The 60948-nt window shown below is 37.4% G+C and overlaps 3 long non-coding RNA genes across 3 annotated transcripts; 1 reads left to right on the forward strand and 2 right to left on the reverse strand.

Annotated features, from left to right (window-relative positions):
- Window positions 1-15650: 15650 nt before the first annotated feature.
- LOC116658702 lies at window positions 15651-27633 on the reverse strand. Its single transcript, XR_004313973.1, has 2 exons — window positions 27280-27633; window positions 15651-18913 (listed from the first exon to the last, which is right to left on the reverse strand). It is a non-coding gene; the product is annotated as an uncharacterized LOC116658702 (long non-coding RNA).
- Window positions 27634-28799: 1166 nt separating this feature from the next.
- Window positions 28800-54198, forward strand: LOC116658704. The gene is made up of 4 exons (XR_004313981.1): window positions 28800-28831; window positions 48516-48735; window positions 50736-50900; window positions 53905-54198. It is a non-coding gene; the product is annotated as an uncharacterized LOC116658704 (long non-coding RNA).
- Window positions 32549-37124, reverse strand: LOC116658703. The gene is made up of 3 exons (XR_004313975.1): window positions 37033-37124; window positions 35920-36026; window positions 32549-32685 (listed from the first exon to the last, which is right to left on the reverse strand). It is a non-coding gene; the product is annotated as an uncharacterized LOC116658703 (long non-coding RNA).
- Window positions 54199-60948: the final 6750 nt, after the last annotated feature.

A 60948-nucleotide genomic window follows, 5' to 3' on the forward strand; every position in this document is an offset into this window, starting at 1 on the left:
GGCCTGGGGAAAGCAAAATGGAGAGTTATTGTTTAATGGGTATAGTTTCAATTTTACAAGATGAAAAGGATTATAGTGATGGATAGTGGTGATGGTTCCACAATACTGTGAATGTATTTAATACTATTGAACTGTGCCCTTAACATTGTTAAGATGGTAAATTTTATGTTATATATATATATATTACCACAAGAAAAAGAATTAGAAAAAAAAATACTGTAACGAGTCAAGAGTGAGACCTCAGAAGAAAAGAAAAAAAACATTCTATTTTAGTATCCACAATGGCATTTTTTTCCTGCTTTTTATCAAGTGGCCTTGCATTTGTATTTTTCATTGGATCTTGCAAATTATATAGCGAGTCCTGCAATGAAAGTGTTAGTCAGGCATTACAGAAATACCATATGACTGGACCAGCTGAAATATAGTTGAATTAGCCGACAGTCTTCTTCAAGGAGTACAGGCCAATAGGAGCAGTGTTACAAAGCTACAGTGCAGCTGGGCTTGCCGGAGCCTTATGCTGCAACCACACGAGTATGGTGGGGCCTGGACAGACTTCCTAGCCAACAACATATCTTAAACACTACTCACCACACTAATGAACATTATTTTAGGTTAAATCACATCACATATTTTAGGCTAATTTTAAAACCCTCTGGTATAGATTTTGAGAACAATATTTTGAAAGCAGCAACCTCTGGAGTGGTGCATTTCTGATCAGGGCACTTTGAAAGCTAACCAACCAACCCTAGAGTACAGGTTAAAATTCACTTGCCTACATATGTATTTAACCAATTACTCTGACAATATAACATCCAGGCCAGTCCCCCTTGGGAGATCTAGAACCCTTCCCTTCTGGCCTAACAGGGACTGATTCTCTCCCATTAGTCTTATGTATATTGAAGTCTATCACATCGTTGAAATAAAAACTAACCCCCCATCCCCATACGTGGGATGTGTGCACGTACACAGACTCAGAAACACACCTACACGCACCCACATAAGCAGCTGCCTTGACTCCAAGGTATCATTTTTATTCCCACCAAACCATCTAACCTCTTGGTGCCTTAATTTCCTTACTTATAAAATGAGGACACTAATATTTACACTTGGAGGATTTTTATATTCTCCCCACCGTCAATTTAAATATTACTTCCCCTGCGAAGCTCTCCCTGACTTAGGTGTCCTTCCTATTTCCCTCGTAATACTTTCTCTTGCCTTTCACACCACTCATCCCACTCCATTAATGCTTTTCTTGTTTACTTACTTAACACGCTGTAAGCTTGGAGATCAGAAAATTGACATATATTACTAACAACTGTCTCTCTTGTGCCTGACAGAATGGCTGCCTAATAGGTATTAATTTAATATATTTTGTATTCATTTAGAAATATCTACATGGTCTATAGCTGAATCTGCTGCTAGATAAAGAAAGTTTCTTACTCAGGCTGCCAATGATCTTTTTTGAAAGATGTAGCACTTATAGCAAGTCACCTTTCTGAACATGTAAGTGCTTATAAGGTTTAGAGATGCCTTCTGGCTAACTTTGCAAAGGACATTTGCAATATCATATCTATATATCTTCTTTCCATCCATGTTCCACCCACCACTACCCCCTCCCAAGGAAATACATCAATTTGTTTTCTCTGGATGTCTATGATTGATAGCTACAGCAAGAGACTCTCTGAAGGCTTGGTTGTAGCCGCCAAAATGTCATTCAAGCAGGACTGATGAAAGCAAGACTGAATATCACTGTTTATTGACTTTAATTGTCCCTGCAAAACCTTCAGATGTTCCCTATGGAAAGATACAGTTATCAGAGTTTAAAGTTCCTCCAGAAACACTTTATTACTTTTTAAATAAGAATTCATGCATGTTATCAAAATTGCCACACGCACAGATACACACACCCTGCTTATTAATACAGTCTTTTAAGATACATTTTGTCCTTTGTGTTCAGTTCAAAGAACAGGAAACTGAGGCTCATCAGGAGGACTTAACCTGAATCTAGAAGTTAGTGAGAAGAGGGACTGGTGTTAGAGGTCAAGCCCTGGGCCCTTGTACCTAAACAGGATGCTTCCAGGATGAAACAGCCTACTCTCAGTCACTTTATATAGTGTGTCATACACATATGAAACTTAACTGAAACTGAAGAATGGGAATTCCCTCAGGATTCTGACTTCCCTTTGGGCTTTCCTACTATTAGACGTCTTGCCCCTTGAGCTGTAGAATTATCTCTAAAAGGCCAGGGGCGTTGAAATACAAATTCAATGCCAGTCCATCCTTAGACACAGACTTGATGATTAACTCTCACAGAAATCACTGAAATATAACATTAGACTTTATTGTTTCAGAGTGCTAAAAAGAATTTGTATTTTGGAGTTCATCATGAAGTACTGAATATTCTTTGTGGTCAAAGGGCAGAGTTGATTTTCCTTGGTATCCTCCGTGCCGCAAACTGCACCTGGCAGATAAAGGGGGAAGGCTGGCTAGCCTGCTCTAGCCTTCGGAAGCTCACTCTGACAAATCCATCTCTTAATGAGAGGCAGTGCAGATAGCTGTTAAGTGGACCCTGAAACCGAGTTATCTAACTTGAAAGTCCAGACTTGACAATTCTCATCCATGTGACATTGGGCAAGTTACTTACTTTCCTGAATGTCTATAAAGTGGTTTTAATATCATCAGCAGCATCACAGGGTTATATCATTGTAAGGAGTAAATGACTTATATGTGCTTAGAATTAAGTGCCTGGCACTTAACAAGCCCTGTATGTGTTTGCAGTTATTACAAACATGGGTCCTAAGGTCATAACTGTGGATGTCAACCACAGTTTAACACATACTACATGTAAAGGATTAAGTGAGTTCATAGATACAACACGCACATTTATAACAAAGATATACATATGGAGCTTATCACTATAAAGAACTTTAATGAAATTACTTTGTGATTATCTGCCCTTTTTAAAATTGCTTCCCTCCTGCCCCTACCAAAGAAAACTGGTCAGTAGACACTTATTGCTAAGTTCTCATTATCTATTGTAATGTTTAATTGATCAAGCCAAAATAAGCATTGGTAAAGTAATATTCTGACATTCTGAAAGGGAGATGGGTTTCATGATTCATATAGGTTGTGCATATACATTTTACAATGACAGCAATAGTTAGGGAGAGATTGCCCGGCCCAGATATCTCTTGAAACAATCCTAGGAGAAGATCTTCATTCAAACAAGAGACATTGATTACGACTGATGTTGTAATGGAATTACAATGCTGTTATGGAATATATGGTAACTTAAGCGTAAACTATAAATACCTATCAGGTACCAATATACAAAATTTTAAAACAATGAATGGAATGATATAGAAAAAGCTGGTGAAAACCCTTACCCTGCAGTATGGACTTTTCTCACCTGATCTAGCTTTTTCTACTTTTCTTATGTTGGTCCCCCATTGGCCATGTCCTGTAGTGGTACCTTTTGGAACACTACTTCCTCCTCTCAGGGTTCTTATTTCCATTTGGGGAAAGTTCTTAAGTCATATGTATGTAATTGCTCAAAAAGCTCTGTATGTGTGAAGTTATGGCCAACTAAGCCTCTGGACGCAGTTTGTGCAGTAAGCTGGGCCCCCGGGTCTGTTCCAGGCTGCCGCCCTTCCCACCTACCTGAACCCAGTGGTTTGGTGTGCGCTGAGCTGGTCTGGAAGGCGCTCTCTGGTCCTTTGCTGGAAAGACGGGCTTCCCGGTTGAGATGTAAGCTGAAACCAAGCTGCAGGCTCCCTTTAGACAGAAGCGTGGGTGCCAGGATGCACTTAACGTGACTTCATACTCTGCCCACTCCAGACTGCAGCACTCTAAGAGAGTTAAGCGTTTCCCCATGTTCTGGTCAATGTCAATGTGCTTCTCTTGAGTTAACTTGCCATTTGAAAGAGGAGCATTTCCTTCTCGAAAGAGAGACGTCAACTGATGCACTATATTCTCAGAGTTTTGAGTTTTTTCCCCTTTGGAAATTGAGATGTCATTTGTAACCTATAATAAATTTTAATATTCTGAACTGTATAACATGCTGAAATTGTCACCATTCCTATCAACAAGCATGCAAAACACATCAGTGGAAAATTAAGAAAAAGTGAAATTATTCCCACGGACAAAGATGAGGTCACAGAAAGTCTCACAAAGTCAGGAAGAGTATTCAGGGAATGATAAGCACATAGAATCTCAAACAATTCACTAAAACTGCTACACTTTTTTTCACAGTGGGAAAAAAAAGTATGTAGATGAAATAATGTGACCCTTTGCTATTGAGTTAAACTGAACAGGAAGCATGTTTACAGAGTTAATTCATATAATCACAAATTCACCACTAGAAGAATTTTTAAAAATATTTTTATTCTTTATGTGAAAGATGTGTTCCTTCAAACCTTTAATCAAGCTCAATAAATCATTTCATCAACATACTATAACATATGCCATCACGATATAACGTCTCATAGATCATTCTACTGACAGCTCTCCATAAACCACAGAATAAGTGGAAATAAATCACATTGTCTTCTATTTTGCCTTGCAAGTAAACGTGAATCCTCATAGAAAAGAATACAAAAGGAAAACCACAATTTGTGGATAAAATGTAAAGCATCATTGAAGACTTCAATTAAAGTTAAGTACTTCATGTGAGAACAGAGCCCATCAAAGTAATGTTTATTCCACTTTAAAGATGTACAGGATCATTTGTGATTACACATTCCAGTTCCGCAGCTGTCTGGATGCTATAGTGAAGGTGGTTAAAAGAGAATAACGTAGTAAAACCTCATGCCAGGCAGTCCTGCACAGTGCTGCAAAATTAATCTTCTTCCAAAAGCTAGCTCTGATCACACCATTCCCTTGCCCCAAAATCTTAACTATTTACCATTTGCCTAAAGAATGAAGTTTCACTGTGTAGCTGTTCTCTGACACCTTATGCTCCAGACAAACTTCATTATACCTTTAACTTCCCACTCTGTGCCTCTGTCCACAGTCCTCTCTGCTAACAATTTCTTTCCCATCTTTACGTGTTCAAATCCTAGATAACTTTTAGGGCTTGATCAAATGCCAAATTGTTATGAATCTTTCTTTCCATACAGTTCTTCCAAACCCCTGCCTAGGATAAATACTTTCTATCCTAAATTACAATTACTTTCATATATGACTTTACTTCTTTATAAAACCATAAGCCCTATGAAAGCAGAATCCAGAAATGAATTTTAGAATGCCTTAGAATGCATTGGATGGAGTAGCCTCTGACTGACATTACGTGATGTATCTTTGGGATTAAAAGCAGTTGATTCTCATTTATGTGATTCTTTCCTTTCATGCTTTCTTGTATCTGATGCTCATAGAGATAGAGGGTGGGGCAAAGGAGGAAATACTCAAAAGCAGTGAGTTCACTCTGGTTTCTTTTTTAGGAAAAAAAAAAGTGACCTACCTTTTTATCTTCCCAAAAAGTACCTAACTACTTATTTACTTACACACATTTCAAATTTTAAATTAGTCATTTAAACCCCAGAAATAAATGAGTCAAAGCAAGGCAAAATGTCAAATAAACCTCGGTTAGAAACAATACAGAAAATTTCCTTTAAGTGGAAGGGAAATAAAAATGCAAATGGAGCGTATGACTTATGTCCTCAATATGTGAACATACAGTTAAAACAGAAGGCTTGCCAAGTTGAATGAATTCTCACAATTCCCATTAAAAAGCCCCATCTTCCTTAATGTTGAAAAAAAGACACATTTTAAAGTATTGCAAATGTATAAAATTAGAGAGGATCTGATATTTAGTTCAAACAGTCAGTAAAATTCATACCAAAATAAAATTGGAAACAGTAATTATATACATAGCTCCATATTTTGGAGGGAGGTCACACTTTAGAGTTCAGAATAAAGGTAAATCCTAGACTCCCTAAGCAGATACTTTTTCCCCCCTTAATTTAAAAAAAGAAATTTGTCAACCTGCTTCATACATCAGCTTCAATAAATTACAGCACAGAAAAATTTCACTCAGATTGAAAACAGAGTGAAGTTAACTGGACAGACCATGTCTTGTCTTCAAATACTCACCTCCAGCATCAGATATTGAAAAAAAAAAAAAAAAAAAAAAAAAAAAGAAAGACTTTCAGTACCTTGACATTGATGAAGGCAGAATTTGTTCTGGTGAGTTTTTCTTCCCTTTCAATCTTTTGGGAGAACATTTTCAATTATTTTAAGCCAGCAGAATAATAAAATCCCCAAAGTTTTACTATCCACTTTTCCCCAGAGTACTGTTAAATTAATGTGTGAAAGCCTAGAAAATTTAAGGGATCTGTCTTAGAATTGAATGACTATGAAATTTGGACCCTCTCTGGCACATTAAATGCCCAAGGATATCTGTTTGACTCTCATTTTAATAGTAACTCTCACTTGACCTAAACTCATGCCCTATGTAATGGACAATATCATGGGCAGGGCTTGCAGTAAATTTCATTCATGAAAGTGGTAATAGCATGTTCTAAATTTTTAAAGTGTGGGGATTCATATTTTATTCTTTTTTTTTTTTGTACTTGAATCTGTACAACATGATTAGTATCAATTCAACCAAATGTTGCCTTTGACTCTGTTTTGCCATCTGATCACAAATTGCTTGTATTCTGTCAATAATGTTTTCATTAATCTATCCACGCTCTACATACTCTCTCATTGCCTCTGATCCCACTTTAACTAGGTTCCCATCTGCTATCACTCAAATGAACCGCTTCCCTCAAGGGCCACTGATGATGTACTAAATCCCACACTCTCTTCTTAGCCATTCTCCTTGGCCTCTCAGCAGCACTTGGATCGTTAGCCACCTTCTATTTCCTGAAACTCTCTCTTTTTCTATGAATCTGATTACTCCTATGTATCTTCCATGATTCTTCTCCTGTATCTGATCACACTTTCCTATTTCACTTTACTAACTAGAACTTCTAATCCCTGAGTATTGGCATTTCTCTGGGTTTTCATCTTGGCCCCTTCCTTTCTATTCCTTATTTCCTTGAGTGATGTTAAAGACAAAACAGAGCTGAACAGTAGTTAGGGCAATAAAACCAGAGTTTATTGAGTAACTATTGTAATATGAGAAAAGAAACTTCACTGTAGAACGGGGCTCAATTCTGAATACAGCATGGACAAGTGGGAATTTATGGCCAAGGAACAGGACAGGGGTCTGTGGTTAGAAAATTAGTAAGAGGAAACACCAGGAGTAAGGGGGGATTCCGGCTAACCAGACTTCACGGGATTCTTATTGAAAGCCAGCTGGGGTGACCAGATATCAAACTGGGGGATAAAGGCTTTTATCAGGTGTCAAGAGAGATCAGATACCAAGGGTCGGGGATTCCCTCTAAACTGACTTAACAAAATTATTGCTAAAACTGGGGAATGCAGGCCCGACGAGGGTGGCCACTCGAGCCCAAGGTTGAAGTCTAGAGGGCTTAGAGGAGCCTGACTAAAGGGTAGTCAGAGAGACAGTCTTTATCAGTGATGCCCTTCTCAGTGATGAAGGCAAGTACATCTCAGTGCTGTACCAATATACGAATTTCCATTTCTAAATGTATCCTGAATGTGTCCACCTCGATGTTCTGCAGACCTCTCAAGACTAATAGGCCCCAAGTGAGTGACTGTCCTCTTCTACAAACCTGCTTTTCCTCATTAGATATTGCCCGTTTTATTCATGGCCTCATCTGCTCTTTCACTTACACATTTTTCATTGAAGTATACTTGATGTATAGTATTACATAATTTATAGGCGTACGATATAGTTATTCACAATTTTTGAAGGTTATACTCCATTTATAACTATTATAAAATACTGACTATATTTTCTGTGTTGTACAATATATTCTTTTTCCCACTTTTTATATATATTTTATGGAAGTATAGTCAGTTTATAATACAATGTATCCTTCTAGCTTATTTTATGAATAATAGTTTGTACCTGTTAATCCCCTGCCCCTATATTGACCCTCCCCTCTTCCCTCTCCCCACTGGTAACCACTAGTTTGTTCTCTACCTCTGTGAGTCTGCTTCTGTTTTGTTATATTCACTAGTTTGTTGTATTTTTTTAGATTCCACATATAAGTGATATCATACAGTATTTCTATTTCTCTGTCTGACTTATTTCATTTAGCATAATACCCTCCAAGTCCATGCATGTTGTTGCAAATGGCAAAATTTCATTCTTTTTATGGCTGAGTAGTATTCCACATCTTCCTAATTCATTCATCCATTGAGGGACACTTAGCTTGCTTCCATGTCTTGGCAATTGTAAATAATGCTGCTATGAATATTAGAGTGCATGTATCTTTTCCATTTAGTGTTTTCGGGTTTTTTGGATATATACCCAGGAGTGGAATTGTTGGATCATATAGTAGTTCTATTTTTAGTTTTTGAGAAACCTCCAACTGTTTTCCACAGTGGCTGCATCAATTTACATTCCCACCAACAGTGTATGACGGTTCCCTTTTCTCCACATCCTCACCAATATTTGTTATTTGTGTTCTTTTTTATGATAGCTATTCTGACAGGTGTGAGGTGATATCTCATTGTGGTTTTGATTTCTGTTTCCCTCATGGTTAATGATGTTGAGCATATTTTCACGTGCCTGTTGGCCATCTGCATTTCCCCTTTGGAAAAATGTCTATTCAGTTCTTCTGCCCATGTTTTAATCAGGTTATTTGTTTTTTATTGATGTTGATTTGTATGGGTTGTTTATATATGTTGGATATTGTTAAACTTGCCCTACTTCCCAAGGCAATCTACAGATTCAATGCAACCCCTATCAAAATACCAGTGACATTTTTCACAGTAAATTTGTATGGAAACACAAAGGACCCCAAATAGCCAAAACAATAATGAGGAAGAAGAATAGAGCTAGAGGAATCATGCTCCCTGACTTCAGACCAAACTACAAAGTTAGTCGTCAAAAGAGTATGGTACTGGCACAAAAACAAACACATAAATCAATGGAACAGAATAGAGAGTCCAGAATTAAACCTACACAGTTATGGTCAATTACTCTATAACAAAGGAGGCAAGAATATACAATGGAGAAAAAACAGTATCTTCAGTAAGTGGTGCTGGGAAAACTGGACAGCTATGTGTAAAGAATGAAATTAGAACATTCTCTAACATCATATACAAAAATAAGCTCAAATATATATGAAAAGATGTTCTGCATCATCTGTCAGTAGGGGAATACAAATGAAAACAATGAAATACCACTACACACCTATCAGAATGGCCAAAATCTGAAACACTGACAGAATATGACAAGGTTGTGGAACAACAGGCATTCTCATTTATTGTTAGTGGGAATGCAAACTGGTACAGCCACTTTGGAAGACACATTGGTTCTTTACAGAGCTAAACATACTCGTCATATGATCAACCAACCGTGCTCCTTGGTGTTTACCCAAAGGAGCTGGAAACTTAGGTCCACACAAAAGCTTACTCATGGATGTTTGAACCAGCTTTATAAGTAATTTTCAAAGCTTGGAAGCAACCAATGTCCTTCAATAAGTGAGTGGAAAAATAAACCATGATACATTCAGACAATGGCATATTATTCAGCACTAAAAAGAAATGAACTATCAAACCATGAAAAGACACGAGGGAACCCTAAATGCATAAGCACAAGAAGTCATCTGAAGAAAGCTACATACTGTATGATTCTAACTATATAGCTTTCTAGAAAAGGCAAAATTACGGAGATAGGGAAAAGGTCAGTGGTTTCCAAGGGCTTAATATAGTTAAATAGGCAGAGCACGGAGAGTTTTTAGGTCAGTGAAGCTATTCTGTCTCTATGTTCTATTATATGATGCTGTAATGGTGGATACATGTCATTATACATTTATCCAAACTCATGGAAAGTACAACACCAAGACTGAACCCTGATGCAAACTGTAGACTTTGGGTGATAATGTTGTATCAAAGTAGGTTTATGGATGCCAACGAATGTGTACCTCTGGTGTCGGGTGTTGGTGTGGTGGGTAGGAAGTATTTTGCAGCTCTCTGTCCTTTCTACTTAGTTTTGCTATGAACTCTAAAAAATTAACTTCATTCCAAAAAAAAAAAAAAATTAAAAACCAAAAAACACATGGGCACCCCTTTTACCTGCCTTCACCTCTTACTCCTGGTAGCTGCACCAGCCACGGGGATATCCAGTCCAACACCTTGTCCGTCTTCTTCTCCACTTCTGATAAAACTGAGAACTTGTCCTGCCTCCTTTTGAAGACTTGTTCTTCCATAGCTGCTCAAGGTCCTGGCAGCCTTGTCTATCACCAGTGTAAGGATTTTGTCCACTAATCACCACCTCTCTTCTGGACCTTAAATGTATTCCTCACTATTGCATTGTTACCATCATCATAAAAAGACATTCCTTAATCCTGCATTTCCCTCCAGGTTCTAGCCTATTTCTTTTTTCTTCCTCACAACCAAACTTTTTGACTTGTTTTTTTTTTTTAAAAACAAACTCCGGCATAGGGTATAGCTCAGTGATATAGCACATGCTTAGCTTGCACGAGACCCTGGGTTTAATCCCTAGTACCTCCATTTAAAATAAATAAAAATTGTATTTTGATCATTCCCATCTGTAAAAGCCTTTTATGACTCACTTGATGCTTTGCATAAAATCCAGTCTCCTAACAATGCTTTAAAACACTAGAACTGATCTGTCTACCACCCACCTCCCTATATGCCCCTTTCCCCTAACCCTCTGCATTCAGGCACACTGGCCTTCATTTCTCAAACATGTGAGGTTTATTCTCATCTCAGATACTCAACACATGCTCTTACCTTCTGATTGTACCTATCTTCTCTGGTTCTTCCCACAGCTGAATTCTTCTATCTTCCAGGGCTCAAGTAAATCTCTCTCTCTTAGAGCTTGTCTGACACCCTACCTAGTCTCATTTATCTCCTTCTACCAATTCATCATTGCATCCTACTCAGTGTTTATTATGATTTGTATTTATAGATTAATTTGTTAATTTTTTTGTTTATTTCTCCCTTTAGACAGTGTGTCCTTTAGCATATGTAGGTAGCTGTGAGCAACAACAAAATAAATCTTATTAACAATGACCTAAATATATTCCTTTATTCGGACTGAAAGTTTGAGGGTAGGTTCAATGGGTCAAAATGTCATGACCAAGGTCTCTGTGTATTTCTTGACTTTGCCTGCCTGATCCCAATGTAGCTGCAATAGCACCAGCCTTTATATCTACATTCCAATCAGAATAAAGAAGAATGAAGAAAATCAAGAAGCAGCAATATTTAATGCAAGAAAACAAAGAATTTCCTAGAAAAAATCTAGAAGATTACTGATCTTTCATTGGTGAGAATTCTGACACATGGACATCCTTACTAGAAGGAGTTCTGCCAAGGTGCTTGCTACATTTTCTAGCCTCTATAATTTAAACACTGAAGGAAATTCAGTTGGTGTTGGTATTAAGTGAACTACTCAATACATTTACCATTCTTTCTTCCCCATATATATATATTATATGAAATGTCTTCACTCCTTTCTCCAAGGAAGATAACCTCAAAATTACATACAAATCTTCATTCATTCATTTAAAATTATTTATTAAGAATTTATGGAATTCCACAAACTGTTCCATGCCTTTTGAACACATCGGTAAAGATTTGGTGATCTCTGCTCTCATGGAGACTTTATGTAAACCTCTCAAGTCTGTTATAAGATCCCTAGATCACATTTAGTCCTTTCCTCTCCACTGGGTCACTGTGTGGCTTCTTGTGGCCTTTTATAAACTAAAGGACATGTTGTTTTCCCTTAGCCTACCCGACATACTATGTGAAGAAGGAAAGGCATAACTCCAATAAACATGCCCCTTTAGTGAAAGTGGCCAGCCTTCACTTGACTATTATTCAGCAGTTTGATACTTCTATGATTTTCTGTCAAATATGATTATTCTTTCTTTTCTCTCTGGAAACTTGTAAGTGACTGTCTTTGTTTTTAAAGTTCTGAAGTTTCATGCCAAATGAAGAGTGTTTTTTTTGAAATCCATTGTGCTCATCCCCTCATAGAACTTCTCTATCTAAAAGCAAAGGTTTTATTTTTCAGTTAAAAAACACATCTCTGGATGTTTTGGTATAATTCTCTTTCCTCTGCTTTTTATTTCTAGAACTCTTACTAATCAGATGTAGGGTTTCGTGGGTAGATCCTCTAAATATATTCTTTTATTCTCTTTTTCTTGCTGTCTCATGTGGTGATTCTATCACATTTAACTCCTACAATTACATTTTTAATTTCCAAATGACATTTTAGTTTTGGAATGTTCTACATTATAGATTCTACTCTTTTTCCCTATATACAATATTAATTATAGATTCAAAAATTTTTCTTTTACTTCCTGCATTGCCCATATTCTTATTGGGTTTTTTTTATAAGTTTGTTGATTTTACTGCCATTTTTATTAGAGATCCTCTGCAGCTTCCTTTGATCTGTGGCCAGCTCACATTTAAGAGGTACACAAAAAGTTAATTGGGTACAAGCAGCCAAAGGAAAAATAGATAAATTGGACTTTGCTGACATTAGAACTTTTATGCTTCAAATGGCACTATCAAGAAAGTGAAAAAATAATCCACAGATTGAGAGAAAATATATACCTGTTAAGGCTCTAATATCCAGGCTACCTAAAGAATTATTAGAACTGAACAATAAAAAGACAAGTTGCCTAATTTTTAAAAAATGGGCAAGGAATTTGAACATCTGTATATACAAATGACCAATAAGCACCTGAAAACATGCTCAGCATCTTTAGCTGTTGAAGAAATGACCAGGAGAAAAACTACAATGAGAAACCAGTTACCCATTAGGATGTCTAATGGAAAAGAGTCAGGTAGTGGAGAAAGTGGGACCTTCATAAGTGGCTGGTGGGAATGGTGCAGACATTTGTATGACTTCACATAAAAACTTGTGTATGACTGTTAAGAGTAGCATTATTCAAAACAACTGGAAAGGGGAAACAACCCAAATGTCCATCACGTGATGAATAGATAAAGGAAATTATGGTATGTCCAGAAAATAGAATGTTATTTAACAATAAAAAGGAATGAAGTACTTACATACTACCCAAGAGATAAACCTCAAAAACACTATGATGAGTGGAAGAAGCCAGACACAAATGGCCACATGATGATTCCATGTACGTGAAATGGCCAGAATAGAGACAGAATGTGGATTAATATTTTCCAGGGGCTGGAGTTGGAGAAGAATGGGGAATAACTGCTAATAAGTATGAATACTGCTTTGGGGGCGGTGAAAATATCTGAAATTAGATAGCGGTCTAACAGTTGCACAACATGATGAATACACTAAAAACTACTGAATTGTACATGGTAAAAGGGTGACTAACATTGCAGCAAAAACAGTTAACTGGAAGTTCTATGAGTGTGGACAAAACCTTGACTAGTAGTAACTGTTGGGCTTCACTGTAGGATGATGAGGTTAAGAGGATGGGCAATTTTAATTTGGCTTCCAACAGTTGTTGTCTGTGGTTCTTTATTTGGGGCTTTGTTTAATCCCCAGAAATGGATTTATCATCCCCCAGAATTCTCAGGACTGATAGGGAAAGGAGACTGGGGTCTTCAGTATTTAACACTTAGACATGTACTTCATCCAGCTGCCTCAGTATATTTCATTGTCCAGCTGTGCTCAGAGTCCCTGAATCCTAAGTCTTCCTGACTCATCCTCTCACGAGATGAATCTAGTTTCTGAAGGCATTATGAAGAGAGACAGTCACCAGGAGGCTGAAAATTGAGGAGATCTGGAGGCTTACAGGTTTCATGTTATAAATACATTTCTCCCCACTTTCTCTACTACGTGTTACGGCTGTGGGATGGGATCAGCTTGTTTCTGCACTTTTCCCACATGCTGATGAAGACTGTAGCGTACTCTGGTCTGCTGAGTCAGTTACCACAATTCTCAGTTTACAGATTTGTGCTTCTATTAGCTCCCTACCCCGTCTCTCTTTGGATTTGTGAATTAATGGCCCTTTTTCTTCCCCATCCCTTTACTGTCTGAGGTAGGCAGAATAACAGTCCTCCAAGGAATTCTGTAGCCTAATTTGCAGGGTCTGTGAATATGTTAGGTTATATAACGAAAGGAATTAAGGTTGCAAATCAACTGAATTTAAGGCAGGGAGGTATCCTGGATTATCAGAGTGAGCCAGATGTGATCACAGGGGTCCTTAAGGTGGGAGAGGGAGGCAGAAGAAGTCAGAGGGGACTATGCAGGATGGGTCAGAGAGATGCTGGCTTGGAAGGTCCTGTAAGGGGGCCATGAGTCAAGGAATGTGGGTGTCTTTTAAACCCTTTAGAAACTGGAGCTGGCAAGAAGATGGATTATCCCCTAGAGACTTCAGAAAGGAATAAAGCTGTGTTGTTTCAGTCACTAAATTTGTGGTAATTGATTACAACAGCAATGGAAAACTAATACATTCTCATCACAGGCAGTGTAGAAGGTACAGTGTTTAACTTTCCATGTTTGATCAGAAATCTTTCCCTTTACATTTCACGTTGCTGAAATTAGTTTACCATACTCTAAAATCTTCTCTTTGGCTTGCAATTTCTTTCAGTCTATCTTTTCTATCATGTTTATTTTTTTAGCCATTTAATAGGGAATTCTAAGAGTCACCTCGTGTGGATCAATACAGACTAACCTCTGGTTTCAGTTCTGATTGGTTTTTGTGCCATAGCAGTCATTAAATATTTTCATTATTACACCTGGTTATAAACCACAACAACCCTTTTTCTACTGTGGAATTTAACTTAGAAGACTCTTTATTCAAAGAATGTTTTACTTTTCTCTTCAGTCAACACCCTCTCCCCTCTTTCCCTCCTATACTTTGCATAAAACATATACTGGGTTTTGTAGCCATTGAGGTCTGCTGGGTAAATTTCTAGGATGCCCTTTATCAAAGATTAGGGAATCCAAGTAATGCTTTTCTCACTGACTATAAGCTTCCTTGAAAATCATAACAGAAACTTCATAAAATTGACACCTCTAAACTTGGAAACTTAGCACTCTTCCAGCAATTTTACAGCAGGATTCTCCGTTAAAAAATTATTTTAATTTGCCTCTATCCACATCGACACTAAAATTTCGATAGCTTAGAATCAGTATGATTTCTTTAGCATGCTATATCCCTGGTATTATGAATCTGTTTCATAAATACGCAGTTTGAAACAACAGAAACCAAACAATAACAATAGAAATCAAAAGCAATCGTAGTCTTAGATTCTAAGCCTTTCTGAATTCTAAAGCTGAACCGATACAGGGTCATCTTCTCAGGGTACCCCCGACCAAGAAAAACAAATACTTCAAAAACCAGGTCATATGTCTCCAGTGTTCACGTCTAATCCAGGCTCTGGAGTTGCATCCTCAAACTTGATTCCACTTTGAACCTTAGCTGAGCTACAGCTAAACTTGAGCTTTTAATAAATCATTCTTGATTTAGTCACAGCACAATACTCAAATTTTCTCTTCTGCTTTAGAAATTATAGTTTACAAATCCTTGAATATTATTTAATTTTACAATATTCTCCCTTTTTTTCCCAAATGCCACATAATTTAATTACAGTGTAAGTTATTTTGAAACTTAAGAAATTTATTATTATTTTCATTATTTAAATGCACAATTATTTTGATGCTAGAGCAGCTTTTGGGAAATAAACCATTCTTAGCATAAAATCTATTAACCCAAATCCTCCTAATCCAGCATGTTGAATAAAATCTACTAATAAAGCCACATTTTAAAAGTTGCTTACACGTAGAGAGAAGATGACATCTCAAAATTATTGCTGGGATATTTAAATTTTATGGGAAAATTCAAGGAGGCCCAGAGATTCCTGACAGGCATATTAAAATATCCAAGAATTTTCAAGAGCTGATTTCTTAAAGAAGTCTGAGATGAACCAGTTGGCTTCCAACAGTTTCAGTTTTCTTTAATCACTTTACTCCCCTCCATGGAGCTGATTAGGCAGGTTGGAGCAGCAAGTCTCTTTCCACCCTGGCGAGGACACATGCCCTGTGATGACCCTGTGCCTCTTTCTAGAACCTCATTTGGAGCTTCTGATATTACACCTCTCTAAATATGTTAAGTCCAGAGGAGTTCAGACACCTGTCTTTAAAAGCTTCTTGTGATTCTGATGCATAGGAGAGAACCACTTTTTTAACAGTGGTGGCACCAAAGCTGGAGGAGAAGGATAAAGAATCCTCAGCAAGTCTGTCGAGAGCCTACCAGGAACTCCCATATTTGGACGTTGATCAGATTTGAATTTTTCATTACAATTGGTACTTACTATAATGAGCATGTTCTATTTCTCGAACAGAAGCGAGCACATGCATTAAGACCTGTGTTTTAATTCTTAAAAAAAAAAATAGAATCACCTGCATTTCAAATTCAAGTAGCTTGCTTTGTCTAGCCTTTTTATTTTTATTTTATTTTATTTTTTTGAGCAGTGAGAATTTAGATTTTTTTCTTCCAGTGTTATTGAGATATAATTGACACACAGCACTGTGTAAGTTTAAGGTGTACAGCAGGACGATTTACATTACATTATGTTACATACATTATAAAATGACTACCACAGTAAATGTAGTAAATATCTCATATAGATACAAAAGAAAAGAGAAAATATATTTTTCCTTGTGGTAAGCACTCTTAAGATTTACTCTCTTAACAACTTCTATATAAAACATACAGCAGTGTTAATTATGTTTATCATGTTGTATGTTATATCCCCAATACTTGTTTATCTAATAACTGGAAGTTGGTGCCTTTTGACTGCCTTCATCTAATTCCTTCTTCCTCCATCCTCCACATGTCCAGCCTTTTCAAATTTTATTTTTGAAATCAGTTTGGATCTTGGATTATTTTGACTGTATTTTGTTTTCCTAATGATGTTTCTCAATTTTATTCAGAAATAAGATGCCCAAGTGGATAGAATTTTATCAGTGAGTGCTTATGAGTGCATCCTTGAAGGTAAAGTTGAGAACTTTTCACCTTGCCAAGTGGAAGTTGTGTATCTAATGATTAAGTGCTGAGCCTTTAAGACAGTGTCTTGGGCCTGTATCCTGGGTGGAGCTGTGTGAGCCTGGGGAAGGAACTTTTCTAAACCTCAGTTTCCCCTTCTGTAAAAGAGAAATGTCTTGCCTTGAGTGTTCCCAGCAGCTAACTTTGTGATGGGAGTTTGAGTGCAAGCACTTTATTTAAAAAGTGGAGGAAAAAAAGTAGGAATGAGTAAAAGTGAGACAGAGGGGAGAAGGTAGCCAACAAAAATGTGTGTTTTGAGGCCGTTAACATGTGAGCCTTGGAGCTGAAACCCACTGGGGAAATTTTGGAAGTCTGTGCAGTTACTGGACAAGGTTGGGGGTAGTGGATGGAGGGTGGGGAAGATATCAACTCATGTCAGACTTTAGAAGAAGGCTGCTCCACAGGGAGTTAATTCCAGCCTCCTTGCCTACCACACAAGCTAGTGCTGTAGGATTTGGCAGTCAGAGAAAGGCCTTGGGTAAAGGTTGAAGAAACGCAGTTGCTGGAGATTGGAAATTGGACAGTGTGCACTGAAGCAGGAAGGGGGAGGGAATATGGGTGGGACAGCATCAGCCCTTATTTCACAGGGAAATAATTCATTGGGAAAATTGAATGAAGTGATGCATATCAAACACGTACAGCATACTGAATACTCACTGTGTCGGTCCCTCAACCTCAGACTGTCTATAAAGGTTTACCTACTAATTTTCTTAAATATCGAGTGGCTGCTTTCTTATAATCATCAACCTTAACTTGGATATTTTTGTAACAATGCAATAAATGAATGATTATTTGAAATACAGTCTTTAAAAACCAAACAATAAAACAATTCCCATAATTATAGTCTATTCCTGATAGCACATTAAGGTGACAAGGGAGTTGTGAGAATCACTACGTTTTCCCTCTTTTGTGTACTCTCCAAGACCTGTTTAAGAAAATAAAAAATAAAAAATGTGTTCTTGCTACTGTCATACAGCAAAGTCAATATAGCAGCCAAAGAATAAGCTGTGTTCCATTCTGTCTCATACATCAGCCAGAACTGCCCCCTGAGTTCAGACATGCTGTTATTTGAGATAGTTGATGATATATGGGTCTACAGAATATAGCTGGATTCCCAGTTACAGCTCAGTTGATGGCAAATTGTAGTTTGATTTGTACAGAGAGGTAAAATTTTACAAAAGATATTGATAGGAAATGCAGAGCAGCAAGATGCGATTTTAACTGTCCATCCTGGGCTATCGAGAGCTTCAGAAGACATCGTTTGATCTGCTGTTGCATGACAAATCTCTAAAAGAGAAAGGAACAGTCTTTCTTTCAGTTCATTGGTAAGACATGTAACTTCCTAAAGGCCAAGCTGTTAGATACCGTGGATTTTTACAGCATAATTATCTCCATTATTGGCAGGAGTCTTGCTTTACACACCCAAAGTATGAAAGAAGTTTATCTGGTCCTCGTACAAGTTAAGTGAAGGTTTCAACAAAGCTTTAAGTTAAGAAAGTTTCTGCTGTCATCATCTGTTCCCTGGACCTAAGCAGTGACAGTGACTTGGAAAGTTTTCGGATCTCTGCTTCATTTTGTCCTGGGAGCAGTGTTTCCTAAGGCTCATTGGTAGGGATGGAGCTAAATTTCTCTAGTTCTGGTGAGAAGTTCTCCTCTTCCATATTTCAGTCTTCTTGCCTCTTTACTAAGCCTTTTCAAAAGAAAATTGGTGATGGTATTAGATATCTCTTTGGCGTAAGTGCATACCCATCCACGTTTTCATGAAAAATGAAGAACCGAATATATGGAATTAGATTCTTTGGTTCCTGTTTTTCTTCCTGGGAAGGCAAATAAATGTACCAAAGTGAAAACAGCCAAATCCATGTCATATCGTGCAAACAATTTCACCATGAAAGCAGATAGCTCTTGGTGTAAAGTCTGGTTTAAAATGCTCGAAAGATCGTGGTAAAGCTAATAGATGTTACATTGAAGTCATATGAATCCTGAATGGGATTAAAATATTTAAGAAAGCCCAGGAAAGTATTTGGAGAATTATGTTCTGTGTTCCTGAGATGAGCATAGGTAAAGAAAAAGTGTTTCATTAACAAAGGTAGCATGTACACATTTGATGATACGATGAGGAAGATACCACTTGATTATATTAAGTAGATGTTCTAAAGAAGGTGTTGCTTTGCTACTTAAAAGAGACAAAACGTACAAATTAAATATGCAGTTTGTTTTTTATGAATATAACTAACCACTAAGATCAGATTTGAACATCCAAAGACAAATCCCCTGAGTACTGAACTTAACCTCTGGCTAATGCACTATGCATACTTGTCCTTGTCCATCTCGACTCTAGAATCTCAGTTTCTTTCCCCTCATCTCATTTACCTGCACAGTAAATAAATACCTGGAGTGCTTCCCTGATGTAGGATGTGTTAGGGGTTGTATGTATAAAGAGCATCAACAAACACACTTGTGCTTTTCGATCTGTGAATTTTTAAACAAGAAAGTACTGTAATCAACTTTGTTTCTCTACTATAACTCGCATGACCACATACACTGTGGATGATGGTTGGGACTGAAAGGACATGAGAAGGGTTTCCTGAAACTCAGAGATGAGATTATCAGCTCAAATATGAGTCATATAAGTGAAAAGAGATTAGGATGGATAGATTGGAATATTACTGTTGTATTCTAATCAATAGAAATTGGTGAATGATCTTACATTTTTAAAGAGAAAGATGGCATTTTTGCTTCCATTTCTCTAGAACAAACAAAAAAATTACACATAACAAAGACACTAAAATGTTCTTTTGTGGAAACTTCAGAGGGAAAAATAAAAGGGCACCATATTCATTTCTTAGTCCTTCTTGAGTCATGCTGGGATCAAATAACATTATTTATGAGGTCAATATATGTGGTAGAGCACCAACTAATTATATAATTATCCTTGAGAATAGTTTTGCTGATTATAATTAACATAACTTAGTGCCTTATGGTTTACAATGTGCTTTAGGATATATTATCTCATCTGATGTCTCCTTGGTATCCACATAAATATTCCAACTTCTCTCCCATGTTGTGTGTTTGTTCAAGCCATTCCTTTTGCCAGGAATGCCTCGACTGTACTCTTTCCCTGCTTACCTTGCTTAGCCTGAAAGTCTTGGCTTAACTGTCACTTGCTCCTCCAATCTCAGTTGTGTCCTTCTATATACCCTGCCATAATACATAGGAGAATACTTTTCCTTCAAAACACTTACTACTACTTGTAATTATGTACTAATATGTCTGATTCTGTTGTTAACGGCCTTCTTCTCTACTCCGTGAGATTCTTGAGGGGAATGTTTTGTGCCCTATTGTATCACCAGCCCAACCAAAATGTCTGGCACATAGTAAAAGATAAATAAATACAGTTTTAATAATGTAGAAAAATGATAAATGCTAAAATTCCTCTTTGTGTATGGAAGACATCAATTCTTTCACTGTGTTGAACTTCTGTTCCTCTCAGTGTTTTTTTTTTTTAAGCACCATTGTTATTAACACCATACTATATTGCAATTTTTCTGAGTCCACTAAAGCATAAATCCCTTGAGAAAGTTTATTCATGTCCAATTCATCCTTGCACTCCATCTTTTTAGTTCAGGGCATAAAATAGAGTAGGTACACAGTTTGCTGACTGAATGAGTCGGTGGGACCCAGAAGGAAATTGCACACCCAGACTTAAAGTGAAGGAGGCTCACCTGCTTGTAGTAAAGTGTTGGCCTGAGGGGCATCTTTTTTAACACACATCTGGGAGCCCACTGGAACAGTCCCCAGCGAAGAGACTAGTGGGTACCGCCATCGAACTTTCCTCTCCCCTGCTCCAGGCACTAGTATTTCTCAGAAGGGAGCTTTTACATGCACCTGCTGTCCTGCTCTTTGTGGTTGCAGCCCAAGGGACACTTCCTGACTGCCTGACTCTGGAGGTCAGGGCTGATGGCGTTCTTTGTCCCATGGGACTGCAATAACCGTCTCACCCAGAATTGAGGTCACATCCCTGGTTTTGCAGCTACATCCCAGGGGACTGCATCACCTTGCTCTGGCAGCCAGTGGGGCTTATGCTTGTGGGTCCCATAGGACTATAACCAATGGAGAAAAAGTTCTTAAACAGCTGCCATCCCCAGGGCACAGGAAGAGGCAACAGACACAGGAGATCATTTTTTCAGCGAGGGAAGCCTTTTAGCTAATTATCGTGGCTGCAGCCTGAGGGGCAGTCTTCTAATTAAACAAGTGTCTAAGGCTGACTGTAATTCTTTCTAGACAGAGACCTTGAAGGGTGGGTGCTATCTTTGTGGTCACTCTCTGCCACACTTCTATCTCCTGGAGGGGGGCTTTGATCACCTGACTCTGGTGACCAGGGGGCCTTGAGTCCCTGGGTCCCACGGGGCTGTGGCAGCCAGAAAGATGGTTCATGGCAGGCTGCCACCCCCCAGGGCACTGTGCAGAGCAGTATGAGGCATGCCTCACAGTCTTTCTGCGAAGGAAGCCTCTTCTCTTGCCTTAGAGCTTCATTTTGAGCAGTAGGCTTCAGGTTTGGCTCACGTCTACGGGACCGTGGAGTTGTTTGTATGGAATGTAGCTGGGGATGACATCTTGCTTTTCTCCCTCTGCCTTGCACCAGGACGCCCATATCTCCCACAAAAGAGCTTTTACATTCATCCATAATTCCAGTTTTTGCAACTGTTGGACAGTTGAACCTGAACACTTCCAGATCTCCTTGCTCCGATGGCCAGTGGGGCTTATACTTGCAGTCCCACAGGACTGATATATTTGCATACACTTAGAAGCTGCTGCCTGAAGGTCTGGCTTCCAAACAGTGTGAATCTAGGTGCTGAGATCCTCGCCTTTGGGACGCTGACGAGTCTTGGCACATCCTCAACTATTGGGAGCTATTAGAGATAGAATAGCCTGTTTGCATAAGCATAGAAGTTTGGGAGAAGACAGAGGTGGGGCAGGGCTGAATACAAGGTTTATTTCCTGCAAGAGACCATTCCTTCAAGACTGGGAGAAGTGGTTGTTTCATGTACTGTATAGAAACCAATACAGAAAGTCAAGGAAACCTATAAAACAGAAATATGTTCAAATTAAAAGAATAATATAAAATCTTAATGAAGCAAAGATAAGCAATTTACCTGCTAAAGAGTTCAAAGTAATGCTTATAAAGAGGTTCACTGAGTTGGTGGGGAGAAGAATGGATGAACACAGTGAGAATTTCAACAGAGATGGAAAATATTAGAAAGTACTAAATGGTAGTCACAGAGCTGAAGAATGTAAAATACCCTAGAACTGAAAAATACCCTAGAGGGGTTCAATAGCAGACTAGATGAAACAGAAGAAAGGATCAGCCAAACACAAGGTGGTAGAAATCAATCAGAGCAGTAAAAAGAAAAGAAAAGAAAAGAAAAAAAGGTCAAGAGAGCATAAGGGGTTTATGGGCCAATATCAGAGCGACTAATATTTGCATTATAGGGGTCCTAGAGGACAAGGAAGGAAGAGAGGGGAATAAATATTGTTTGAAGACATTTCCCTAACCTGGGGAAAGAAACAGAAAACCAGATCTAGGGAGCTCAGAGAGTTTCAAAAAGAAGAACTCAAAGAGACCCACACCAAAACACATTATAATCAAAATGTCAAATGTTAAAGACAAAGAGAGAATATTAAAAGAAGTGAGAAAAACAACTTGTTACATACAAGGGAATCCCTGTAAGAGTATCAGCAGAAACTTTGCAGGCCAGAAAGGAGTCCAATATATTCAAAGTGCTGAAAGGAAAAAAAAAAAACAAAAACAAAAACTTCGAACCAAGAATATTCTACCCAGCAAGTTATCATTCAGAATTGAAGGTGAGAGAAATCATTTTCCAGATAAGCAAAAGTTAAAGGAGTTTATCACCACTAGACTGACCATACCTGAAATGTTAAAGGGACTATTTTAAGCTTAAAAGAAAAAAAGCTAATTGGTAACAAGAAAACATGAAAGAATGTATCTCACTGGAAAAGTAACTATATGGACAATGTAGTGGATTACTCACTTATGAAGCTAGTATGAAGGTTAAAAGACAGAAGTAGTAAAAAAAAATAACTATGATGACAATAATTAATTAAGGGATGCACAAGATTAAAAGATATAGAATGTAATATCAAAAACATAAAACATGCTGGGTAAAGTAAAACTTCTAAGAGGGACGTGGGTAAATAAATGTCTACCTCAAAAGACAAGAAAAGTCTCAAATAAACAACTTAACTTTACACCTCAAGAGACTAGGAAAAGAAGGACACGTGAAGCCCTGTGTTAGTGGAAGGAAGGAAATTTAAAAAGATTAGAGCAGAAATAAATGAAATAGAGCCTAAAAAGACAATAAAGAAGATCGATGAAGCTAAGAGTGAGTCCTTTGAAAAGATAAAGAAAATTGACAAGTCTTTTAGTTAGATTAAGAAAAAAGAAGACTCAAGTAAATAAAAATCAGAAATGAAAGAAAATATATTACAACCAATAACACATAAATACAAAAGATCAGAAGAGACAACTATGAAGAATCATATGCCAACAAATTGGACAACCTAGAAGACATGGATAAATTCCTAGAAACATACAACTATTAAGACTTTATCTTGATGAAATAGAAAATCTGAATAGACTGACTTTTGTTTTTTGGGAGGATTTTGATTACTGATTCAATCTGCTTACTAGTAATAGATTTCCCTCTGGGGACATTTGTCAATACCTGGGACATTCTTGGTTGTCACAATTGGGGAAGGGCTACTAGCATCAAGTAGATAAAAGCTAGGGATGTTGCTATCCAGCCCCAAATGTCAACAGTGCTAAGGTTTTAAGGTAATTCAAGCTAACTTAATTTCACATATATGTGTTGGACTACTATTACATGCAGGACATTGATAACACAGCAGTAACAAAAGTGATATGGTTGCTATCCATAAGGAATAATGATATTTGTAATACCTGAATCTTATATAATGAGTGCTTTATAAATTAGTAAAAATCATATTAATTAGAGGAGAAAAATGAGCTTTAAAAATATGCTTTCTCTTTGATCTTTTAATCCCACTTATAAAAAATTTGAAGGGAATAATAAGAAATTTGCACAGATTTATGTACAATATGTTTTAATGAATTATTATTTATAGTAGTGGAAATTTGGAAACAATTGTACAAAACAAAGGTAAAATAAAATGTGAACATTTAGTTGGTGGACTGTTATGAAGCTTTAAATATTCACATTTCTGAAAAATTCTGATATGAAAAAATGTTCATTTTGTAAAGCTAAATGAAAAACACATGACAAATCTCTAAGTACTGCATGCTCCTAAGTTTTAAAAACATATATGGGGGGAAAGAGCAGCAGGAAATATGCCAAAATGAGTTCTGAGTGGCTTTCTCTATGGTGTTGTATTGTGAGCAATTTTAATTTTTTTCTTTACAGTCCAGGTACGTTCTAAATAATTTTAAATGAACACATACTCTTTTTATAATTAGAAAAAAAGGCATTCTATATTGAGTACTACATGCAATCCCCTAAATTAGTATAGAAGGAAAGGAGATATGATTTTTCTACCCTTAAGAGCTTATATATAAAATTAGAGAAATGAATGATACGTATGTGGGAAGTTTATAAATAATAATATATATAAAGGTTAAAAAAATTAAGAAAAACTTATTTTGAGTACCTGCTAGTCTGGCACTGTGCTGGGTGCATTCACCAACATTACTACATTTCTTGGTACCAATAGTCCTGTGTGGCTCAGATTATTATCTCCTTCTTAGTGAAAAGGAATTTGAGGTTCATTGAGATTATCTTGTCCCAGGTCACCCACAGATATGAAGAAGTAGTTTGAAAATTCAACCCCAGGCTTGATTCATTTTTGTAAAAAATGATTATTTCTACCTTGTGTGCTCTTCCATTAGGGAGACACAAGAACAAATGATCATAATCATTAACCCAAGTATTTTGGTGGAATCCATGAAAACTCACTCATTTTTCTTGGGAGACTTAGGGGTTGTTCTCAATCAGAAAAGCTGAAAAGCATTTTTTTTAATTCCTTCAAGGACTAGTTCAGTGAATGTCTTATATGCTCAGTGAGTTATGAGTACAGAATTTTTATGTTTCTGATACTTAGCTGCTTTAAGAGACATAACAGGAATCTGCATAGCAATCAGTTGCTTCTGCCAAAGGGGAGTTCTTAAACACCAATGGCGAATCTACGATGCGTGATTAATGACTGTAGCTGGATTACTTTTCAGGCCCATCTCCTTATCTACAAGTGATGTAACTTGGCAGAAAATCAGAAAATGGATGTTTTAATCAATTCTGCTTTCATCTGTGACAGATCTCTGCCTGAAAAGGAGTGGGCAGTCCCGTGTCCTTCCTCTCCTTTGTCTGTATTACAGAGTGTTGGGCTCCATTTTCTCTGACACAGAAGAAGAATTTATTCAAAATAATGATCCTCATTTAGATAGAGGAGTTAGATCTATCACTCTGCCCAGACAGCACAACCAGATCTAATTCCCCCCTCTGTTAAGCAAATAAAACATCACCCTTGTGTCTGCTACCGAACAATGCCAGCAGCTCAAGATTTATTAGTTTGTTCAAGCCCCCATTACAAGAAGTCTAGAATTTCTTCTGTTGTTTAACTCAGAACTTTAAGCAAGCCAAAGTTCTTAGGAGTAGTGAAGTGGGGAAAAAATGTAGGATGTGTTTTATTTAAGAAAAAAAAAGACATTAAATAGTTTATTTCACTTTAACTTTTATACATTAAAATTCAATTTTATGATCATTAGTTTCATTGCTTTAAGGACCATCTTCTTTTCATTTCTCCTGTAATGTGATGTTAAATGACTTGGGAAATAGAGAGTTTCTTTGCTGTCAGAAAAACAGGAATTTCATATGGAATTTTTCGAGTATAATTAGCATGCTGATATGAAACATTAAATTTATTTTCATATTATTACTAACAAAGACATTATTTGGGTGTGCACCTTAAACCCTGAAAAATAAATATGATTCCCCTCACTTTCTAAATGAAGACACTGAGGCTCAAAGAGTTTAACTACATTATTCCAGATCACATAGTGGTAATTATTTAATTTCGAATTCTAACCTAGTCTTCTAAATACAGAAATTCCATACACCATACTCGTTCCATAGACCATACTCACTCTCGTGTCAGTTAGAATTGTCTAAGCCCATGAAAATGTGTCCATCACTAGTCATTATGGAAATGCAGATTAAAACTACTTCAAACCCATTAAAATGGGTCTGTTATACAAACAATCAGAAAATAACAAGTGTTGGCAAAGATGTGGAAAAGTTAGGACTCTTGTGCATTGCTGGTGGAAATGTAAAATGATGCTGCCATTGTAGCAAACAGTATGGCAATTACTCAAAAAAAGAAACACAGAATTCCAGCAATTCCACTCCTAGGTATATGCTCCAAAGAATTGAAAGCAGGGACTCAGACAGATATTTGGACACCAATGTCCATAATAACACTATTCACAACAGCCAACAGGTAGAAACAATGTCACGTCCATCAACAGATAAATGCATAAGCAAAATGTGCTATATACATGCAATGGAATATCATTCAGCCTTAAAAAATGAATGAAATTATGATACATGCGACAGTGGATGAACATTGGAGATATTATACTAAGTGAAATAAAGCAGACACAAAATTATAAATAGCATATGATTCTACTTATATGAAGTACTTAGAATAGGCAAATTCATAGAGATAGAAAGTAGAACAAAATTACCAGGTGCAGGGGTGGGCAGGCAGGGAAAAATAAGGAATACTTGTTTAAGGAGTATAGAATTCCTCTTTGGGATAATGAAAAAGTTCTGAAAATGGTTAGTGGTGATAGTTGCACAATACTGTGAATGTACTCAAAGTGAACTGTGCACTTACAATGGTTAAAATGTTATGGATATTTTACCACAATTAAAAAAATATTGTTGAAAATGATAAAATTAGGGTTTATGAAGCTATCACTGATATGAGAGGTTAGCTCAGTGTTTGCATGAAAATAAGGTTGGATTCAAAACAGATCAAGTTGTGAGAAATGCTGTGAGAAGTGCTGACTATGTGGATAAGAAAATGTCTGGGCAGAGGAAGACAAGATAGACGCAGTGATACAACTTACCGTCTCTAGTCTCATGCACTCCCCCAAATTTGAAAGATTATGGAATTCAGTCTAGCAGTGCTGAGGTGGAGGTTCCGTGTACAGACTTCAGGCTATGCCAACCGGGTGTAAGAACTGGGTATGTGTGTGAATTGAAAGCTCCTGATACCGTAGCGACTCTAAAAAGGAACTAAGCATGCCAGTTGGAGGCTCACAAGATCCCTCTGTGTGATGTGGCCCTTGCGTTTTGTTCCTGGCCTCTGATTCTTAAGTCATCATATTATTACCATGAATTGTCAACCTCACTCCTCTGAAATGGTAAATATGCTTCCATTGATGATTATGTAGTCTATCGACCACAGGAAATTTTAAATTAAATAAAGAGATGAGAAAGTAATATATTAACCCAAGATCACTTATATTTTGAGTTCAAGGTCTGGAATAAACTTTTTAGCTCCTGAGGTAGCTTTATAGGGTTGGTATCTAAAGAATTTATAATGTTTAATAGAACCTAAGTGAAAGGATCTGAGTGTAAATTAAAATGTGCAGTAGATTTTGGAATTGAGATTTTAAGCTAAAACTGTATCTGAGAACTTGACTAAGTTTGTAAAAATACAAAAACTGGAGATGCATTTTATTTACTATCCTACTTCATTATATTTACAAGACTGTTTTAAATGTATAGACAGGTTTTCCTTGTTATGGTTTTGATTTCAAGTTGTCAGAAGGTTTTTTAAATGCTTTAAAGATAAAATATATAAAATTTCTAAGTGCAGCCTAAAATATTCTGGAAAATGTAGTTTACTAAATTTGTCAATGGGATTAATTATTTAAAGTAATTCAGTCTATTCAACTCGAATTAACTGAACATTCATCAAAGTAAAAGAGAAAATAATTGCTCTTTGCTTATTAGTTTTATAAATAGTAGAATAAGATTTCTTAGTGAAATTAAAAGCTTATGAGAAGGTAGTTTCCTTTATAATTACAACTTTAATGAAAGTTATTTTAATTTAAAAACTAAGTAACTGGACGTAGTTTTTGCCATGCACAAAGGCCCCTTCAAGACACTTAAGAACTCGCACTGATGATCTTGATATGAAAACTATACTAAAGCAATGGTTCTCAGCTCCAGTGGGTACACTTTTGCTTTGGGATCAAGTAAATTGCTATAAAATAATAATGTGCCTACATGACCAAAGTGTACAGATCATTTACATTAAAGGATGGAGTAGATGCTCCGTTATCCCTGTAATAACACTGACCTCCTTCTTTGTTTTACTGCATGCTTTCTTCAGTGGGAGCATTTCTGAATTACAGTGCACTGGGCTATGGAACTATCATCCACAAAGATTCCCTGCCCAGGAGCAACCCCAAGGACTGCGGAATGACTAGGAGAGAGAGGTGATTAAGAAATGGGAGAGTAAGGTGAAGAGTTCACCAGGCTGTCCCACTCTCTTTGGTTCCTAATGCAGAGTGTCATTGCTTGCTGGATGTACCTACATGAATATTTCTATGTTTCTGTCTGTGCCCATAAAGGATCCAAGGATGAGGACCTAATACATGGAATTTTAAGGTAGGAAACATTTTGCCCCAATTTTTTTTTTATTCTAGTTGTGTATCATTCAATAGAAGTCAATTGAATACAAACTGTGTCTACCTCTGAGTATTAATTCTTTAAGAAAGTTTGTCTTAAGAGTGGACAAAAAGAAAGCATAGAATAGGCCTTGTATATAACCTCTAAGCAGAGTGTGCTGGTAAATATTTAACAACCAGACATCTTGGGGAAAAACAAACAAACAAGACCCTGCTATGCAGCATTGGCCAATGTCCCTGTTGTAAATAGTCTCACCATGGCCAATTTCAAACTTTCAGCATCAGCTCAGGTGGGAGCCAGCTCCAGCAAACCACTTCATTTAAACTTTCACTCTTCCATTCCTGCTCCTTTATTCTGGAAGTTGATCATGCTGAAAAAAAATTTTTTTTTTAAATATATTTATATGATGCTGACTCATGACCATGAGTCCCAAATAGACCCTTAGTCTGCCAGGCAGTTGTACTAGACATTCCTAGTCATTTGCGCTCCCATTGTTCTAGATAACTATTTTTGTATCTTTACTGGAAACAATGCCTCTCCCATTTTCACTCTCAGCTTACTTCCTTTCTTGGTTTCACTAGGAAAAATAAAACAGTCAGACCAGGAGCATTACAGACTTCCTCCATCCCAGGACCCACCTTCAAACACCTGTACTCTCTTCCTCCCTGCTCCTGTCTGCTTCTGCCTGAAGCCAACACTGGCATTTGTGGGTCAGAGTTCATCATCTGTTTTTCTCAAGTCATCACTCCTGTAATTCTCCCCTACTCTCTCTTAAAGCATCAGTTTCTTGCTTTCTGCTAGATCAATACTGTCTACTGAAGTGTTACAATTATTATCATTTTGTTAAAACTTCTCTCAACCCCACTACCTCCATCAGTTGTTGCTCCATTTCTTTGCCCCTGTTTTAGTAGAATTACTCCTGAAAGTTATCTGTACTCTCTCTCAAAACTGCTACTTTCTGGCTTTCATTATCATCTCCTCTCCACCAAGAGTGCTCTTACAGAGATGGTATAATGTCTCACTCCTACCCGTTCACTGTGCTAAAGGTCAACTCAAAAACTCCCAGGATCAGCATCTCTGCCTGAGTCTTTCCAGATGCTCAGGAAGTCACACTCATGTGAGGAGGAAGTGAGAAATATCAGGGAATTAACATCACCCACACTCTCCCCACAACAGTGCTAACTAATTCCTGGGAGTGTAAAATACACCGCCTCTTGCCTCCCAGGAAAAATAATCCTGAGTGATACTTTATTAGACTCTTTCCCAGAGTTTTCTTATGGGATGGAGCACCAGTGGTCACGTGTTGCTCCATAATGCACACTTATTGGCTGCCTTCTCTTCTCTTTCTTACATCATTTCTCCACTTCACTACTGACATTCCTGAACCTCTCAAGTGAACTCGCTCTCTCAAGTTCTTGTTTAGAGGTGGCTGCTGCTGGAGCCAAAACAAGCACCCTCACGAGTGATCTCCACATCACCAAACTAAACGATCAGTTTGCAGATTTCTTCTTTTGGGGGCTTTCACTCTCTGTCTCTTTTCTTTGTTCTGTTTCTTCTCACCACTTCTATGCTTGGAGTGCTGCAGGTGCGCCAGTTCTGGGTCCTCTTATTTCCCCTGTGACTCTCCAGGCTTTATAGGCCACCTCTATGTCAATGACTAGCAAACTCATATCTGCAGCACAGATTTCTCATCTGAATGTCACGTTCATATACACAACCAAGTACTAACGTCTCCACTCTGATGTCCAATAGTCATCTGAAACTCAGGATGTCCAGAACTGAACTCCTCTCCTACCCACCTCCCGCCAAACTTGCTCCATTTACAATATTCCCCCATCTCATTTAGAGCAATACCAGCCTTCCAGTTATCCAGGCCAAGAGCCTTGGGTTAATTCTTGACTCTTGTATTTTTCTCAGCAAGTCTTGGTTGTAGCTTAAAAATATATCCAGAATCCGAATATTTCTTACCACCTCCACTGCTCTCATCCTGACTCAAGCCATCATCACTTCTCACCTAGACTACCTCCGTAGCCTCTTAACAGGTCTCCCAGCTTCTGTTCTTGCCCCATTACAGTCTGTACTCAACATAGAAAATCGAGATATATTTTTTAAAATAAATATTTGATCATCAGTCTACTGCTCAGAACTATGCAAAGGCTCTCCTATGTCCTCTGGAGCAGAAGCCTGAAACCCTCTCCTTTCTGTGCATTTTTTAACCCCACCTCATTTTACTGTTCCCTCTTCCTCCTCAATCCCATTTCCCATCTCACTCTGCTCCACTCTTGCTTCCTAATTATTCTTTGAACACAATTGGCATATTCTTGTCTTAGAGCCAAGGTATAGCTGCTTCCTCTTGTCTGCAATAATCTTCTAGGTGAGTCCTAAACCTCCCACCAGGACATTTTTAGACTTTGCTCTAAATGAATTCCACCATGACCAGTGTAAGCCTGCAATCTGCCCTCTCCTACGCCCACACTTTGATTCCCCTTACAGTGAACTACTTTTTTTAATCTATCAAATTTATCATTTCCAACATACCATCTAATTTACCTCCTGATTGCTTACTGTTTATTGCTTACGCCACCCTGTATGCCCTCCCCCAGAATATCAGGCCAATGAGAACAGGGACACTTGACTGTTTTGTTTAGTCACATACGCCATCTGTTGAATGAATAAATGAATGACCTCTTGGGAGGAAAAGATTGATTAATTCAGTAGTCGTCTCTCCAGTGTCTCGGGGTGTTGATTTTCAGGCAGTCTATTCTTTTAGGATTTCATTTAACATTACAGTAACAAGAAATATCTTTTTTGCTGTCTTCTCAGCACAAATTCAAAACTTCAACAACAACAACAAAAATGTGTATTTGTTGACATATGAACACCAATAGTTCTCAGATATAGATTTTATACTTTTAGGGTAAAGTTTTGTATAACTCAGTGGTTGTCAGTGGCTGGGGGTGATTTCATCTCCCAGGAGATATTGGCACCATCTGGAGACATTTCGTTTGTCCTAACTAAGGGGAGATGCTATTGGCATCCAGCAGGTAGAAACCAGGGATGCTGGTAACATCCTATGGTGAGCAGGAAAACCCTCACAACAAAGAAGTATCTGGTCCAATATGTCAAGAGTATTAAGTTTGAGAAAACATGGTGTAACCTAAAAATTCTCCTAACAGGCCACTGATTCAATACATCTATTCAACACAAAATGTATTTAGGGCCTGCTCTCTGCTGGGATGTATCAGTGACCCAGACAGTCCAGTCTACATGGAGCTTATATTCCAATGACAGTCCTCGAGCTAACAAAGCAGGGAACCATTTATGTAGTTCTTACTATGTGCCAGACACCAACTCATTGAAACTTGAAGACAATCCTAGGAAAGAAGGTGTTGTGATCTCCATCTTAAAGAAAAGTGAGGTAAAGAGACGCAGAGCAAACTGCCCAAGATCATACAGCCAGTAATGAGCAGAGGAAGGACGTGAATCTCAGTGGGTTGGCCCCAGACTGTGCTCTTCATCACTGCATTACAGCAGCTTCAGATACAAATGGGGGAATATTATCTGTTAAATAACAAAACAGGTTTAATGTTTTTAATTGATCTGATGCAATGTTCCCAGAGTTTTAGATTCCAGAAATCTTTATTATGATTCCAGATGTTTTAGCAGTTTCTGCTAATAGATTAAATATTCAGCAAGTATCCATCATATAGAGTTGAGACATCAAATGGGAATATGGAGAAGATATCCATCTTCACGTCGTTTCAGATAAGCCAGTGAAAATTCATTGAGCAGAAATGTCTGTTACATGATTCTGATCCTATCACACAGAGGTCCTGTGAAGGTCAGTTGGGAAAGAGCAATCATATTTGGTCAATCCACAAGAAGTAAGTTACTGTTGTTGAATACACAAAATCTCAGCTCAAATGCTTATGAAATTTAAGGATTACCAAGGCTATAATAACCATAAACTCTGTGAGAATTTGGAGTTCTTTGGCTTTACTTCTTTCAATCTATACATTAATGAGAAGAAATGTAAAGAGATTCACTGACTTGTCCAAAATGAAACAGGCAAAATTTGGCAGAGCCATGGCAATCTATTACTACAAATTTATGGTTCAGTTATTTTTCCATTATTATCCCAAAGAATTAAAAATCTCTTTGAAGAAATATACAAGGTGTATCCATTCAACTCTGTATAATACCCGTTATGATAGTTTACACACTGCACTGCACCTATTTGGAAGATAGTTAAGTACTCAATATACATTTTTGAAGATATGACAATTTGGGGGAAATGATTGTGTTAAATTATGAGGTAAAAATTTAAATGCTATTGGAAGTAGAAGAACATAAAAACAAATGAGAGTTGAAATGTTGAAGAAATACCACAGAAGGGAGACTACACTCTATAATTAAAAGACCCTTGCTCAATGTAGAAATGCTTCCCAAATTTGCAGAATTCAGGTAAAGCAAATATATTCATGCCAAAGAAATCAGTATAACATTCAATGGACCAGAATAGAAGACATAGAAATTAGGCATGTGTATTCATAATATATTATATAGTAAACTGGACATTTTATATTGTGGGGAAATTGTTTAGTGAACGGTTGTAGGGTTACTTGCTTATTTCAGCCATAAGCAAAGAAACAAAAGAACAACCAAATAAAATCAATGTGCTGAAGATTAATATTTGAAGAATAATATACCTTTCTCAAAATCTAGAAAAAAAATGGCCATTTACTTACAAGATCTTAAGAGTTTGGAGGAAGACTTTTCAAAGTATGCAAAGGCAGAATTCATAGGTAAAAATGCTTACAGATTTTATGACACAAATTAAAAGAATTTCCATAGGTCAAAAAACGCCATAAACTAAATTTTAATGATAATCTGAAAGAAATAAGTCATACTATGTGTAACAAATAAAGTAAAATATCCTTGATATAAAGAGTTCTTCCAAATAAATATGAAAAACATGAAATAGACAACATAAAACTATAAAATCTAATTTATGTAATATAAAAAATTCTTTTACATTGATTTCAATTGCCCCTCTTAGCAAATCATATAATCCAGCAGGAGAGAAGATAATTACAGAGATATAAGTAGGCTATAACTGCCATTTGTATGCTAAAAATAAAGACATAGTGGATTGTTTTATATTTGTGAAAGTAATATAACTGAAATTTTTAAAATTATATTTCTCAAACCATTCATTAATATGCTCACTTTTTCTCTTCCACTTGATCACAAATGTCAGTTTTTTTTACATTAACTAAAATTAGATTTAGCTGTGTATGACAGAAACCCCCAAATAAGAATGGCTTCAGCAATAAAGAGGTTTATTTTGCTTTCACTTAAACAGAAATCCAGGGAATCGTGGGTTACTAAGGGTGCTATATAATGTGGTCAAGGCTTTAAAATAGCAAAAGGACCCACTTCTCTTAGCTTGCTGTTTCATCATTGTTTATTTTACAGTTCAGGATGGCTGCTGACCCTTAGCTGTCACATTTACATCCCAGCCAGAAGGGAGGAGGAGGAGGGGTGAAGAAAGTTATGCCTTGTTCCTTTATGACCTCTTCTGAGAAGTTGGCTAGGACTTGATCAACAAACAGTTGAAAGGGAAGCTGGCAAAACGTAGTGTGTCCAGCTAACAATCAGGAGTTTCTATTATGAAAATCAGGAAATTACATTATGAAGGGAAAAGAAGAAAATATGTATGAGGAGACCTAGCAGTCTCTGCTTCTGACGTAATTCATAAAAACACATCTGTTGGAAAATTTATATCTTTCAGAGTATTGTTTATTTTTAAATGAAGGACTGTAGAATTAATGTGTCAATGCTGTATCACTCCCAGAAGTAGTAAGTACCAGAATTTATCTGTCTGTCTTTCTGTCTATCTATCTAACTATCTTACTTGACTTCTGTTAGATTTGTATTTGATATCACTTCTTTATGCAAATAATATATATTTAGTGGGGGAAATTCACTTTATTTAAAGACTCTAGATTTGAAGTGGTCACTGCACTTAGGTAAGTGTAATGATACCTAAATTTGAGATACCTAAAAAAATACGAGTAATTGATGGGTGCATAGAGGGATGGAAGGAGACAGAAAAATCTGTGATAAAGCAAGTACAGTAAAATGTAAATGATAGAAACCAAGTGGTGGTCATATGGATGTTCACTGTAAAATACTTCATCTGTGCTCAATGTTTGAAAAGTTTTGTAAAGAAATGTTGAAGTTTAAACTCCATCAGCAAAACTCACAAGTTTGTGAGGAGGGGATTAAAAAGAGTTAGGAAGTAAGAGAATTCAAAATGTCTTGTCACAAGTCAAAATCAATAACAAAAAAGATGGTGAGAAAATTCCCGAGTTTTTGTAAATAAAGTATGGTATTTCTAAATTACCCAGAGTCAAAGAAGAAATCATATATTAAGTTAGGAAACATTTAAATTAAATGCTAATAAATTAATTAATTAAATAAATAATAATGTTAAATTTAATAATACATAAAAATGTTAATAAATAAATTAAATAATAATAATATTTAATTTAAATGTTTCCTAACTTAGTATTAAATTTAGTAAGTTTATTTATAATTTGAATGGTAAAAATAATGCCAAGAAGGCTTAGCTTAAAGAAAAAAATGTGATTAAAATAAATAGTGAACAATCATCCAAATTTTAGCATATTCTTATACTCCTGTTTTCCTTTCTCATTGACCAAAAGAAAATTATATTTAAGACTCTGATCTACCGATCTTGAGTGAATGATAGAGAATTAATTATTGAAGAAAAACTTCACTTCTTCCAGAGAGGTGGACCTAGTGTAAGTTTTCTAGTGACATGTGTAACAAACAGGCCAAGCTCTCAGTACAGTGTAGATCCATCAAGTCAGAGTTCCCAGGACAGGTTCTATGAACTTTTAATGAATGCCTTATGAAAAGACAATTCTGGGTTGAAATAAGCTGGTTGAAAGGAAATAAATTTAAAATATTATTTTTAACAGCAAGACATCTAATGGTGGTTAATGTGTAAATTCTCAGGGACAGATTTCCCACCTTACCTTATCATGGTCGAGTTCCTGATTGGCCGCAGGGAGTGTGGTTTACTGATTTACTTGTTTTATATTCACGAGGCACTCTCTTAGAACACAATTTGGGCAAAGATCATCTAAAGATAAGAGGCAAAATTGTGAACAAGTTAAGTTTGTTTTCTGCACGTCCATTTCCTTTTTCTGCCTATGTTATACCTTTGAGTGACCTTAACTGTGCTTTCAGGAGTTGTTGGCTTTCTGATTTCACATCATAACATGAAAGCCTTTCTCTAGTGATGGGTCTTAAAGGAAGAAACGATTGAGGTGGGGAGTGTAGGGAAGCCCAGAGCAGGAACACCAACATCCCCTGGGGGGACCTGGAAAGAGTTCAGACAGCGGGCTGGGCTAAGCCTACTTCTGCTGACTGAAATTTTAGGTGAGAAAGTAAACAGCTCTTTTCATTAACAATCAGATAATCACTTTCTGCAGCTTTGAGGTAAAGACTCTGGAAATCCCAAACTACTTTGAAAGGCTCTGGATTTTATTGCTTGATTTCATAGTTTGTTCCAAGTGTCTTTACATTTTGATACAGGACCTGAGCTATTTCACCTCTCTGGGTTTCCATTCCCTTATCTCTACAAGTAAAGATATAGGAATGATCTCTGCCATGCTCCCTAGACTGGCACCGCCAATGCCATGTGCGCCTGGATGGATCTGGCTTGTTGAGCCACGTGTTAGTTTTCATGTGCTGGACCTGGAGACTCCCCTAGACCACTGGCCCTCTCATCACCCCTGTTTCCCCTCACTGTGTCATTTAGGTACATCTCAGTCTTTGCATGTCACATGCATGCAATAAGGAACCAGGAAGTCTGAATCAGGCTTGTCTGTATCACTCTGTCCAGCTGCTGACATTGCCCCAAACCATATTGGATAACTTCTCCAGGCTAACAACCTCTCCCTATTATTCTTGAAAAAGCATGCAAAGCATACTACTTCTTTTGTAACCTTTTGCTAAAATAAAATTGCATAACAAATAACCAACAAACCTTAGAGGTGTATGAGTTATATGTGTATGGCTCACACGTCTGGACTCAGCTGGGGATCAGCTAGGCAGCTGTACTGATCTTGGCTGGACTCACTCACCTGTTCGGGGGTAGCTGGTGTTCACTGCTCTAAGCTGCTTTGAAGGGTGCAGGGCGACTCAGCTATGCTCCGTGTGCTTCTCATCCTCTAGAAGGCTGGCCTGAGCATGTTCTCATGGCAATGACAGAGGCACAAGAGGACAAGAAGAGACAGGAAGACTTCTTAAAGTTTAGGCTCAAAACTGGCTCCCTGCCACGTTTGTCTTAATCTCTTGGCCAAAGCAAGTCAGTGGTTGAGTTCAGAATCAAGTGGCATACAGGTCACGCTGTCTGCCGAGGCAGGCACTGCAAAGTTACGTGGCAGAAGGGCATAGATACAGGAAGAGATGAGGGAGTACAGTCAAATGATGCAATTTCCCCATCCTGGTACCAGACACATTTGGAGTTGAGTGAGGGCAAACCAGAGCCTTGGTGTTTGACTTCCCTGTTTTCTGCCCTCTGTCTCAATTTGGCACAATTCACCAGGATTCTAAGGAGCTAGCTCCCTCCCTTTCCTTTTGTGATCTGGATGTGTTCTCCCTTACGCAGTAGTGTATAATCAAGCGCATCAAGCAAGCTTTTTAATTATGAACGAGTGAAATAAAATAACTTAGAATATTCTTTTGTGACTTCCTGGCTTGTAGGACTGAAATGTTGCTAAAGAGACTGAGAAATTCAGGTTTAAATCTCAGAGTTGACTGTTGGCCTCTTTGCTTTAGGCAGTACCTTGCTCTTCTTCCCTTGACAAATAAACTTTGAGCGTAGCTTCGGAAATTTAAGGCTGCCAGTAAACATGATTGAGTGGAGAAATAAAAATGCATCCGTTTAATATTTACAAAATACACTCCCATTACGTTTTACTTCTAACTTCAGGTACAGATTTTACTTCAGGCAGTGGATTTTATTGCTTGATTTCATAGTTGGTTCCAAGTATATTTACATCTTGATATAGGACCTGAGCTATTTCACTGCTCTGGGTTTCCATTTTCTTTTCTATACAAGTAAAGGTATAGGAATTGAAATGGGTAAGCTAGGAAAAGTTACTCAACCTTTCTGGGTTTTAGTTTCCTTATCTGTCAAAATTCTATTGGAAAGCCCTTGCAACCCACTATCTTATTATTCTTAAAATTCTGAACACCCTCAAGACCTAAACTCAAAACTCCAATTGTAGTGAAATAATTTTAATACTATGCAAATGGGGAGGAGATATTTGGAATCAAAGAGGTCTATTCAGTATAGTTCAAGTCAGGCCATGGGACTGTAGTACAACTGCTAAGGCCAGTTCTGCTAGAGACTGGAACACTGCCTGTATAAAAACAAAGGATTCTGGAAAATACTGACTTTCTGAGGAAGCAAGCCAGGGGTACCTAACCTATTTGCACCTAAATAGCTGAGTCATTAAAAGAAAACTGGGAGTCTAGGTAGAGGAGATGGTCAACTGAGAGCACATAAGATAGCAATAAAGGCAGCAAATACAAAACATTTATTTATCAACATTTGCATAACATTATACGTCAGTGTTTAAGGTACTATACACTAATCTCCACTCATCTTCACAAATACTCTGCAAGATAAGCAATATTACCCCAGGTTCCAAAAGTGTGAGTGAAAAGTACCTATCTTTCTGGGAGCACACAGGTATTGGGGGTGTGGTGGCTGGAGGTTTCCTTCATGGTACCAGTTTCTGGACACATCCAACACAACGAGGGGACACACCAAATGGCTGGGGCAACAATATTGTATATACTTCCTCCCACAACCTCTCACATTGCCAACTGCTTTGAGAAAGAGTTAGCTGTCTTAGCCACTCTTGTGAAGGTACTAGTTTTTCTATCATTGATTGCCCTGCATTCTGTCCTTTAAAAGGTGTCAGCTACAGAGATTTACAAATGCTAGCTGCTATATATAAAAGTAGATTTTAAAAAAGTTTCTTCTGTATAGCACAGGGAACTATGCTCAATGTCTTGTAATAACTTTTAATGAAAAAGAATATGAAAACGAATATATGTATGACTGGGACATTGTGCTGTCCACCAGAGACTGACACATTGTTAACTGACTGTATTTCAATAAACAAACGAAAAAAAGATATATATCCTTTTACCCTACTAAACACATTCATAATCCAGCAAATATGAGAATTAATTTCTGGAAGGTTTTAATCACTAATCAGATTAAACTCAAAGTAAAAAAAAAAAAAAAAAAAGGTATCAGTTACATTGTGTGAAAAAAAAAAAGTTGAGAAAATAGAGGCAGGCTATTGCTGGTTGTCTTTGAAAGTTCACCATGAGTTAAAATGAGAAACTCTGTTCCCTTCACATCTGTGTCAGCTACTTCTATACAAGACCATGGCAGGATGTGGAAGTACAAAGAAGAGGTCTGTCAAATTCATCCTTAATTATTCTGATGCCACAATTCACAATAATACTTTGCTTAAAAAGAAATGGCAAAATCTGAGAAGAAAGTTCGGTGGAATGGGAAATTGACAGGTAAAATCCAGGACCATCCCTGGCAACATAAGAGATGTGGTCATAGTAGTACTTGATTTCTTCAGTAAGTTATCAGGGATTTAGAGCCAGGCTTGGTGGAAAGAAGAAGTTTTGGCTAAATTCCTTTTGCTCCTATTTAAAAGATCAAGATCTAGTTCCAGTGTATTGATCTTGAAGATTCCTCCATAGGGTAGGGAGGATGTCTTAGTCCTCGCTGACTTTGAACTTAGGAAGGAAGACTACACAGAAACCATGGCATTCAAGCCTTTTAAACCCTGATTTACAGCAAGAAACACATTTTCTTCAGATACCCAGCACACACACACACACACACACACACACACACACACGAGCAAAGTATCACAAAACAATACTTGTACACCTTTCCAGTTTGCAATGCATTTTAATAGTTTTCATTCTTTTTCATTGAAAAATAATAATAATTACCTATTAAGTTAATGTCATGTCCTGGTAACTAGAGGGTAGTGATCAGCAATTTGGAAAATGCTGATGGAACAGTAATAAAAGAGGAAGCATACATCTTCCGTCCTCAAGGAAATATAGGAAGAGAGGTGATAGGGTAAAGGAGGAAAACTCTTTCTCATTTCCCCAGTCAAGCCTAGGGGTTGAGAGTGGCTTTAGAAATAGCCAGGAAAGTACAGGAGCTCCCCCAGTGTCTGCTGTTCCTCCTATCAGTGCTTTAGAAAGGGGTGGCCTGGATGTGTGCCTGCACACTCATCCAGGGCATCCTGACTGAAATACGTGCAGCGGTGCACTTGGGGAATGGGAGACTTCCAGGCTGGCTGCCCAGAAGCTCCCCCTTGACTTTCATATTTCATGTCCTGAAGACTGTTCAAGGACCACGTGGGGAAACTTAGTAGGTATCTCATGAGGTTGGTTGACAAGTCAGCCAGAAATACTCACTTTAGTAATGAAAGGAAAGACCTTGGACCTAGGGCAAGGCAGATGACACTCAACCAGGAACAAATGGAATTACAAAGCAAGCCTCAGTGGGTGATGGCAATGTGAGAGCTGAATGGGTCCCAGGCAGAAAGTGAAGATAGTCAGTTCCTAAGGCGATTTGACTATTTATAGGTTGGCATTAGATAAAATCAGTTCCTGAGGTGAGGTACCAGAGTCAGAGAACAGTCCACAAGGTCACCAGTCACAGACTTCAACACAGGAGATCAGCAGAAATTATCAGGTGGGGAAGGACATCGCTGTGGAATCTCCAAAGACCAGGGGTGATACGAGTATGCTGCCCCTGGTGTAAGCTAGTGCCTACCCCTGCTCACCTACCTGTCAACCCGTGAGGGCACAGTCAACTCCCAGAAGTAATCGTAGGGCAAGGGGATGGCATAACAAGTGAGTAATATCTCAAGCCTTGACTATTTATAGGTTGGCACTAGATAAAACTCTATGAGACAACACTAAATTTTGTACCTGCGCCTACATGCCAACTCTCCACCTAGGTTCATGGGGTCTTACAAAAACAACAGCTCAGTTATGAAGAAATAGAAACTCCATTTCCTCTTCACATTTGAGAACAGCAGGAAGAAATTCCCAATCATAGCATAAAAGTCACTGTGAATTTTTTTCATTGTTATATACACTCACTGATGAGTAAAAGAATTCTTAAGACCATTTCTTATATGAATGTCAGAAATTTTTACCTTGATAACAGTGTTATAAATGTCATGAAGCCTTTTTTTTTTTTTTCCCCAAATAAGGCACTTTATGTGTTCTTCAAAACTGGTTAATAAAGGAATTCTGGTGCCTACGGGAAAGACACATCACTGTATTTCTGTTGCCAGTGTATGTTGGGTAGAATATTTTGTCATTAAACTTTCATGATAATATTAATTGGTGAAATTTTGGAGCCTAGAGACTGTGCCCCACATGTGAAGTTAAATGCTGCATTGAAGCAATTTTTAGATAATTCCAGTAAAGTGTTCACTTCTACAAATCATACCAACAAAAGCGTATTTTCTCCACATTATCTTTGCTTTTTATGTGTAACAATCACATGACTGATCCCTAAGGGTAAAAATACAAAACTATTCTTTTTTTTTAATGAGTACGTTTATGTATCACATAAATGTCAATTCCTTAAATGAAGACTTGAGAGTGTGTTTGCCACAACACCTTGTCTTTTTGAAGAATTATAGTTACCAGTCCAAATTAGTATTAAAGTATATTACAAATAATAATGCTTTTATCTTACTGGAAAAACATCTGTACATATCTGGTTGAGTGTAACCATAAATATAATACTCTGAACTTTTCTTATTTAATAGACTTTTTCTGAAATAAGAGACAATGTATGTGAAATAGAGTTTTTTTGGGGGGGAGCTTTTTGAAAAAATTAAGTATTATTATAAAGTTTTTATTGTATTCTTTTTACTAGAAAAAAAAGATTGAGGTTTAATGGTTATTTTAATTTTGCTAAGTTTGCCGTGGGCTGGTAATGAAGTGAGCAACAGAAATTAGACAGGCAAGGCACAGCTTTAAAACACATTACTTACAGGAATTTCAACAAAAGAAAAATGAGTGTTTGAAAAATACCTATACCAGTTTTCAGAACTTGGTAACTCTACTGAGGTGCCAACTCACCACCAAGAACATGGAAATGATAGGAAAATATGATCCTCTCTTGGTAAATAAACTGTAGGATAAACTCAAAGGTCTGGACAACATGTGAAAACACAGAACTCTCAAGACAGGAGGATTGAGTGTTTCCTGATAGAGTGTCTAAGCTCCTCAAAATGGTATCTGTAGCCCTAAAAGCCTGGGGGTCGGGGCTGGAAGTGTTACTGAGTTCAAACTCATTCTGCTTGCTGCAGGAAAGACCAATAAATCAGGTGACAAGGTGTTGGGGCAGGAAATAATGACTTTATTTGGAAAATCAGCAGACGGAGGAGATGGAGGGCTAATATCCTAGAGAACCATCTTACTCATCTCACCCAAGTCAGAATTCAGGCTTTTTTTAATACTAAAAAGGGAGGGGCTATGGTTGGTTGCTGTAAACTTCTGAGTGTCAGGATCCTTTGTTCTTGCAGCTGTCCATGTAGGTCAGGTCATGATGTTCCTGTAAACCTCCAACACAACAAATGTTATTTTCTATTCTGCAACTTTTTTTAAATCTCTGTATGAATGGAAAAGTGTTATACCTTAAAGGTCAGAGCCTTAAGAATGGGCTGTCCTGTGTATTTCGGGCTCTAGGCAACATTCTCTTACAAAACGTGCAGAACCAGCAGGACTAAGCCCAGGAAACAGAGCCCAGGACTAGAGCTAAAGGAACAGATCTAATGTGGAGTCAGATTTGTTCTTCCCTACTGCAGGACAACAATGTTATTGCCCATCCAAGCACTATCCAGAGAGAGAGGCCTTACTTAACAGCCTTTAAGTTACTTGGCCCCAGTGTGAAGTTAGTCCCAGTCATTTAATTTGCTAACTAATGCCCTTTCTTGATTTTATGCTTAGGAAACAACCTTCTGATTCAGATTTGTATTCGTATTTTAGATCTACCTACAGAGGAGAAAAATGCACTGGTCCTATGAGTACAGCTATTTCAGTCCATGTGAAAATTACATTTCACTTTATACTTAAATAAATAGCGCTTCTGTTAATATGTTAATTTTGAGTATTCTATCCATAGGAGCCTGACACAGAGATAGATCCAAATCTCTACATAATCTCACCAAAGTAATAAATGACCCTGAGGTGGGGTCCAGTGGGAGCTATCCAGCCTGATTTCTTGCTCAGTGGCTGCAAGAAACTTTATCTTTTAACAGCCTTGGCATTTCAGTATGATCAGTGCTAAGTCTTAGTGTCCCGTCTCTAAAATGTGGGTAATAATACTTCAGCGCCTGTATCATTTTGCTAATTCTTTGCTTGACAAACACTATTGGACCCTACTCTGGTCCCCTGCCCTTTATTTCATGGCTAGAAGAGCCTGCTTCCCACAATAGTGAATATTCTAAGTAATTCTAGATAATTGCTTTCCTAGCTTCCCTTGAAGTTTTACAAATATAAATGAAGTCATATACGTGTAAAGATGTTTTAGCCTTAGAGATTGTGGTGGGCAGAATTCTAAATGCCCCCTGCCCCAAGATCCCTGCCGTGTATGTACACACCTGCATAATTGTCTGGGCTGTAAATATGATGAATTTTACTCCTGTGATGAAGTTACATTAGATGGCACAGTTGACTTGGAGAAAGAGATTATCCACATGGGCCTTTTCTAAACTTACATGAGCCCTTTAACTCTCAGTCTAGAGGTCAGGGACTGGGAGAGTCAGAGATCTGAAATAGCAGAGACATTCCCCTGCTGACCTTAAAGAAGTGACTGCCAATTTTGGAAAGAGTGACATGGCAGGGAATGGCAGGCTGCCCCTAGGAGCTGAGAAGGGCCCCTGGGTTAACAGCCAACAAGAACTAGATTCTGCCAACAACCTGAATGAACTTGGAAGTGGATTTTTCCCCAGAGAACTCCAGACAAGAGTTGGACCCAGCCAACACCTTGCTTTTAGCCATGGGAGAGCCTGAGCAGAGGGGGTATTTGTGCAAACTCCTAACTCGCTGAAACTGTGAGATAATGAAGTTGAGCTGTTTTATGCTGCTAACTTTATGGTACATTGTTACACAGCAATAAAAAGGAATGTGGGAGTCTTGCCGTATAATTACTATAATGAAAACAGAGTGTTCAAATAAGAAAAATCCAGGAAATACTTCAAGCCTAAGTGGAGCTGCTCTTGCTCAGAGCCTCATTGGGTTGCAATCCATTGTTGGTTGGGACGGTAATCTACTTTGCCTGATAGTTATAGAGCGTGAACATCGACTTCACTGTGTATTAAGAAGAATGGAAGAGAGGCTGTGGAGAAAAGGGAACCCTCCTACACTGCTGGTGGGAATGCAGTTTGGTGCAGCCACTGTGGAAAATAGTATGGAGATTCCTCAAAAGACTAGGAATAGACTTACCATATGACCCAGGAATCCCATTCCTGGGCATATATCCAGAAGGAACCCTACTCCAAAATGACACCTGCACCCCAGTGTTCATAGCAGCACTATTCACAATAGCCAAGACATGGAAACAGCCTAAATGTCCATCAATAGATGACTGGATAAAGAAGATGTGGTCTATGGATACAATGGAATACTATTCAGCCATAAAAACCAACAACATAACGCCATTTGCAGCAACATGGATGTTCCTGGAGAATGTCATTCTAAGTGAAGTAAGCCAGAAAGAGAAAGAAAAATACCATATGAGATCACTCATTTGTGGAATCTAAAAAACAAAACAAAACAAAACAAAACATACATAAATACACAACAGAAACAGACTCATAGACATAGAATACAAACTTGTGGTTGCCAAGGGGGCAGGGATTGGGAGGGGACAGACTGGGATTTCAAAATGTAGAATAGATAAACCAGATTATACTGTATAGCACAGGGAAATATATACAAGATCTTGTGGTAGCTCATAGCAAGAAAAAAAGTGTGACAATGAATATATGTATATTCGTGTATAACTGAAAAATTGTGCTCTTCACTGGAATTTGACACAACATTGTAAAATGACTATAACTCAGTAAAAAATGTTTTAAAAAATTAGAAAAACATATTTGTAGGGGAAAAAAAAAGAAGAAGAAGAATGGAAGGAGTTTGAAATCGCTTTCTGTGGTCTGACCAGAGTCTTTAAAGACTATTGTCTTGCTTGGGGCGCAAAAATCTTATTTAAAAGTCAAAGCTGAGGAATGACTTTATTGTTCAAGCTGCTACTGCCTCTCGCTTAGAAGAAATGACCCCTATTGCTCCATTAGGTTGGGACCCACGGAGCTGCACAGTCTACAGTTTAACCTGATAGGAAAGTTTCACACGTACTTTTTATGACTACCACTACGTGAAATATATGCCAAGCTCTTGTTTCCACCTTAGCTGTGAAGATGAATAAGATAACATTTCTGCCCTGGAGGAGTTTCTAGCCTCAGGACAGGAATAGATGTGTAAAGAGCTAACCACAATTGTACATAATTAGTCCTATAATAACGGAATGAGCAAAGCATTGTGGGACTACAGAGAAAGCTCTGCTGGAAACTGCTCAGGAATAGCTGTGCCTCAGGCAATATGAATATACTCCTGCTAAAATAGCACTATTTCATTTGGCAAAAGGTAACATAATTGAGAGAAAGTAGATGGTGCATGTATATCAGAACTGTGGGACAGAAACTGTCAACATCCTTTATGAGAAAGGAAAATAGTTTCTTGCCATTTCAAGATGCTTCACCTAGGGTCACAGGAGGAAACGGTTTTTGGCCTTTCTTATTTCTTGTTTGTTGGCTTTGTTACTTGCCTTTGTTACGATTTGGTTTTATTAATTAAAGATTGCTTTCTAAAACTATTTTCCTAAGCTTAAAGATGCGTGCAGTTCTGTCTTCAAAAAATAACTGTTTCCCTATTTAAATTTTAAATTTTCCTTTGACCTTTTATTTGTGATGACCTAGTACTTGTAAGACATTGATGAGATGCTGTGGGACATTTCAAGATGGAAAAAGAAAACTTATTTCTGCCCTTAGGAGGCTTACATTTTAGTAGGAGAGACTGTGGCATAAAAATAATATAGTAACAGGTAAAATAAAATAAAAGCCATCAAAACGTTAAAGAAAATGAGATGAATGTGCTTTGCGTTTTGACCTTTCTGTTTACTGGTTTTGGGAGGGCCTGTAACCTCAACAACATAATGTAACTTCACGTTGAGGTTTTTAGTATTTTTATAACTTCGTTGTTAGAATGTCACAGCTGGAAGTGACACTGGATGAGGACACTGTCAGAGAAGTCTAATATTCCACTCTGGGTCACATGGTTAAGCCATGATCCAATGTTTCACAGTTTTTACTCTCTAAATCAGGGACTTCAAACTGGAGGCCTGTTGCTAAATTTGGCTCACAGTGCCTCTTAGTGTTATTATTTTTAGCGATATCAGTATTTCAGAATAACTTCTTTGAATTACTTCTGGCAGGGCACACCTTCATGTATTATATCTTAATACTCACAGTATATCATATATATATGAGACTTGGCCATCTTACAATGATGAGCCTCCAAGGGCATATGAATCTGAAATTCCTTTATGCTCTACAGTATGCGCCATATATTACATGAAATACAGTACTTGAAGTTCACAGGCCCTGTTAGGTTCTGTTTAGCTTCTGGGTCTTTGACTTACAGCTCCCATTTCTTGGGACAAACATTCCCATCTTTTCTTTTGCTAAACTGAGTATTATTTCTATCAAGACTTAGCTAAGGAGCCACACATGTAGAAAGTTGCGCCAGTCTGGTTTTGCCATATCTTATGCTTGTAAGCACTGCATCCTGAGTTTATCTCTACACACACACACACATGCACACTTTATATTGTAATCATCCTTTTACTTCCAAACACACTGAGGCAGGTGTTATCTGTTTGTCTTGGATTCTCTGGTGCTGTGCAATGTATCTGGCACATAGAAAGATTTAAATAAATGTTTATTGACAAAATGTTATTTTGTTAAATGGTATGGAGATGGTAAAAACGGCATGAGAGCTCAATATTTATTTGTACTGTCTTAGAAAAGACTCTAGCATTAAGCACATTCTTTGGATGTGACTTAACATTGTATCCTTTTTTGTCTTTAAGAATATTTTAAGATTCTCTAGGGAAAATAATTACAAATCTTAAATTATATAATAAATAGTTCAAATGATATTGAAAAAGGGTGAATAAACAAAGAGATTTTACTATCTTAAAAAACATTTTTGAAAGTATGGCTTAATAAAGTTGGATCTAGGCCAAAGGGAAATAAAATATTTAAGAAGGCAGAAGAAGGAAATCAGTAAAATTTGGAGTGAAGCCTGAATAGTAGTTGACAACATAACTATAAATTTTCAGGAAACTGTTAAGCGATGATGCCTGAAAAACAAGTAGAGATGTGGAGACTTTCCAGTGGTTTCAACAAACCATGGGACTCGGCAAAGATAAAGAGGGCGGGAAAAAGCAAAAATATTCTGAAAGTCTTGTCAATATTATGGTTGGCCATTGATATTGATTAATTCTGAATATTGATAGCAAATGTGATGATCAAAATGCATGAGTAAAATTTTACTGACTGATTGTATGTACCTTGTGAGAGAGAAAAGTTGAGAGTTGTTCCAAAGCATTGGGTCTGGGTAACTGGAAGGATAGAGTTGACATTTTGTGAAATACTGGAAAATACCAAGAGCTCAGTTTTTAGCATAATAGATAGATATTTTCATTTAGAAAAGTAAGTGGAGATTCTGGAAAGGTAATTGAATACAAGTGTCCAGAGATCAGCACTTAGGTCCAGATTACAGCTATAAATTTGGAGTCATTGATACAGAGATAATATCTAAAGCCCTGAGACTGGAGGAAGTCATCAGGAAGGGACTGTAGACACAAAATAGAAGAGGTTCAAAACTGAGTCCAAACCAAAATTAAAAGGTCAAGAAGCAGAGGAGGGAGCAGCAGAGGAGACAGAAGGAGGGTGGTAGGAGGAATAAACCAAGAGACTGTGGAGTTCTGCTAAGTCAAGGGAAGAAAGTGTTTCAAAGAAGGAATGATCAAAAGTGTCTAATACTATCCAAAAAAAAAAAAAAAGGAACATATATACAAAACAGAAACAGAGTCATAGACATAGAATACAAACTTGTGGTTGCCAAGGGGACGGGGTGGGAAGGGACAGACTGGGATTTCAAAATTTGTAGACACTGACAAGCATATGCAGAATAGGTAAACAAGATTACACTGTATAACATAGGGAAATATATACAAGATCTTGTGGTAGCTCACAGTGAGAAAAAAATGTGACAATGAATATATATATATGTTCATGTATAACTGAAAAATTGTGCTCTACACTGGAATTTGACACAACATTGTAAAATGACTATAACTCAATAAAAAAAAATTTTTTTAAATAATTTTAAGTGTAACTTTTCTGCTTTTACTTAGGATGTAGAAAGTTGCATTCCCGCCATGAGAATGAGAAGGAGCTGGATAACCAACAAAAATCATAGCTTTATTGTTTAAGCCCATCTGAGAGCTAAGATCACAAAGCAACTCAATGAACCAAATGTGAAAGAAACCAACCCCTCCTAGGAAAGAAGACACGTATGGCTAATTCCATCTTTGGCAGGGGAGAGAGAAGAGGAGGAAGTGCCCACAGATACAGGTAATAACAAAACAAACTTTTCAATGAGTGTTTAAAGTCCAGATGTGGGCTAGGTGGCAATTTCAAATGACTAGAAACTCCAATTACAAAAGAAGTCTGTACTCGCCTGTGAGCTCTTTTCCATGGGCCTTCACTGAATGGTTGTGAAGAGAGGAAGGGCAGAGCCAGAGGGCCGAGGTAGGCCCTATGGGTATTGTGGGCATTAGACTTAGTAGGAAGCAGAGGCTGTCCGTTGCCAGTGGAAGAGCAAGAGAGCTGGAAGAGACCCCTTCCTCTTTCCTGAGGTCCAGGCATGTGAGTTCTGTTGACGTCTGGAGGCAAGGCAAAGACAAGGAAAGAAACCCTATAGTCAGGCCAGACTTCATGCTAAATTCAAGGTAGTGGCTTCCATCGTTCTAGGCAGATTTGGAAAACTGAGAAAGACCCCTCCCTAGGTGCAGTTTTATGGGGTCTTCTGAAGGCAGAGAGCAGAGCACAAGAGAACTGACAGAAACCCTCCAGGCATTCAGACCCAATCTCTCCTAATAACAGGGCTCTGATCCAACCATCAAATAATTTGAAGCCTGTGGTGAACAGAGTCTAATAAAAACAACAATGAAACCTAGGCTCAGCTCAAACCCACCTTAGCAGCCTGACAAAGAAGAGGCCTCCTTTTCTAGAAATAGATATTGGTTACTCAGTCTCTGCTGTTAATTTACTTGTGAGTTCCAGCATTCAATTAAAAATAATTGAGACATGCAGAAAGCAAGAATTAATGACCAATTATTGAGAAGTAATAGCCACTAGAACCAGAGCCAGAGATGACCCAACTATTGGAGTTATCAGACAGGGACATTAAAATATAAGTGAAAAATATTTTAAGAAAGTTAGTGGAGAGGGTTGGCTAGCCTGTTAGACTGATGGTGCATTAATTTCCTGTTGCTGCTGTATCAAATTACCATGAACTTAGTGGCTTAAAAGCATAAATTTATTATCTTCAAGTTCTGGAGGTCAGAACATTGAAATTGGGATTGTGGGCTAAAATTAGGTATCATCAGGGCTGCCTTCCATTTAGGGGAGAATATGTTTTCTTGCTTTTTCCAGCTGCCAAAGGCTGCCTTCCTTCCCCAGCTCATGGCCCCTTCTTGCATCATCAAAGCCAACACATCATAGCATCTTCAAATCCTGTCCCTCCCTCTTTCACTTATTAGAACCTTATGATTACATTGTGCCTACCTGGGTAACCCAGGATAATCTCATCCTCCCAAAGTCAGATGTTTAGCAATCTTAATCCTATATGAAACTTTAATTCCTCTTTGCCATGAGACACACCATTTACAGGTGCTAGGAACTAGGACATGGAAGTCTTTTAGGGGAGGAGGCATTATTCTGCCCACTCCAGACAGGGAATTTAATGGAGAGATGGATTACAAAAGTCAAGTGGAAATAGTAAAAATATCAAGATCAAGATATCTTTTGATGGGTCTATTGTGAACAAATAGCAGATTATATGCTGAATTATAAAGCATATATCAATACATTTAAAAGTATTGAAATGATACACAATATGTTCACTGATATAATGTTAAATTAGTTAATAATAAGTATTAATTAAAAGTGTAATCTCAAGCCATTAGGAAATTATACAACTAAATAACCCATGGGTCAAAGAAGAAATCACAAAGGAAATTAGAATGTAGTTTAAATGACTAGATAATTAAAACAAAGCATATCAGAATATGTGGGTTACAACACAAAGGAGTCCTTAGAATAAAATTATACCTTTATGTGGCTATAATACACAAGGAAAGTGTTGTTAAATCCATGATTTATGCTGCAAGTTTAAGAAGATAGAAAAAGAAGAGCAAATTATATACAAAGTGAGGAGAAGTGACCAATTTTGTTGATCTTTTCAAAGACCCAACTTCTGGTTTTGTTAATTTTTCTATTATTTTTCTATTCTCTGTTTCATTAATTTATGCTCTAATCTTTCATTTTCCCCTGCCTTCTGCTCTCTTTAGGTTTAGTTTGCTCGTCTTTTTCTGTGGTCTTAAGGAAAAAGGAATTTTTGGAACTTTTTTTACTCCATGTAGGATATTGGCATTCAACTCACCATCCTACCGAGTCTTTTGGAGTTTAGAAGGCACCCAAATTCAGATGAGGAATTTGAACGGGGTGTACAATGGGTAAGGAAAATTAAGAGGACATTGTGGGTGGAGCCTTTTAGACCAATTCAATGTACTTCTGTTATTGCTTCTACATCTAAATGTGTAGTATGATTAGATGTGTCATAGGCATATACTTACTAATCCCATAAGTGACAAAGGAAAAGCTAGATGTAAAGAAAGTGCTAATATCCTTGGGGACTCACAACTCTAATGACTCATTTGAGCTGTAGGTCTCGAGGACTGATAGTTCCACCAATTGAACACTCTGGCAAAGGGAGCTGCTACTGGGTGGGGGGCGGGGTACACCTGGCATTTTGGATTCATCACTTTCCAGTCACATCTAGCTACTAACTTCTTTTAGGGTTCTTCTCAACTCCCAACCCCAGGAGCCCTGTGTCTCTCTGGCCTAATATTTCCATTTTGGGGTATTTCAACTCAGACTCCATAGCTAACAAGGTGGGAAGGGTACATAAAGCTTTGCTTTTAAAATGAAAATGGTATATTCAAAAATGCAACTGGCCTGGCTCCAGTGGTTTCTTGACTTTACAAGAAAAAGTGGCAGCTACCACACTAGGAGAAACTTCCTCCCCCTAGTCTGCTGCCTAAAGCAATGCCACTGGATTTTCTTGATTCAAGGAGATTCACTTAAATGCGTGGGCCTTGTTCACTTATAACTTAACCAGGCTGAAACTTGATAGTGTCTACTGGATTGCAGCCTCAGTTCAGCCTGAGTCCCAGCTGTGCAGGATCAAAAATAGACATGGTTAGTCCACTTAGCTGAGGACCCAAGGCATTTCACGTATCTCTGTTACGGCCCTCAGTGAACCCTGCTGTGCTTTTCCTGACTCTTTGACCTTTGTCAATAGTCTGGCTGTTTGGTCTACCACTTGAAAAGCTACATGGCAGATTAAAGACATACCTCTTCAGAGCCAGGAACTATAGAAATAAAGTCATGATTCATGATGATACTGTCTGAGTCACACATGTAGATGCCCATGATAAGGGCCTGTTTTCTGATGAGACTGCATGGAATCAAGGTACCAGTGGGGACTTCTCCACCTAGATGCCACCATTGCTGCCTGATTCACCATTGTACCAGACCTACCAACACATTTACCATCAGAGACTTGGCGCAAAGTAAAGTAAAGGTGTCCTTGTTTTTGATTCAGAGAGCATCACTATCAGACTTCTATCAAAAGTTGACCCATTTGTCTTGCAGTGGAGAAGACCACGTCCCACAGGGCATTGCCGCTGCTATTCCTAGAAGACTGACTATGTTAGATCTTTGAACCCTTTCAGGGCTATCAGTAGTGCCTCGCTGCTGCTGATAGTTTTTCAGGTTATAGTGTTATTCTTCCAGTTTGATCAGCCAATTCTAGCCACATTATTGTGTCCCTTGAAACTAATCTATGTTATGTTTTTGACTCTCTGGTCCATTTGCAATTGGGAGAAGATGCACCTTTTATCACAAAGGCCACTCAACAATGAGTAATGATCAAGGTATTCAGTGGACTTTCCACACTTCCCACCATTCAGAGACATCTGGTATGTTTGAGTGTTGGAATGGCTCCTTAAAAATAGATTCAAAACTATTTCTGACTCTATGTCTCTTATCTCTTTCTTGTCCACAAACCTTAGTAGGCAGTTTGGTCCCCAGAAGGAGATAATCTTATCTCGGTCACTTCCTGAATAATTATCAGGATAAAAGAGATGGGAGAGTTTATGGACTTATTTTGAATTTTGGGGATTCTGCTCTGAACATTCCTGGATATGACGCTTTTTTTTTTTTTTCCTTACAGTAAATCAAGGCCAGCCTTGGGGATATATCATTTAGGCAGCAGTAAACCAACTGAAAGAGAATCTAAGGCTCTTGGATTCACTTGTTGAACTGACAATATTTTTAGAGCCTAAAGATAATAACCCCTTGGCTGAGTGCACTGTGAGCTGAGTCCCCCTACAGTGGACCATGCAGGCCAAATGGGGCACAAATCTCTAAGATTTATAAAAATGCCCGTTCCTCTAGCACCTGACCTTTCTGTATGGAAAGTATGAGTGAGAGTAAGAGATGACTGGGGAGAAAAAAGTGCAGTTGTAGCTACCAGAATGAGACACACCAATTTTATGATGATTGAGGGAGAGTAACAATCCCAGCACCTGGGGAAGGAATGTCTTAAATCCTAGTGTGGTAGCTGCCACTTTTTCTTGTAAAGTCACTAATGATGTTTGTCTTTCAGAACTACTCTTGGAACTTTTTCTATGAAGGGAAATGGTCTACTGCAGTTCTACCAAAGTGTTGCAAATGCCTTGAGTCTAACTGACTGCAGAGTTGGCCAACCCTTTCCAGATGGTCCTGACCATCATTTGATTTCTATTCCCATTAACCTTATTATAAAGTATACTAGAATGAGCAGGGAATGATCCCAGGTCTTCTCTGTCTCATGCAAAACACTAGTCATCACATCTGGATATCTTTCCCACTAACTTTCTCAGTCATTCTGCAGAGCAGACAAATGTTGCCCACCTGATCATATGGACAAACAGCACAGATTGAACTGTCTGTCCTCAGAGAGTCCCTCCAAAAAAAAGAATAGAGTCAGCTATTTGAACCGAACTGGGGACCCTAAAAACCTACCAGTCAGCTAGAAGACCACACTGGAGGCACTGTCAACCTCCTTGACTCATGTAGGTCCCACTTGAAGGGCCCCTAAGTTTATAAGCAACATTTTCTTTCCAGATAGCACATGTGCCCCTGAAATGATACTTCGTGTGCCAACTTGCCAGGCATTAACTTGCTTCCTTCCTGAAAACATGGTGACTTGGACCTTAGGATGCTTATATTCATGTATTTAAGGAAACACTACAGGTAGTTCGTGTGTTTCTCAGATAACTGCAGAGACCTCTCCAAAATGAGCTTATCCTTGGCTATTTGGGAGAGTTTCCCAAGGGGAAGCTGTCTAGTTATTTATCCTTGTGATGAGAATCATTCAATTTCAACTTGTGTGACATTTGTCTTTGATTTTAGCTGAAGTAATCAGTGGCACCACTTCAGATCTGGAAGGGGTTCAAGTATGCCTCAACTCACTGACCAGCATTATTATGGATGATGGAATTTCCCTAGACTTCCTTCTTGCAAGCCAGGACAGACTCTGTGTAATTGCTAATACGTCAGGCCATACCTGGGCCAAGTGGAAAGGTCCATACAGAAATGTCTGAAGTCTCTGGATGTTCAAGGTATGCCCTGACGGTTTATAGCATTTGTTCAGCTGGCTTAGTTGAAACCCTGGGAGGGAAAGCATGGTGGAGGTCAGTACTGTAGGCTTTCCTTCTCCTGGTGTTTGGAGCCTTATTAAAAGGTGTATAAGGCAAATAAATGTATTCTGTTCTAACATCTATTAGAGTAATCAGAGTAACAAATAGGGTGTCATACTCATGGGAAAATTTATCAGAAATCAATATGGCATAAAAAGCAGGGGTCCATATGGCTGGGAATAATTCCCTATAGGCTGGGTGTTTCCATGTACTATGTGACCAGTGACACCAAAAGCCTTGGTTCCAAGCTATCTTTTTAAGGATTTGTTTGTTTGTTTTGTTTTGTTTTAAGTAGCCTTTGTTTTTTAGAACGGTTTTAGGGTTTTGGAAAAATTGCACATCAGGTATAGAAAGTCCTATATACTGCCTACCACCCTCCACCACTGTCTCATCACACACAGTTTCCTCTTTTATTAACACTTTGCTTCAGTGTAATGTATTTATTGTAGTTGATGAACCAATATTGGTATGTTAGTATTAACTAATTAGTCTTTAGTTTGCCTTAGGCTTCACTCTTTATATTATACAATTCTGTGGATTTTGACATTCCAGTATCAATAATTTCACTGCCTTAAAGATGCCCTGTGCTCCATCTGTTCATCCCTCTCCAGTTCCCACTGAACCCCTGGCAGCTACTGTTCATTTCTTTTTCTCTACAGTGTTGCCTTTTCCAGAATGTCATATATTTGGAGTCTTAGACTATGTAGCCTTTTCAGATTGGTTTCTTTAGCAATACATTAATATTCCACCATGTCTTATCAAGTCTTGATAGCACATTTCTTTTTATCAGTGATGAATACTCCATTGTATGCATCTACTATGATTTGTTTAATCATTCACCAATTACAAGACATCTTGGTTTCTTCCAATTGTTTTGCAATTACTAACGCAATTTCCAAAAACACTCCTGATTAGGTTCTTGTGTGGACATAAGTTTTCAATTCACTTGGATAAATACCAAGGAATGCGATTGCTGGATCATATGGTAAGAGGATGTTTAGTTTTGTAAGAAACTGTCAAGCTGTCTTGCAAAGTGGGTGGACCATTTTACATTCCCATCAGCAATAAGTGAGAGCTAATGTTGCGCCGTGTCCTTATCAGCATTTGGCGTTGTCAGCATTTAGCATTGTCACAAACCCCCTGCATGCATAACAACCACTTGGGCCTCATCACTTCAGCTCGTGAGACGTGGAAGCAGGGGAAACTGATGCAAACATATTGATAGTCATGCTGTTTACTGTGCCCTGAGGGACAAAGTCTTTTGCCTCTGACTCAGTAGTCTCATATCTTATGCCGGAATCCATGAAATTTTTAGCTTGTGAAAAAGTAAAATCCCAGACTGTTTACAGTTCTTGGCGTGTACATCCACCAAGAAAGACTTATACAAGAATGTTGATTGTAGTTTAATTCATAATAGCAGACATTTGCAAACAAACAAAATATCCAACAACAGATGAATGGATAATCAAATTCTGGTATTTCGTTCAATGGAATACTACTTAGCAAAATAAAGGCACGCATTGCTGACATGCACAATAACATGGATGAAAACCTACCAGATACACTGACTAAAATAAGGCAGCCATGAAACAGCACATGCCATGTACTTCCATTTATATGAAATTTTGGAATTCGCATAACTAATTTATGGTTATAGAAGTGAGAACAGCATTTTATTTCTGAGCGGCAGAGACTGATTGGGATAGTTCTAAAGGGAAATTTCTTAGGTGAGGGAGAACTTGATATGGATACATCTTCAACATTGGGGTTTGTGTCATCCAACATTTCCTTGTCCTGAATTTGCCTTTTTTTTTAATGTAATTAAAAAGGGACAAAATGGCATTCCAAAAAAGTACAGTTTCAAAACTGACCAAACTGTACATGCAAGGTCTTTGTACCTCACTTACATATAAATTTTACCTTAATAACAAAAAATTAAATAATAACTACTAAATGAATACAAATGTGATATGGGATTTCTAAACCAAAGAAAACTGATTCAAGCCAACAATATAACATAAAGGAACAAATAAAGAAGAAAGTAAGAGTATCTATAAACAAGAAAGCATAAAATAGATACTCAAATAAGTCAAAATATATCAATAATCACAACTAATTCCTTTCAAAAGACAGAAGTTCCCAGAGTAAGTGACATAAAATACATTTTAAAAACAAGTGTTAACATTCCAGTCATTAGCACTTTGCAAAGAGACACCCATAAAACGAAATGAAATGTTTTAGGGTTAAGGGATGGATACACACAACTAACTAAAATAATTCTTTATGGTACTATCAGAAAACAAATATTCCCAGTCAGACAAAAGAAATTCAATGTGACAGTTTTATATATTGTTATAAAGGTACAACCTACCAGTATGTTATATCTCATGAATCTTTTATGCACCTAATATCATACCTTTAAAGTAAAGGAAAAAGTATAAGAAATTTAAGAAGACCTGACAAAGGTCAGTTATAGTTGAATCTTTTAACACAACTTTCTCAAAAGTTGGCCGAGAATGGAGACAAAATGTATCGATATGTATGATCTGACTAATTCTGTTAGTTTTCCATTATTGATTGAACAGTGACATATTTGGTCATACAGTAAACCACAAATAAAATTGCAAATATTTCTCCATAAATGTGTCTAGGGAAAGTAGCATTCTGCTGTACCGCTGATGATACAAGTGGTTATAACAGCTTTGCAAGGCGACTTGGGCATGTCTATCAAGATTTAAAGTGCACATATATCTTATCCCAAAGGACTTTGCTTTGAGGAATGTATTCAACAAAATCACTCACATATGTGCATAAGGACATATGAATGAAGATGCTATATAAGACATCATTGTAATATCAAAAAGCTGGAAACAATCTAATGAAAATCACAATTAGAATATTGGCTAAATTATGGTCAATCCATACAATGGAAAACTATGAATTCATTGAAAGGATGTGTGTGTATATATATACATACACACACATATATATATATGTATACACATATATACATATATGTAAATTTGTAACTGTGAGGTGATGAATGTTCACTAAATTTATTGTGATCATTTCACAATATATACCTATATCAAATAATTATGGTGTGCATCTTAAACTAATATAATGTTTATGTCACTTACATCTGAATATCTGAATAAAACTGAGGAAAATAAATAACTTATATACATATGTATATATACATATAATGCTACAGAATTTATGAATGAGTGGAAATAAGCAAGTGACAACAGAATTATACATATTATAATATGATCCCACTCTTTGTCTACTTTAATACCTGTAGTAGTGGAAAGATACACCCTACAATGTAGGCAAGGGTGACTTCTGAGGCAGAAGATGGGATTTGGATGTAAAACAGTGAGGAAGTTTGCTAAATAAGACTTATTTAGCAAACTTCTATAGAACTTCTATAGAACATATTATTCTATATTTATTTATAGTTTGAGTATTTTTATAGCCAAATATTCATTTATTAATTGTTTAACCAAATTTAATTCTAATTTAATTTGTAAACTACCAATCATCAAATTTTTAAAGATATCTTAACCCATGAGTTAAGTAAAGAAAAACAAAATTTTATTTTTTAATTCACTTAAAATATTTTTTATGGAGAACCAGATTGAATACAATTATCATCTCTGCTTAATAAAAAGTCTTTCATTATGGAATACTTAGCAATAGATTAATATAATGCTCCTCTGTTGTGCACTCAAGAAAAATTTGTTAAATGAATTAATAAGCCTTTAGTATTTAGAGAGTACATGGACAAAAACAATGACAGCAACAATATATATTGTTATTAACTTGCTTGTGAAAGGAAATCTAAAATATTTTTTATAGGTATTTTCCATCTCCATGGATTTCCTAAAATTTGTTTGTTACAGACTTTGGAGCCAAATAGGAGATCAAAACAAATAGGAGATTTTTTTCTTGATGTGAACAAAAGAGTAAAATGAGTTGAGCAAATATGGGCAGGGTAAATTTAAGAAGCCATAAAGGCTTTGCCATACCATGCTTTATAATTTAAAACAAAATCATGATTTGTGAGTACTATAATCACTACATAATTTTCTTTTTTACATGTTTTAGTGTATTTGTGTCTTTGCTATAGATCTATCTCATCTATAAGTCTCTGAATATATTCAGAGAGTCTACGTCATGCATTATATGGAATATTGGACTAGATCAGAGGTTCCTGAATATTTTGGATTCATGATGTTCTTAGTTCTCAGTAATTTTTCCATGTCTAGACCAAAAGAACTACCTTACAGCTCCTTTTGTAAGTCGCTAGGTCCAAAAATGTTAATAAATATTTACATCTTCAAAACTTAGTATCTATTTTAAATAATATAAAATCATTTGAAAAAATGTTAAATATTTTTATTCTTAAATAAGCACAATTCGTGATTAACGGGCTGTGTGCCTTCACTGAGCACTGCACAACTTCTCAAACCTTGACACTAGACTAGATCCTGCCCCCTTCATCTGGTGCTTCACATTGATTGTGCTGCGGTACTTTTTACCATCTCAACCTAGGAAACTAACAGTTTTGAAAGGTATCATGTCGCTCAAAGGAATTTCACATTATCTAAAAACTGAAACCCAAATGCTTTGAGTGAGTAGTTCAGTATCTGACAGATGCTTGAAAAGTCAGTGTGTTTACACTGAAAAATTTAAAGGCCCTACTACCCTGTGGGTTTGTGAATTTGCTACAATAGACCAGGGCACGTTGGCCCACAACATGGGAACCACAGGACCTCATGGTTTGTAGGGTTTTTCCAGCTCTAAAATGCTATGATTCTGTGTAGAGAGAAGATTCTGACATTGGAAGACATTTCGTCTTTACAGCAATCAGGTTTAAAGACACCACTACATTCTGAGATCTGTACCCTTCATAAAGAAAAACGTTGAAGTGCAGCACGTAAAGGAGTAAATAATTTGAAACCAAGCACCTGTGGATTTTTATCCTGCATCCACCACTTACTAAATGGGGACCATCAAGTCATTTAAATTCTCTAAGCCTAGGTTTCTTCAAGTGTAAAATTAAGATAACGTACACAGCTCATTACAGCACTGTGATAACTAAATGAGATAACGCAGGTAAGCGCTCAACCAAATGCCTCACAACTTGTGTTTAATAAAGGTCAATAAGTGCTAACAATGAGAATTTTTACCTTTAGTTGAGTCTGAAGATATTTTTTTTAAAGATGATGAGCTTCTCATAAACAAATCAAGTAGCCTATAATTGTCAAATATATCATTAAATGAAATTAGGAGATTGAGAGTGAAAAATAAAGATTTATGAACTAGCTTAAACAAACGTTGATCATTTTACTGAGTATAGTCTGTCTTGTTGAAGAGCTTAAAACTTAAAAAAAAATAAATCTGCATTAATTTCTACTTATTTCATGAAAATATAACCCCAAAACTATATTTATTATTTTTTAAATTCCCCAGAGAATTAAAAGATGGAGAGGTCCTAAGAAATTCTTAACAGCATTAATGACTTGTTTTTAATAATTTTTAAAACCCATATAATTGAATTAATTACATGATTTGTTTAATTAAAATTTGTATTTAATACAGTATCCCATTCATCAATATAAAGGATAAATGATAGAATCTCCTTAATCTTTCTTTTTTCCCCATTTAAGCTTATTGCCAGTTTCCACTCTGTGCCTGCCAAACAATTTTTTTCTCAAAATGAGCAAAATAGATTTTGAAATTAAAGCATTTTTCATTTCCAGTCTGAAAGCAGAGCAGAACTTGGAGTAGGAAGAAAACAGAGGCATCTACGTACACTAATATTACAGATACATATTCAAGAGTAAAAGAGAACACTTGTTATTGTGGGTTTCCTCATTTTTATCAGTTTGCAAATCATTTGTGATAGTTGTGCTCTGGTTGAAATGCTAAGAGTTTGAGTTTAATAGTAACTTAAAAAAAATCTTTGATGCAAACCATAGTTACTGGATAAGTTTCCAATCCGACTGAAGGAGTAAAGTTAATATCATGTTTGACCATGTTTGCGGCTGAGACATTCATTTACCTCAGGCCTCAAGCACATGCTGTTTATTGAGCAGCATTGTTCCTATAAATGCTGACTTTGCAGAATCTAAAAGGTGACAAGAAGGTCACCCTGGACCAGAGCCAGTGAGCAGCGCAGCTGCACTGTTGGGCAACAGCACTCCCGTTGATCTGCTGGGACGAGGATTGTGCAATTGTAGTGAAGGGATCGCCTCGAGTAGAGGAAGCAGAAGATGCTCTGTGGGACCGAGTGAAACCCATCTGCACTCTTGAGCACAGGAACTGGAAGACAATAGTAATGGACGAGAATGACCTAATTTTCTTGGCATGAGATCATTGGTAGGAGAGCATAGGAAAAGAAAACCACCTACCCCCTTGAAGAGAAAGCAACAGTATCCCAAGAAGAATCTGAGACTCTCTCTCTCTCGATAAAACCTTGAAGAATTTATCTACATATTTTCTGCGCATTTTCCCCTACCTCTGCTTTTTCAATGGTACTCTAAGGGGAGATTTTCCCTCCCTATCTCCCCACTTCTACTATGGGACAACACAGAGGCAAAAATAGAGGCACAGAAAGATCGCAGAGTGTTTTAACTCTTGTTTGTAGAAGCTAAACACGAGTGGGGCTGGGGAAGGATGGCAGACAGAATTGAAAGGAAAGACCTGGCCGAGAGGTAAGGGGTAGATGGGACGGCATCATTAAATAGAG

Source organism: Camelus ferus, chromosome 2 (assembly GCF_009834535.1).
Source record: "Camelus ferus isolate YT-003-E chromosome 2, BCGSAC_Cfer_1.0, whole genome shotgun sequence".
NCBI lineage: Eukaryota > Metazoa > Chordata > Mammalia > Artiodactyla > Camelidae > Camelus > Camelus ferus.